Below are 60948 nucleotides of genomic sequence, written 5' to 3'. Positions count from 1 at the left end.
ACAGGACTAGTGTCCTCATAGTAAGGCTGTCTTTCCACACCTACAAAGGGAAGGCCGTCCGCAAGCCAGTGAGAGGCTAGCAACCAATCTACTTCTGGCTTCCAAAACTGTGAGAAAATGTTTTTCTGTTGTTCAAGCACCCCAGTCTGTGGTGGTGTTATGGCAGCCTGAACAGACTAAGACAGTCCCCAAATTGATCTATAGATTCAATGCGATTCCAATTAAAATCTCAGCAAGCTGAGATTTACAAGCTGATTCCAAAACTTATGTGGAAATGCAAGCAAACAGTCAAAACAATTTTGAAAAAGTAGAAACTATATAGAACAAAAAGGGCTCATTTGTACTTTAAAGCTGCAGTGACCCAGATGCTGGGGTGTTGGGGTGAGGACAACCCTAGGGCAGCTAAGCAGAGGAGAGTATCCAGAAATAGACTGAGAGAACTACAGCCTGGGGATTTAGCATTATTTGGTGGAGACAAAAAAGCCTTCAACAAATGATGTTGGAACGACAGGAGGAACACATGGGGGGAAATGGTCCTCAGCCTTTTCCTCACACCACACATGTTCATATTAACGGGTTACAAACCTAAACAAAAGCTAAAACTAAGTCTTCTAGAAGACAGAGGAGAATATGATTCGGACCTTGGAATGGGCAAATATTTCCCAGAACACAAAAAGTCATGAGCCATAAAAGAAAACGTTAACTGAACTTTACTAAAAATAAAACCTCTGCTGGTCAAGTAATAGGCAATAAAGTGCAAATACACGTATCAGACAAAGGATCTCTGCCCCAGATATATAAAGTATTTCTACAAGGAAAATAAAAAGGTCATCCAATAAAAAATGGGCAGAAGACTTGAACAGTTACAGGACTAACTACTCAGCACATCGGAAGGAGCTCAGCATCCTTGGCCATCAGGGAAACACACAGTAAGCCCGCAGAGAGGTGCCGGCACATACCCACCTGAGCAGCTAACGCAAAGAATGACTCCACCAGGTGCTGGCAAAGATGCGGACGAACTGGAACACTCACACACTGCCCACGGGCACGTACACTGTTACCAGCACTTTGGGAAAAGCCTTGGCAGTTGTGAAGGTAAATGTATCACAGCAGCATGACTCAGTTATCCTACTCCCAGACATTTACTCAAGAGAAATGAAAATAATGTCCACGAAGAACTGTTCCAGCAGCGTTCATAGCAGCTTGATTTATAGGAACTAGAAACGACACAAACCCAATGTCCACTGAGGGGAGAACGGACAGCTTGTGGTGCACGTGGCGTGGATTACTCCTCAGCGACGCAGGAGGACCACGGACACACGTAGCCACGGGGATGCACCTGAGGCAGCTGCTGAACCAAGTCAGGCACAAAGGAGCACATCGTCTGTGTTTTGATATACACGAGGGTAAGGCTGACCACCTGTGCTGAGAGAAGTCCCAGTGTTGATTGAACAGCAGAGTGTAGATCGTCTGGGAGGACAGAAGGTACAGCCTCTTGGGCTCTGGGAACGCCGTCTACCTGGGCTTGGTGCTTATACCTGGGACATTTATCAAAACTCATCCCACTGTTTCTTGAGGGCCAGTGTATTCCGATGGGTACAACCGCTACGTCAGTTAAGACCCTCAGGGAGCCAACAGCCAACAGAATGTCTCAAGTCCGAGACGCCCGCCCAGTGCCAAGCGCTGGTGGGGACGCAGGGCAGGTGGAGCTGCGTCCAAGGTGGGCGGGTGTGGGCTAGTACGAGCACTTTGGCCAACAGGCCATCCGTATCTACTGAAGTTAACGTGGGACCCAGCAGCGCCACTCAGAACGTGGGTGTCTGGCAAGTCCCACGTGAGCTCGTTTGTGGCAGCTTCATCTGCAAACAGCCCAAACCTCCCCAGCGTAGCCGGGACCAGTTGCTATGCTCAGCTCACCCTGTGGCTGCCCGCGGCTGCCCCACAGCTGAGCGGCTCCCCCCATGGACGTGGTCCCCGGAATGGACCAGGAGGGACCTGAGGGCAGGAGTGGCGTGTGTGGCTACATGCATGTGCGCACATGCAAGTGTCCTCACGACGTTGGGAAGGAAAAGGGGAGGCGGCACAGATGACGGTCAGAGTGAGGCCGGGGGGCCAGGGCAGCATGGCGGGAGGGCATGGTGGGAAGGAGCCGCTGCCTCCCCGCACCCACCCAGTGCTCTGAGCGGGGGCTCAGCGTGTGGGCCAGGTGCTCACTGGCCGTGGGAGACCCCACTCGGAGGGCCCAGCCACACTGGCTTCCCCTAAAGCAGAGCACAGCGCCCCCCGCGGGCGCTGGAGCAGGACTCTGGGGTGGGGCAACGTGGGGGCCCCAGGACCCACCCTGCCGCGTGGCCGCAGACCGGGGGCCTGGGGTGAGCAGACACCAGCGAGGGCGTTAGGATGCACAGCAGCTTCTACCTCACACAGACATAAGAAATAGAAAACCCTTTTATTAACAGGTTTTACATTTACAGTTTATTAGCTAATCAACATCAACATGCAAAAATAAGCGCTAAATACAAACCTCTACGGGATGGTTTTGTGTAAACTACAATGGTTCATCTGATTTGAAAAGTCATCGGTGGTTACTCGGACTGAACTACTAGTTTCTGTAACGAACAGCATTAGATCTACAGCTACGGAGCCGTCGGCAAGGCCTCTGCAGAACCCGGTCCAGTGGATTTCCACGTGAATACATTCTCAAGCAGGAAATAAGGCGCACGAATGACGTGACATTGAACCTAGCACACCCTAAGCGCCCCCAGGGCGGTGCAGGTGCAGCCCCAGGTGCAGCCCCAGGTGCAGCCCCGCGGGCCGCCGGGCGGGGCGGGCGGAGGAGGCGGGGTCGGGGGCGCGGGAAATACCGCCTCCTGTTTCCGAAGCGGCCGAAGCTCGCTCAGCGGCGGCGGGAAGGTCCCTCTGGAAGGGGAAGGCGGCAGGTAGCTCGCGCGCTTCGGAGTCCTACCGGCGGAAAGGCCGTCCCAAGCACAGGCGTGCGGATCCGACTCCTCCCTTCCTAGGAGTACCCATCGGCGCTCACTGATCTTTGGTCGCAAGAAACAGAAACGCAGGCGGGCGGGGGCGCGCGGGGCGGCCCGGCCTACATGATGTACACCTTCTCGGCTTGGGAGAAGTGGAACACTTCTTTGGTCCTCGGGCAAACGACTTTGTCATCTTGACGGATAGACAACAGAGACTGAAAAACAATGGGGGGGGGGTGCGGCGCATGAGCGCAGGGACCGCGCGCGGGACCTCCCCGGATGCTGCCTCCGGGAGGCCCGCCTGCCTGCGCGCCCTGAACCGGAGGCTTCTCGACCGCCGCCCGGCTCTGCAGGGGCGGCGCAGGGCCGAGCCGCCCGCGCCCGGGACCGCGCCCGGGGACCGCACCCCGCACCCCGCGCAGCTGCCAGGCACCTGGGGCAGACCCTCAGGACGGCCAGGCCCGCCGCCAGCCGCCCTCCCCTTCCGCCCCCCCCCTGCTCCTGCCCCCCCGCCCCCCGCGGCCCCCGCGGCCCCTCACGTTGTAGCCGTAGACGTAGCCGTTGGGCAGCATCATGGGCGGGTTGTTCTCGTTCATCACGTCGCCCGAGATCTTGCAGACCAGGCGCGAGTTGGCGCAGTGGGCCATGGGCAGGGGCTGCGCCAGCTTGTTCAGGGAGCGGCTGCACACGGGGCAGTCGGGGCTCTTGGAGCTGCCGTCCTCCTTGTAGCACTGTCTGTGCTCGCGTTAAGGAAGGGTCGGGGGGGGGGCACCGTGCAGGCTGAGGCCACCCAGGCTGCACGGCAGAAATCAAGCCACAGAAGGGTGGGGGGGGGGGCACCGTGCAGGCTGAGGCCACCCAGGCTGCACGGCAGAAATCAAGCCACAGCCAACACCGCATCCCGCAGGAACAGGGTCTGAGGCCGTGCCCCTCCCAGCCGGGGGACTCCGCCGCCCCCGCCCCGTGCACCTGCCACGTTCTCACGCTCCTGAGCCCGCGCTGCGCCCCATCACACAGATGGCCACGAAAGCCAACAGCCTGGGGTCCCCCGGGGCCCACATGCCGCACTCGAGAGGGACCCTCGGGTGCTGGGGTCCCAACCCCGCAGCTCTCCGGCGGCAGGGGGATGGCCGCTCTGCCACACACAGTTTCAAAGACGCTGGACCGGGGGCGGCCAGGGCTCAGAGCAAGAGAAGTTTGAGGGGACGCTCAGGAATCCCACAGGGAAACTGCCAGAAGGTGCGCCAACACCAGCCTCCGACCCGCGAGCAGTGTGCCAGGCAGCGTCTGGGGCTGCGTGAACGCTCAGCGGGGCTGCGTGCACAGGTTTCCACAGACCAAGGGGAGAGGCTCGGCCCCACCGCCACCCCGAGGGCCTGAGACGGAGACCCCACAACACAAACCGAGAGCACAGGTCTCAAGGTGGGAGGGGTGCAGCACCTGCTTGCTCGCTGGAGGGCAGAGGACCCCAGACAGGGACCACGGCTAAGGAGGGCGGGGCACGCGGGCGCCCTTGCCCGCCAGAAGGATACGGTGTCTTTATCGCCGAGAGGCCGGCCTGCAGCGTGAGGGTGAACACAGAGTTGTTCCCCAGCTGGTGTAGCCGGTAGTTGTCGTACCGGAACTGCTGGATCAGCATCCGCCACCGGGCGGGGTCCAGCAGGTCCTGGAAGAGACAGGGCAGAGCGGTGCTGGGGACGGCACAGTGCCGTCCCCGACAAGAACACACAAGAAACCCTTCCCACGCCGGCCCGGGCCCCACGAACCCGCGCCCACCGGCCACAGAGCAGTGCGGGGCGCCTGCAGCCTGGACTCCCGAGTCCACGTAAGGACCGCCGCCACGTGGTCTGCGTGGACACAGATGCTCAAGGGTTGGGGGGGGCCTGTGGCCTCACGGCAGGAAGGGAACACAGTGGGCCGAAGAACAGCACTGAGGTCTCGGGGGGAAAAGTCTCACTCCAGAACCTCAGGCCTGGTCATTGTGTGTGTCCCCGGGCTTCCCAGGTTCAGAGTCAACAAGAGAAGGGAGGGGAGGGCGCATGCCAGCACGAGGGAAACTCTGCACGTCAAGCACTGGGGTCAGGGCCCCACACTGAGGGAGGAAGCGTGGGCACCCCCGTTCAGCGGGGCTCCACAGGCAGACATCACGCTTAACTCCAACATTACAAAAACACAACTTTAATGTCGTTTTTATCGAAGCAAAGTCCACAGAGGACCAAGCCCAGAGTCCAGAGGCTCCGCATCCCCCCTCCCTGAGACCCCTGGCCTTGGGCCTCTGGTGCGGCCACCTCTCCCTGACCAGGGCACGTCGTCCTGCTTCTCGTGTGACCCACTGAGACACACCTGCCACAGGGGGTGAGGGCTCTGTCCCCGCCCCAGCACTGCCCTTCAGGGTCCCGTGCCCCCACCCGGCGCCATCCCCTCTGTGTGCACCCTGGCCTTCCTCCGGTGTGCCATCCGTGTCCAGGTACGAGGCTGTGCGTCGATGGGTTGTGCCTGTCCCCCGCCGGCCTTGGCTCCACAATGGCTGCGTGGCTTCTCTTCACGCCACTTCGGTGCCTCCAAGGGCCGGCCCTCCGGCTCGGACGGAGCACTGGCCTCGCTCTTCGCAAGTGGGACGCCTCGCTCCCCAGGGCAGGCCCTGACTGCACCTCTCACAAAGCTTCTCCAGAGCAGGGAAGAGAGACCGAAGAGGCTGCCAGCTGAAGTTCGGTCTCACTCCGGCAAGATCCCTGTGGCCGGAGGGCTGATTATAGGACGTTCCGACACCACAGAGCTGTGCTGAGTCCAGTCTCGGGGGACACGCTTCCAGCCACCCTGCAGACGGCCTGTGGCCGAGCACTCCAGCCAGCGGGGGTGCCCCTGGGCAGAACCCACCATCACGGCTCAGGGAACAAGCCCGGCTCAGCCCACAGGGAAGGCAGTTTACTTCAGTCCTTCGGGGGATGGGCTGGCAGCCGGGGACGACACCGTGGTTGAGCGTCTTGTGTCCCCCACTGTTGACGTTGTCGGCAGGTGGACCTCCGGGCCCACAGGGTCCTGAGGGTGGGGTCTTCAGGAACTAGTTTCCTCATAAGAACACACAGGAGGAAGAGCCCCCCGCAACCTTGCCAGTGCCCTGATCTCGGGCTTCCCGACCCGAGCCTGTGGGATTCTGTCACAGCAGCCCAGACAGACGACAGAAAACTGAGGGAGGGACTGAGCCACAAACACCTAAGACGTGGACGCGGCTGGGAGGGCCCCAGTCTCCAGCAAGAGCGGGCCTGTCATAGGTGGCAGAGAGCCCGGCCGCAGCGGGGGAAGGCGGTGCCTGTGTACGAGGACACTGGACCTGGGGCTGCAGCGTCCCAGGCAAGCGGCTGGAGGTGCACCTAGCTTCTCTGCAAGCCTTTCCACTAAACGAGCGGACAGAAAACGGACCTCGGAGTGGGACTGCTCGTCTAAAGAAAGCAAAACTTGATGATCTGGGAACTTCCATCTGTGTTGCGAAAAACGAGAAAGCTGCTCAGAGAGAACACTAAGGTCAGAGCCAAGCGAGCCTTTCTAAGGACACCAGGGCGGGCGTGACCAAGGGCTGATGGCCAAGGGGCCCCCAAGGGCGAGGAGCCAGGAGGAATGGGGGAAGGCTGCTGAACTCCTAGGTTCTCCAGGACGGCACCGTGAGCAGTTCAGCTGCAAACATCTGACAGTTTTCAAGACAAGGGAAGAAGGACCCCAAAGGCGGATCAGAGATTACCAGGGCTGCCCCGAGGTTTCCAAAGGGGGGCCGGACACCGGACACACTGCCCTGGCAACGCCGAGCAGGCTGGCTAGTGATGCTGCGTGACCACGCCCGCCCAGACCCCACGTGGACCCCCAAGGCCAAGGGGAGCAGGGGAGAGAGGACGGAGGTCAGGAAGAACACTGGCAGCGAGGGAGACAGGGAGGGCGACAGGTGGAGGCACTCAGAGCTGAAGTCCCTCCTAGGCTGAAACCTCTCATGTGCGGTTCTGACCCAAGCTCCTCACCGGCAACAGGGAGCAAGAAGACGGCAAAAGCCCACATGGGGTGCTGGTCACACACCCAGGCCCTCCCCAGCCCCGGGGGCCCACAGGCATGGCTTACCTTGTAGGGCGAGATGTGTGTGTCTGGTGGGAAGGCCAGCATGCCCATGACCTGGCGGACCTCATCCAGCTGGCTCCCTTCGGCCTGACTGAAGTGCTTTCTCGCGTGTCTAGAAAACATTTCAGGTCGTCTGAGTTTGCCTTTTTACCTTCAAGAATCTATGCGCAGCACATGCCACACCCTCAGTACCAAGTAAGCCCCATCTCGTGTGACCTGGGCCAGGGTCTGCCACAGCTCAGCGAGGCGAGGGTCCCCCTCCTCAAGGGGAACAGGGAGGGGGACGAGGCTCGAGGCACCAAGCACAGAACCCCATGCAGAAAACACCCAGAGGCAGTGGCCCAAGCCCTTCCAAGTGACCCTGGTGGACGTGAACCCAAACCCCGACGACACAGCCCTGGGAGGACCCAGAGACAGTCCGGTTCTCCCAGTGCTGCAATAAGTCCCCATCCAACTCTCAGAGACACAGAGCCCACCCCCCACCCCTGGGGTGCACAGACTGGGCTCGAGCCGGGCCTTCCTGCACTGCCTGCACCTGAGAGGGAACCCATGCTCCCATACCCGCATACCAGCCTCCTTCCCAAAGGCTCCCCCTGCCCACCCCAGGGCCAGCACCATTCTGGGGTGGGTGGACACAGCCGTAGAACCAGGGGCCCTGAGCCCACACGTTAAGTCGGCCTCGTGCTCTCTGTCCGGTCAGGGCAGACCTGCTGGACACTCCACACTTCATCCCCTAGAGCCCTTCAGAAGGCCTGCCCCATGAAGTCAAGGAGGCCGTCTGCCCCCTCTCCACGTACCTCACGGCGTCTAGTCTCTTGTTCTGCCGGATGAGCTCAATGAACTCCTGAATCCTCAGGCTAAACTCCAGGCAACTCTGGGGGTAAAGACAAGACCAGGCTTGGGGAGGGTCGCCACAGAGCCATGCCCACGGGCTGACCCCTCCAGACCAGCTGGACACTGCACACTCCGCCAAGGAAGCTTAGAGCCACCGGGGAGGTGGGTCTGATACCCAAACTGTAACTTCAGCCTGCAGTCAACGCTCTCCTGGCTCTGACGGCACCCGGGCCCAGCGCTCTTGCCGCAGCAGGCCCTGAGCGCGTACCCACCGGCCAGGCGTGGGAACGAGTCACCCGGAGGAGGCTGCAGGGCGTCAGCCACTTGGAGGGCGTGAGACGTGACTTCCCACGTGAAACAAGGGAGCCCAAGAAGACAAGTTTCCAACCCCTTTACAAGGACCAAGCAGCTCTCTGGATTCTGTCTCAGGGTCATAAAGGTATAAAAGCGTGGGGACGTGCCCTCAGAGCCTCAGATGGCCTCAGAACCCCGTGTGGCACACATTCCACCCCAACCTGCTCTGGGAGAGGGAGGCCAGCCCCAGCGTGAGGCCCTGACCCTGGTGGGAGGAGAGGCTGCTGGGAGGTGGCGCCTCACAGAGGAGCGGGAGCGGGAGCAAGGCACGCAGAGCCGGTGAGAGAACCCAGGCCCCTGAGCAGGGACGCGGGGTGGGGATGAGGTGGGGACAGTCCGCGGGGACGCCTGGGGAGAATGTTCCAGGCAGAGGAAGAGCCAGTTCAAAGGCCCTGGGGAGGGTGGGCGGAACCGGGAGGAGCGCAGAGCTGGTGAGAGCCGTCCAAGCACAGCGGAAGCCCCAGGGTTTGCGGAGGTCGCGAGGGCGCGAGAGGTCTGGGGCGGCGGCTGCTAGAGGACGCATTGCTGTGCCAGTCGGCTGCGTGTCTGACAGGCATCTGTCCAAACACGGCACGTGCGGCTCTGAGGGGACGCTAGCAGGGTGCGCCACCAGCGGGATCATTTGTATGGAAGCCCCAATGCTAACTCTGCAACTGTAGCCATGTCAGTCCAATTTGGGCTCAAACTCTTGTGGCTGGGGATGGGGGAAAGCAGGCAAAGTTAACTTTCGTAACCTAAGACGAAAACTGGATTATTTTACAAAGATGATAATTTAGAAAACACTAGGTATTTCCAACCAGATACAGAATACGTGGAATTAACAGAACAAGAAAAAAATCTCTGCGTTTTCCACTCATTTGCCATTTTGCCTTCCACAGCACCTGGATCACAAGATGACGTGGACAGATAGTCTACGAGGCAAGTCTGTCAGTCAACCCCAAACGTCTAACCCTTACGCTCAGGTTTACCAGTCACGTGGACGGCTCCCACCCGAGCCTCCAAGCGTGTGCACTGGCGTTCTGATGAAGCAGCTCAGCCAGGCCCCTGGGAGGGCGCCCTCCACCAAGCCCCCAGCCCTGTTCCAGGGACACGAGGGTGCAGCACACGGGCCGATGGGACCTACCTTGGGGCCCACCCGGCCGTCAGAGGCAGAGTTGCAAGAGAGCCACCTACCTGGTGCCCAACACGGCCACACCACAGGTGTGCAGAGCAAGGTGTGTTTCCCTGCCCCGGCCCCCTCCTCCCCTGCCCTCTGCACCAAGGCGGCAGTCTGTCCTGACCCCCGCTGGACGGAGCCGAGGCCATGTGCTGAGCGTCAGCACAAACCAGCCCCAGTGATGAGTTCCCTTCCAAGGCCAGACCAGCAAGAGGCGAGGGGCAGAGAGCAGCGGGGAGATGCCCTGCCTGCCTCCCCAGGGCACCGGGCGGTCGCCGCTTCCGTGTTCAGGGGACGCCAGGGGCTCTACCAGCAGCAGGAAGCCCCCAAGTGGGCATTCCAGACGAACAAAGTCCTGGTAAAGTCCCCACGACTAACATGTCTAAACGTGTCCCACCACTGTCACAGCTCTGCTCTAGCAGGTGACCTTCCAGACAAATACATGTGTACCAAAACCTAGGTACTCAGGCTCAAACATAAAATACCACGATTCCAGGTAGTCACGCCAAGCACGGAGGGCTGAACACACCCTTCCCGCTCTAGCCGGGGGGGCCTGGAGCAGTCACGTTCGTGACCATTTGGCTGTCCCCACACGCAGCGCGCGTATTGTTGCTTCGGCTGTCCTTAAGCATCTGGAGACAGGAGTCAACCCAACAGATATTCACCGGTCACCTTACAAGTTTTTTCCAGCTATGGGAGACTTGGTCTCAGTTTCTTTTCTTGCCTAGAGTCTCACGACTGACGCGAGGGATCCGTGGTTGTCGGGCACAGCCCCCCCCGGCGTCTGTCCCCTCCCCGGCCTGCGTGTGTGAGCTCATGAGTGTAGGCACACGTGTGCACACTGTCTGGGCACGCTGGGGCCCCACTCTGTCCAGCTGACATGTTACAACAAGCACGTTCTCAGGTCATTAGCTGGTCTTCCCAACACATTTTGGGATGGCTAGTTACACTCTCTCCAGTTGAATGGCCAGCTGGCGTGGATCCGGCCGCCCGCCCTCCCGCTCCCACAGCGGCTGCGCGGCCCCGCCTGGACCCGGCTGTGCAGCGTGCCCTCGCCAAGCAGCAGTGTTGACTGGAGGCAGCAGGGCTTGCAGAAACCACCTGTCGGGACGGGGGCCTGCTTTCCTTCTGACCTGGTTCCCACCGTGTGGCACAGCTGTGGGGGCTGGAGCAGGAGAGCAGGGTGAGTGTTACATACCAATTCTGGCTTTCCTTTTATGGTTTCCATACCAAGATCCTCACTCTCTTTAGGGGAGCCACTGGCCACTCTACTTTTCCGTCCCGTCTTCGCGTCGTGCTCGCTTTGGCGGCCCTGAGTGGCAGAGAGCGTCACCCTTGGCTGGTGACTATGTGCACACGACAAGCTCAACCGGGGAGAGGTTAAAGGCACTCGGTTTAGAAAACAGAAAACAAACAGTTTTTCTAACGGAGGCAGGGGAAGGTTAATAGAAGTTAAACATTTCTGCAAGCCCCAGGTGACAACACCTTTCAGTAAGCATGTTTAGATTCTCTAGGTCATGACTAAGGATCTGTTCTGGAAGCTGCCGTGGGTCTCAAGAAAAGCTGTACTGGAGAGGATCCCAGCCTAGAACTCTGCACTGTTGCAGGTGGACAGCACTTCTGGACCGGGCTTTCCTGCATCAGTGACTGAGGGGTCGGGGGCAGGACGGACCCAGCAGCGGGCGGCTAACAAGCTGAGCACACGCGGGCAGTCGGCACCTCGCTCCTTCAGAACCCCATGCTCAGAACACTTGTCCAAACCATAATGCAGAAGTGGGTGCACTTTTTAGGGATTTCACCTCAAACCCAAACTCCACGACCAAAAAATAACCCCGAACTCACACCAAACCCAACAACCCCCCCGTCTCAACCAGAAGCACAGAACTCTGAACCAACAGGTGCAGGCGCGTTGGTTGCGGGCAGGTGCTTGCCCCGCCCAGAGCACCCCCCGCACACCCCCCCGGGCACCCTGCCACAGCCCCACCCCGGGTGCCCGCACACCTTCATCTTGCGCAGCCGGGACTTGTTGTCGTGACACCAGGCCAGGCAGGTGGCCGTCTCGCGCCTCTCCAGGGACTCCTCCACTTCTTTGGCCGTCAGGAACATCTCGATGTTCACTAAGTCCTTAGGGGAAGGAAGCGGTGTGCGCTCAGAGCACTGGACACCCGGACCCCAGCCCCAAGTCCACTGATGCCCCCCACGCCCTAGCACACCCCACCCGGCCAGCTCCGGGGCTCCCTCCCTGAGCGCCACCCCCCCATGCCCCAGCACACCCCACCCGGCCAGCTCCGGGGCTCCTCCAGGGCCAGGACGAGGGGCAGGCCCGCAGCGGGAAGGCACGGCAAAGCATTCAGATACAGTCTCCCAAGCTAAAACCCCAATCCAGAACCTTACCCCCCACCCCAGCAGCAGCCTGACCCCATTCCACCCCTTCACAATCAGGCCTGGGAACCCCGGCAACCGGTACCCTCGTTTTTATTTTGTGTATTTTCCTCTGAAGATGTATTTTGAGATTCTGAGAAGGAGCAGAGAGGGCCGGTGGGGGGGGCAGGGCCGTGTCTCTGCTGCCGTTTGCTCTTCTCCCCCGTTTCTCTGATGCCTGTGGAGCCGCATCTACTGAGCTCTGGAGGATCCAGGCAGGGCCAGGGACCCGGGGTCACGACACCCACACGGTGCCCAGGGCCTGCCAGTCCCCAGCAAGCGGCTGGCCGTGGAGGCGGGAAGAGATGGTGGACGCCTGCACACCACCCAAGGGGGGGAAGCCATTGGAAAACAAATTTCAGAGGGTGTCTCCCCCATCCGGAACTAAAGACCAGCTTCTCAGCGACGGAGGGGAAGCATCCAACACAAAGATCCCTTGAATCCTCTGCGGCCAGTGGGCGCGCGCAGTGCGGCCGCCGTGTTCCTGCGACCGTTCCTGTGGCCCGCAGGCAGCCCCACTCGGGGCCCCGCCCCACGGCAAAGCGCAGCACAGGGCAGCCTTCCTGCCGTGCTGTCTCCACCTCAGGTCGCCCTGGGCCAACCGAGTCAGGAGCCCACCACAGAACTTGCAGTGTCTGGAGAAGGACCACCGTCCCTCTGCTGAGTGCAGCGCAAGGCAGGAGCTTTCAAGGAAAAGGAAGCACCGCGAAAGCCAGCAACGCATCTACGCCCGCAGTAAGCAGTACGTGAGGGCCAACGATGCCCCCGTTAAAACCAGACGTTCATACAAAACTCACAGGGAGAAATACTCATCAGAGCGCCGTTCCGCGCGACCGGGGGCCAGCCAGCACAGACACTGCGCGGGCCCCGACCCGAAGGGCAAGGGGTGTACCGCCGTCAGGGTCGGTGCCGGCCAACGACCGGCGAGCTCGCCGGCTCCGTACACCAGCTCAGCGGCAGGCAGGCCGGGCTGGGCCACGCAAGGGCCTCTCCACCCAAGTCTCCCGGAGCCCCCAGACGGATCCCCAACCTCACTAGGCCTGGCCGTCACGCAGGGGTGGGCCTCCCCGGTCTTCCTGGCCCCCCACCCCCCACCCTCCTGACATGAGCTCTGGCAGTAAGTGCTGGGCACGGAGGCGCCAAGTCATCTCAGAGATCCGCTGGCTGTTCTGGTGAACCACTTTTTTGGCCGTCTCTCTGGCATTTTCTTCTCTTTTCTAGAACCTTCCTGCAGGGAAATGCTGGGTCTCCTACATGAGGATCATCTTTCTCTCCTATTTCCCATTTCTGGTTTTCAGTTTTGCTCTGAATTCTGAGGCAGCCTCTCCTGCCTGCACCTCAGGGTCCACCCGTCCTGGGTCTGCGCAGCCTCAGGGTTTGGCTCTTTGCCATCTTTTTCTTTTCCACCCATGGTGCCTCGGATGTCCACGGACCCTGGGGTGTGGGAGTCACACCAGAAGTGTTAAACCAGATGACGGGAAATCACACCAATCAGGGGTCGCCCCACATGAGACGCCAGCACCGTGATTTCTCATGCAGATGGACACGAAGACGCCACCGGGGATAGGCCTCTCCTCCAGGACCAAGGCTCTGCGTGGGGCACACAGCCCCCATCTGGGCTGACCCGGTGCACGCTCTCTCCGTGGCGTTGGACAAACAGAAGTTTTAAATGTGAATGAACCCTGATACATCAGCCTCTTCATTGGTGACAGCACCCCATCCGATCGTCAGGAGCCCTCACCCCACCCCAAGGACCTGAGGTTCCCCCTGTGCTTGCTTCTAGAAGCAATCTTAATTTCTAACCAAAGCTGTGAAGCTGGGGCTTCCACATGGGAATCTCGCAGTGCCCCCTTCACAGGGTGTCCCAGGTCGCACCACCGCCATCACACAGAACAGCTTCCCACAGGCCTCCTGGCTCCCCCATGCCCCCCCGTACTCTGTTCTGCACAGAGCAACCAGAGTGAGCCCGTTAAAGCAATGCTTCCAACTCAACCCCCCTACTGCACACCCATCTCAGTTGAGGGGAAGCCCTTCCACTCTATGAGTTTTGCACATGCTCAGACCCCCACACCCCAGTACAGGGCAGCTCCCAGGCCTGTCCCGGGACCCTCCCCTCATCTCTGCAAGCCCACCCCAACCAACCTTCTGGAAATCACCAGCCCTCCTGCCCTTTTGCTCTACATGCACCCCTGGAAACCGTCCTGTTTGACCTCCTGCCTCTGTCCCCTTCAAAGCACACGTTCCTCAAGGCTAGGAGCATCTGGCCACACCCTCACAGGGGCAGGAAGAGAGGAGTGCGGGCTATCTGTGGGCACCCATGTGACCCCTGCAGATGCACGGCTGTGCCAGGGAAAACACAATGACCAGGGAGCCCATCAATCAGGTACACGCTGGCCATGCTGGGCAGGGCAGGAGGGGGTGGGAGGAGCAGGGCCGAGGGACCACTGGGTGCAGAGTGGAGACCGGTGGGCCGGGGAGGTGGACACTGCCCGAGAGCAGAGGGGCAGCCCGAAGGCTGAAGAAAGGTGCGCATGGGTCTGTGAAGCCCTGGTAAGGGGAGGGAGGGCACTGGACGCCTTCACCACTGCCGAGCAGCCTTCCTCCCGAAGCTCCATGCTTAACTGGCTTGCCCACGCACTGAAGGCCAGAGCATCGTCTGTGTCTACAGACGGGTGGAAAACGCACCCTCCCCTGGGCACCAGTAAAAACAGTCACGGGAGGGCGGGTACTGAGTGGGAACGACCCCTCCCATGGGCTTCCCGTTAGAACAGGCTGCAAGCGAGAAGCACCCAGAGCCGTCGCCGTGGTTCAAACACACTAGACCTGGGGCATGTGTGCGTGATCAGGGAGGCCCGCCCCCGGAGGCGGCAAGAGGCCGCGCGCCCACCTCGACGCCACTCTGCCGGGCCAGCTTCACAGCCGTGTTGTAGTACCCACAACGCAGCAGGTGCTCCACCATCATGCGGTCCATGCGCTTCTTCTTCCACAGGCTGGCCGCCGCCGGCTGGTCACTGCTGTGCTCCTTGAGGTGCTCGATCCTGCGCTTGCACAGCTTGGCGCTCTCGTCCTCGGCCTGGATGGACTCCACCGCCTGAGACGCAAGCACACAGGGGTTCAGGGTGGGACGGTGACCCGGCTGCCCCTACCCTCACCCTCACGAACAGGGCGACACGGGGGGGATGTCCCCGGGCTGGGCGACGGAAGCAAAAGGGGGAGTCGTCCCCCCCCCGCCCACCGCCCCAGGCCGGTTTGGCTGCACCTGTCATTACCCAGAGGCAAGTCAACACCTACCACTCTGGGTCTGCACCTTCTTTTCAGCAATGTCACCTTTTACTTTACGGAGTCTGGAGCTATGCTGCCACATGTGCATAATTTTAAATTTGTTACAGCTTCCTGATTAATTAAACCATCTGTTGTTATTTTGCGACTTTCTTTTATAATACTTTTTCCCTCAAAGTCAAGTTTGTTCAAAATTAATACAGCTCCGCAGACGTGTTCTGTATCGGCGCTGGCCGGACAGCAGCCAACCGTCCAGCACCTGACATGTAGTCAGTGCCGCCGAGGGGCCGCATCGCAGGCTGATTCACCGTGGCGTCCACCTGGCTGGCGGTGCGCAGGCCCACCCGGCTCCCTGGCCGGCCCGCCTTTCCCTCGAGCACACGCCACGGCTTTCTGGCTGCCAGGGTATTTGTCGCTCCTTTGGAAGTGGTTTTCTTCATCCAGCTGCTTTTAAGATTTTTCTCTTTTCAGTTTCACGATGTGCAGTCCTAGGTTTATTTTTATTTATCCATCAGTTCTGAAACTCTCGGCCACTCTTCCCGTGCCCTCTTGACTTTGGTTGAACACGGTCTCCACTCTAGTCTCTGAGGCTTCCCACCCTCTTATGTAGTCCTGTGTTTTTAGCTCTGTGTGCGGCTAGAATTTCTAGGTAATTTCCTCATGCCTACCTTCCAGCTCACAAATTCTCTCTTGAGCTTTGTCTGATTGTTAAATGTTAAAAAGTGTGTTATAAAAGCAAACATTTGAGTTTTTCATTTCGGTTATTATACTTTTAATTTCTTGAAGTTTTATTTGGTTTATTTTAAACTCCCAATCACGCTATATACTTTATGTCCCCTGCAACGATTCTCAGCTGTCTGTTTACTCTTCAGACGCAGTCAAGTCTGGTCCCTGATAATCTCTACGTCTGAAATCTGGGCAGTGTCTATTGTCTCTGTCGCACCTCAACCACAGCATCCTGTGCACCTGGCGATCCTCCGTCAGACCCCTAACGCTCTGACGGACGGTGTCCTCCCCCTGAGAAGTGCACTTGGTGAGGCCCCACCAGCTGGGACCACTTACACCAGGCTGAAGAGAAGGGTCCTGGCTCCCCCGGTGTTCTGAAACGGGCCGTGATGCTCTGCCACAGCGCGTCCACTCCTGGGGCACCCCCACCTGACACGGACCGCCACCAGGTCCCACCACCAGCCTTGGCCTCCCCCTGCCCCCCAGCTGGCCCCGGGCACTGGCCAGCAAGGCAGCCATGGGTCCTGCCCTCCTCGCCTCTTGGCCCCTGCCGTCCAATTCTGGTGATAAACTTTCGTCTCATGAGCCCTTTGATACGTTCAGTAAGACGCTGTAAAGTATCTTGCTGCGTTCTCTGGGTTATTCGGTGGGTGCAGCAGTGCACCCTACCTCCCTCTCCCAGAAATGAGAAATTTCCTACATGAAGCTTTGAGGGGAAATTCTAAAAGGAGTAAATCATCTGCCTCCTATCTGCGCTTGGGACACTCTGGAGTGAGGACAACCCAGCCCTGCAGGAACAGGAGCATGGGACTGGAAGCAAGCCTCCAGCCCCACAGGGGCTGCAGAGCACAGACAGCATGGAGGGACGCGCCTTGCCCACACTCTGGCCGTAGGAGCCCACCTCCCCATCGCAGGGCTGCCTGGTCTCCGCTGTGTCCCGGCTCCCACAGAAGACAGCCCCTTTTGGGGAATGCCTGGGTACATGGGAAGGCTGGGCCGCTGGACCCACGCTACGGCCCACGCACAGGCAGGACGGTCCAGAAGCCACACCGACCTTCCTCTTGAGGACGCTGAGCTTCTCCACCACACCATCCAGAAGGCTGACCACGGAGTCCACAGCGGGGCAGCTGCTCAAGGTCTTCTCCAGCTCAGCCACCACCATGGTGACGTGGCTCGTCTCTCGGTCAATGTTTTTCTGAGCAGCCCGAAAGCGTTTATTCAGTGTTTCGTAGGGCACCTGGAGAAGGGAGGTAATTGGTGTGTGAGCAGCACCAGCAGTCCTACGTGTGGGACGCCCAGACCCCCTTCGTGGCGTTTTGTCAGGCACAGGTCCTAGGCCTCTAGCGCTCTAAAGACACGTCTACTCTAACACCTGGCTGAGGCCCACAGGAGCCCTGTGTGAACGGAGGGTCATTTGTGTTCCTGGATGCGGACACTAATGGGAAGACGCATGCTGTCCCCAAATCCACAGAGGCAGCATTAAGGGCACACTAACAAAATAATCCCGAAGTTCATCCAGAATAACAAACAGCTTAAGGAGACGACCAAAATGAGATCCATCAGATGTGAAAGCCTGCAGGGGCCTGCAATGGGCCCGGGGGTGCCGCAGACTTGGGATCCCGGGAAGGGGGCGCACAGACGGGTTGGGGCCTCAGCCCATCCGCAGAAACCACGGGTGCACATCTAACGCCTCTCCATCAGACAGTGCTCATTCGCCCCAGTGACAAAACCACCTTTCCCTACAGAACACCTGACAAAAGACCCAGGAAGGATGACATGTCACTGTTACCCTGCTGTCCTTCCAGAGAGAGTAGCTGCCAGCACTCCTCCCGGCCCTCGTCCTGGCTGTGGGTCTAGCGCTTCGCGCTCATCAGATGCTGCTCACGCGGCGTGGACACCCCGGTGGCCAGCGGTTCACCGTGGAAGTCCTCACTGCCAGCTCCAACAGCTGCCGGGCACCAATGTGTGCCAGGAAGGAGCTGGGATTCCCAGGAGCAGAGATGCCGACGGGACCTAGACACCAGCAGGGGGACCCTGCAGCAGGACTTCCCCATGACCCGGCCAGGGGTCCAGTACTGTCCGTGCCCCAGCTGCCACCCCCTCAGGCTGCCCTGGGGACACGGTGGCAGTGGGTAAAGAGTCCTGTCCACACCTCGGGTCTTACCAGCTCAAGAGGCAGAATGCCATTAGACAGACCACGTATGCCACCCAGGGAGGGCTCATCCCCAGCAGCCAGGTCTAGTAGCCTTTCCTGCAACCACGCCACAGTCTAGCACAAGCAAGACAGCAGAGTCTTTAGATGAAGCCAAAGGGCCGTCCTTAACGTGGAGTGGCACAGAGCGCCCGCAACACCCATACAACCGAGGTCCACCACCTAACCAGGCCTGTCCTGGCTTCAATCCCTGAAGAGCCTCCCACTGTGGCACGTGGACAAGGGTGAAGCTGCGAGCAGGTGGCCAGGTTCAGACACGAGCCCTGTCCTCCACGTCCAAAGAGCTCCCTGCCCTGAGCCTCAGTTTTGGCAAACGTACCTCATAACAACACAGCACAGCACAGCACAGAGACCCAGGTGCATGCATCTGCTAGACCCCTCCTGGACAAGAGGCCAGGCGGGTGGTGGGACGCTGACGCGCGCGTCCTCCCTTTCGGAATCTTGGGACTGTTCTCAGAGCCCCCACCCACCCCAGGGGCCCTGCAAACCGTCTGCTCCAGGGTAGGTGTGTGCTTCCAATCTGACGTGGCCGACACTTTCATAAAACACAATAAGCAGAATTACTGAAAAGTGAACTGCAATCCCATGATGTCCGCAACAACAGCTTCCAAGTTTTATTCTGATTCAGACATTACAATTACATTTCAAGAAATACAATCAAAGCAACCATAACATAGGAAAAGGGAAAAAGCCATACACCACACACACCGTCAGCCCAAGCACACACAGGTGACGGGAACGTCCCCGACTCCAGGCAGCTGAAATCCAGGTGAGCAGCAGGTGAGCGCCGTTATACACGCAGCAGGTCTCCCTGTGGTCAACGTACCCAGGCTCAGTGAACACCAGGTCCTGCCTTCTGCTCATGACACTCGGCCTGAGGCTCATCCCTCAGCCAAAGGGAAGGCAAAAGGAGACTCGGAAGCAACCGCTACAGGCTTGGTCTCCATGTTTAACTTTTATCCAAAAAGGAAGCAGGCAACACTCTTAATATTCACCTTCAGTCCATTATCGATATCCAGGCCCAGCAATTTATACTGTAAGGTTACAGCCCATGTTAATTCCTCTATCTTTTGATAAAAGAAACTAAGTCAGGACTTTGTACACTTCTTGGGGGCTGTGAGCCCCACTGTGCTCTTCACCACGTGGCCTGCGTCTTCCCCTGGACCTGAGTCAGCCCCTCAGCCTCCACTCCTGAGAGTCTGACCTCCCAATGGCCCGGATAGGCGCTTTCTATGGCTACTCTTCCCACCCAAGGACTCACGAGCTGCCCTCGGTGCTCCAGCCCCACACCCAGTCACAAGCTCCACAGGGCGGAGCTCTCAGGACCTCACCTTCTGCTGCCCACACCCCCACCTGTCCTGTGCCCCCCACCGGCCTGGAGCTCCCAGAATTTACGCCCAGAGCACCACCCCCACCCCGGGAGCACTAAGCAGCCTCCTGTGCCAGCTTCCGTCCCATGGACACCAGGCAGCTGGCCCCGGAAAGCTGCTCAGCGTTCTGCCCACAGGGCACCCAGCCTGGGGTCTTGCCTCCCCTGCCTTTCCCCAGCTATCCCCTGCTGCTCAGTCACCAGCAGCTCCTTCACAGGCTCCTCCCAAAAGGACTTTTGCCAAATGAAGGAATGGAATTTCAGAAATGCTGAAGATCCTGAACAAGCCAAACTATCATTCCAGAAGAAGGGCAAGATTAAGATACTTCTGGACATGCAGGGACTGCCAAGGTTAGCGCCCACAACCCTTTTCTGGGAGGAAAATTACTCAGAGAGCCCCTCGGTGAGACAAACAACAAAATCAATGAGAGGAAATAAGATACAGCAAAGGGCAGTGAGGAAGGACACCAGTAAACGATACAAGCTAGAGGGAAAGAAACCAATCCACAGCCTAAGAAATGTGGGTAAGGTGACTCTAAGTCCAAGGGATTTTGAAAGAATTCCAAAATAGAGGCAAATATTAAAATGTAGTCTTAAAAGCACAGGCAACAAAACCAAAAGCAGACAAATGGGATTACATCAAACATGAGACTCGTGCGAAGCGAAGGAAGCGATCTGCAGTGCGCAGCCCAGGATGGGGAGGGCACCCGGTGGAACACGCTCTGGTACCCGGGGCAGGCGGAAAACACCTCCACAGCAAAGACACAACACCCAGCCAAGGTGGGCAGACATTTCTCTGAAGAAGATACACAGTGGCCGACCCGCACGGGGAAAGGTGCTGAGCATCACCAACATCAGGGAAATGCGGGTCAAAACCACGGGCAGACCCCACCCCACCCCCCGCAGGACCGCTGCTCTTAAAGGAGCGGGACCGACAAGCCTCGGCGAGGACGTGGGGCGCAGCCGCCGTGGAAGACACCGCGGAGGGTCCTCAAAACACTAGGCACAGAATGAGCCCACAGCCCAGCCATTCCACGTCTGGGTGTGTTCCCCGGGGAACGGAGAGCAGGGTCTCGATGAGATGCCGGCACCCCCGTGTTCACGGCAGCATCATGCCCAGCAGCTGGGACAGGGAAGCACCCCAGTGTCCGTGGACGGGTGGACAGACTACCAAAATGTGGTGTATACACCCAATGGAATGTTATTCAGCCTTATAAAGAAGGAAATCTTACCATATGCTGCAACATGGATGAACCTGCAGGACATTATGCCAAGTGAAATAGCCAGTCACAAAAAGACTAAACTGTATGGTTCTTCTCCCGTGAGATACGGAGGGAGAGCAGCCAAACGATCAGAAACAGAAGGAAGGAGGGAGGCTACCGGGGGCTGGAGGAAAGGGGAGGGGTTTAATGGTGCAACAGACTGAATGTGTCCCCACCCTCGTAACACACAGACAAAAATACTACCCGCAACGGGAGGGCATACGGGGATGGAGCTTTGGGAGGTGACCGGGTTACAAGGGTGTGGCCCTCATGACTGGGATCAGCATCCTTCTAAAAGGACCACTGGCTGTCTTCACCACATGGGACACATGAAGAGGCCCTCACCAGAACCAGACCACCCTGGCACTCTCGTCTTGGACTTCCAGCCTCCAGGACTTGGGAGAAGAACTTTCTGTTGTTTATAAGCACCCAGTCAACCGCACTTTTAACTGCTCAACACAAACGTGTACATAGTTCCAGCTGTGCATGCTGAAAAGTTCTAGAGACCTTACATGCATACAGCTAATACTGCTGCACACTTAAAAGTGATGAAGATGGTTAGTTTCACGTTATGTCTGACCACAATAAAAAAATATTCCTACGACGCTGATAATACATGGCAACGGTATCTGATTCCAACAGCTACCATGAAGCTATATCGAACGAGACAGTGGGGCCCTGGTGCCGCCGTGCACCAGGATCGGTGCGGGGCAGAGAGCCCAGAAACGGACCCCCAACCAAGGAGCCCAGCAACCCAGGGCAGAGAGGACCTGCTCCACAACAATGCAGAACTGGACAGCCACATGGGAGAGGGAGGACCTCAGCCCGGACCTCACTCGGTCCGAAAAAATTCTTAAATGGCCACGGACTCAAACGTCAAAGCTAAAACTATAGAATTCTAGATGGGAACGTAGGAGAAAACCTTCACAACCTTAAGTAGGCAAAGATTTCTCACAGGGATACAGAATGCACTAACTATAAAAGAAAAATTCATTAATTAAACCTTATCAAACTAAAACTTTGAAAGACAATTATTTAAGACAAGCCACAGACGAGGAGAAAACATTCAGTGTATGTAAACCTAACAAAGGACTTATATCTAGAACGTATTTAAAACTTACAACTCAAGACCAAGAAGACAATCCCATTTTTAAAACGGGCAAAAGGTTTTAACAAAAAGTCACAAAAGAAGATATACAAAAGGCTAATAATAAAGACACATAACATCATTAGTCAGAAATATGCAAATTCAAGCCACAATGGGACACATGAGGGTTAGCTGTATGTGTTGTCAAGCTGACCAGGCCACACGGTGCAGACACAGGGTAGATGCGGCTCTGGGTGTGTCTGGAGAATCTCGTTTGAATGCTGGGCTGAGTGAAGCAGACTTTCGTCAGCTCTCCTGGGGCTCCTGCTTGCCCACTGCAGATCTTTTCAGCCCCCATAATCCCGTAAGCCAATTCTGTACAGTCAGTCTCAACCTCTCTCCCCTTCCCCCGTTTCCTCTCCCTGTGTCTCCCTCCCTTACTGGATGGTTCTGTTTCTCCGGAGAGCCCAAGACAGGACGCTACTGCATGCTAGGAAGACTTTCCACCACCTGCCGGCCAGGCTCAGGACACCTGGATGCTCTCACTGGCAGTGGTGTGGGTGATCCTCAGGAACAGAGTCTGGCTGTTTCTTACGACAGTAAACATACACATATCACATCATTCAGCAATTCCAATCCCAAGAGAAACAAACAGAGTAACCACAAAGAGACTGTATACAAATGCTCATTAGTAGTTTTATTCCTAAGCCCAAGACTGGAGCCATCTCAAACATACATCCATGGGGATGGTAAACTGCCCACTGACGTGGGGTGCCGCACAATGAAGCTCAGGCATGGGCAGGGGGAAAAGCGAGACACACAGTGCAGCTGTGGGGTCCCTTTATGGGATATGCCAACACCAGCAGACCAGTGGGAGGCTACTCCCCAGGGGACCCTTGGAAACAATGTCTGGAGACCTTTCGGATCTGTCACAACCTGGGTGTGTTTGTGAGCTTGCCAAACCACAAGAGGAAATTAAATGGAACAAAGAAAACCTTATCAATCTACCAAGAAGGAAACGAAACACAGACACACAAAAGCACAGGAGACAGAGAACAAAGATGGGGAGGGCAAGTCCACAATAGTGGTACTCACTATAAATCTGAATGGCCACAGAAAGATAACTAGAGCATACGTGGACAAAAGAAAAATGGAAAGGATAAAGCCACAGAGCAGTGCTGTCCAAGAGCACTGTGAGCTGTGTACGCACATAATCCTAAGTTTTCTAGCAGCCACATTAAAAAGAACGGGATGAAACGGATTTTGGTTTATTTTACTTAATCCAATGCACCCCGAATATTTCATTTATTAGACATTTTACATTATTTTTTCTCTTCATGCTAAGTCTTTAAAAGCCAGTACACATTTTATTTTACACTTAGAGCACGTATTTGGACCAGCAAAATTTCAAGTCCTCAACAGCCACACGGGGCTCAGGGCTGCTGTACTGGCTGGTGTAGCTACAGAAAACCTGTGGTGAGGTGTGGGGTCAACGGGACCCCACGTGTGGCTGGCAGGGAGCGTGTGGAGGGGATGTGACAGCAGTTATCAGAGCTCTGTCTGACCTCTGACCTGGCTACTCCAACACTGTGGCCTGATCCTAAAAGTTAACTGCACGTGTGTGCAGGCATAGGTCACGGGTTCTCTCCCCAGGTCAGCCGGCACTGTGCAGGAATGCTTTTTTTTCCTTCTTATGAAGGCTCCATGCGGGGCTTGAACTCACGACCCTGAGATTAAGACCCGAGCTGACATCAACAGTCAGAAGCTTAACCGACTGAGCCCCCCAGGCACCCCTGCATGAGTGCTCTTTAACTGTCTATTAAGTTGAGTCGTACAAAAATAACTGACAGGCCATCATTATGTTACCTTTTTTTTTTTAAAGATTTTATTTATTTATTTGAGAGAGAGAGTGAGAGAGAGAAAGAGCACAAGAGCGGGGAGCGGGAGAGGGAGAAGCAGACTCCCCGCTGAGCGGGGAGCCCGATGCGGGACTCGATCCAGGGACTCCAGGATCATGACCTGAGCCGAAGGCAGTCGCTTAACCAACTGAGCCACCCAGGCGCCCTATGTTACCAATTTTTAACTGAAATGTAACTCAGATACCATAAAACTCACCCTCTTAAAGTGTACAATTTAGTTTTTAATATAAACACAAGGTTGTACAACTATCACCGCAAAATACTTCCAGAACATTTCATCAACCCCAAGAGAAATCCCGTACCTATGAAGTCCTCCCCACGGTCAGGCAACTGACCACTAATAATCTACTCCCTGCCTACACGGATCTGCCCATCGCAGACACTTTGTACACATGGAATCATACATTTGACGACCTTTGGTCTGGCTTTTTTAACTTCGCAGAATGTTTTCACGGTTCAGTCACAATGTAACATGTACTTCATTCCTTTTTATGGCTGAAGAACAGTGTTCTGTCCCACAGGCATACCACATTTACTTACACATTCACATGTTTTTGGCTATTATGAGTAATAAGGCCACAAAGACTCCTGCACAAGCTTTTGTGGGGACACCTTTTCACTTCTTCGGGGGCTCTACCGAGGAGTGGAATTGCTGGCCACTCTCTGTTGAACTTTTTGAAGAACTGCAGGACTGCCTTTCAGTGTCTCTACCATTTTATGCGCCCCAGCACTGTCTGAGGGCTTCAGTTTCTCCACATCCTCATCCAACACTTGCTACCGTCCATCTTTCTGATTAGTCATTCTAGGGAGCATAAAGTGGTATCTCATTCTGGTTTTCAATTTGAATTTCATAAATGACTAATAATGTTGAATAGCTTCTTAATGCTTATTAGCTGTTTGTGTATCTTCTCTGGAAAAGTCTATTCAAACCCTTTGCTCATTTTAAAATTGGGATGTCATTACATTATTGAAGTTTAAGGACTCTTAGTAGATTCTGGACACTACTAGATTACCAGAGGTGACATGCAAACATTTCTCTCGATTCTGTCCTCGGAAGCATGAGCTTTTCACTTTTGAAGTCCAACCTACAATTGTTTTGGTTTCCTGTGCTTTAGGTGTTATATCTAAGAATCTTAGCTCTTACATTTCTTTGATCCATTTTGACTTAATGCTCATATACGGTGTGAGGGAAGGACCCAACTTCTTTCTTTTGCAAGTTGATATCCAGTTGTCTTGGAACCATTTGTTGAAAAGCCTCTTCCTTCCCTATGTAACTGTCCTAGCACCCTTACTGAGAATTACTATGTATGGGCTTATGTCTGGACTCTCAGTTCTAGCCCACTGATCTATCTTTAGCCTTTTAACCAGTAATCAAGAAGTGTAGTTTGTAGTAAGTTTTGAAAGTAAGAAATGTGAGCCCTACAACTTTGTTCTTTTCTAAGATTGCTATTGGCTGAATGTTTTGGTCCCCCCCACAAAATTCGTATGTTGAAGCCTTAGTCCCCAGTGTGATGGTTATCTGGAGTTGGGCGTCTGAAACAAAATTAGGTTCAGATGAGGTCACAAGTGTGGGGACTCCATAATGGGATCAATGTGAGCACACAGTGGGAAGGCAGCCATCTGCAAACCAAAATGAGGGTCACCAGGAACCAAATCTGATGGCCCCTTGCTCTTGGACCTCCCAGCCTCCAGAACTGTTAAGAAATAAATATCTGTTGTTTCAGTCACTCCAGTCTGTGGTATTTTGTTAGTGCAGCCTGAGTGGTCTCAGATGACTGTCTTGGCTATTCTGGACCCCTGCATTTCCATATGAATTTTAGGATTGGCTTCTCAATTTCTGCAAAAGAGCCAACTAGTGTTTCGATATGGATTGGATTGAATCTATAGATCAATTTATTGCTATCTTAACAGTGAAGTCTTATTCCTATTTTATTATTTTTCATGCTGTTATAAGTAAAATTGTTTTCCTCATTACTTTTCGATTGTCCATATCTAGAATATAGAAGTACAACTTATTTTTACATACTTATCTTGTATCCTGCAACATGGCTGAACTAGTTTATGAGTTCTGATAAGTTTTGTGTGTGTCTGTGTGTGTGTATTCCTTAGGACTTTCCATCTATGAGATCATTTCATCTGCAAATAGAGTTTTGTTTCTTCCTTTCCAATCTGAATGTCTGTTATTTCTTTTTCTTGCCTAACTGCCCTGATTACAATCTCCAGGACAATGGTGAATCAGAAGTGGCCAGAATGGACATCCTTGCTTCTTTGTCTTAGGGGAAAAAGTTTTCAGTCTTTTACCACTAAGCATGATGTTAGCTGTGGTTTTTGCATAGATGCTCTTTATCAGGTTAAGGAAGTTCTCTCCTTTTCCTAGTTTGTTAGGTGTTTTTACCATGAATAAGCATTGGATTCTGTCAAGTGCTTTTTTTCCTGTGTCTATTGAGATGATCATGTGGCTTTTGTCCTTTATACTGTTTTTTATACATGCTTTTTGCATGTTGAACCAACCCTGCAATCCTGGGGTAAATCCCGTTTACTCCTGGTACATAATCCTTTTCATATGTTGTCCGATACAGTTTGCTAGCGTGTTGTAGAGGATTTTAAGACCTATATTCATTCATAGGGAATACTGGTCTGTAGTTTTCTTGGATATGTGTGTCTAGTTTTGGTATCAGGGTAATACTGACCGCACAGAGTGAGTTGGGAAATGTTCCTTTCTCTTCTATTTTTTTGAAGAGCTTGTTAAGGATCAGTGTTAATTCTTCTTTAAACATTTAACAGAATTCACTAGTGAAGCCACTTCATCCTGAGCTTTTCTTTATGGAAAGTTTTTTTTTTTTTTAAATCTCTTTACATGTTATAAACCTATTCAACCATTGTCTTTTAACCCACAAAATAGCAATTTTACCCGGTTCAATCCAATACATTTTCCCTTTGTGCTCCTTGTCTAAAACTCAATAAGGAAAAGAGGTTTTGGATCTTTCCCATCAATGTGAATCAGCTCTTTATGGTTCATATTTGGTGGCTTTTTAAAATCGTTATTTGCTTTTAAATTCTGGTTCTATCTTATCTGAGTATACCAAAGATTTAAATATGTATTAATCAAATCCACTCAATTTTTCCTTGGTAATTTGTTGCATTATAGCTTTTAAGATCACAGCATTTCTCTTTTTAGTTAGCTGATGTTAAATTATATTTCCTTCAGTACATCTTTCCCCTTCAGTGACTCATAAAAAGTAATCCTTCCTGTTTTCATAATTGAAACAGAATCTGGCAAACACCATAAGTTAAGATTTGTATAAAACATCTGTACTTTCACCCAGCTCTATAGCAATCCTCCTACACTGTGTCATTTGCTTTAGTTTCTTCAAACCTTCTCCAATGTTTGCTGTGGGTTTTCTGACAGTATTTGCTGACAAAGAAATGCATCTTAGTTTGTCATCATGTTTTCAGCCATTTCTACCAGCACAGGAAGGAAGGATTTCCCCAATGTCATGGGACTTTTTATCTTTCACAATGAAGCAGCCTCAGAAGAGGTTTCTAACTATTCATCACAAAGCTAGGACATCTTCTGCAGCATTAGATGGCACTCTGCCTCATGTTCCCGTATGGCATGGGTCAGTCTCCCAGTGGCAATGGCTTCCTGCTCCCCCGGGCTCATCTCCCAAGCACAGCACACACCCTGAGGGAGGCGCATCCAGTTTCAGAAGGCTTCTTAAAGAAAATGACACTTCTGGTCAGCCTCGAGGGGGCTCTGAGGAGGAAGACCGTTCACAGAGTGGCTGACAGAGCTCGAGGCGGGAAGAGCACTGCCAGCACCTCTGTGCTCTCTTCTCTCAGTGCAAGACCGTCTCACCGGCCGTCCGCTGGGTACCTGCAGAAATCTTCTCGTGCCACTGGTCCGTTTTAGAAAGGGAGGTATGAGCAAAGCAACACGAGCTGCAACGCAGCGGAGTACCAGCCACCAACACCTGCATGCTGGGAGCACTAGGGCCTCCACGCGCTCAAGTGCCCTCCATGCCCCGGGACGGGATCACTGACCAAACACAGCACACCGACCATACATGGGCACTCGAACCAACCCGTGTATGTACCACCGGCCGAGCAGGCTGCCTCGCGGGTTAGCTATAAGGTGTGACTAGAAGCAACAGCTGTGCAACGAGGTTCACACCTGCCTCTGGCATCAGGCCCCACCCTCCTGGGTGCTTCCGATTACAAGTAAGAAATACGGGATCCAGCACAAAAAAGTCGGATGGTACCTCCAGTCATCAGTCTGTTCAGACATAACACTCTCTGCTGTTACTGGTCTTCCCTAGGCCTCCATGTTGTGGAGAAAGAAGAAACCATGTTGTGTCTCCTTCAGTATCCATCACGATGCCCAGTAAAGCTTACCCTGACATTTTATTTCTGTTGCTGTTAGGTTATTGTGAATGGGTATTTTCCCATGAGGTGCTTTAACTGGTTATTGCTGACACAGACTTTCTCATTAACTGTAGTAATTTTCCAATTAGCTTGTTTGTGTTCTCTGGGTATATAACATATTACGTCTCATCCATTCGAAGTTACATTTATTTCTGTTTCAATTTTTATTTCTTTGGACAGAATTGCCAAAATAATATTTAATAGTTCATTCGTTAACTGAAGAAATATTTCTTCTCTGCCCTCCATAAAACTTACAATCCCAGGGGTTAGAAACAAAGAGGCAAAATGCAGTATGACAGTAACAGCTAGGGAGGAAAACCGAGAAGAGGGAGATGGTAGGGCTCCCAGTTTAAATAAAGTGATCTCGCTAAGAAGGTGACACCTGAGCAAAGATCCAAGAAGGTGAGGGAGTAAGACAGACGAATACCTGAAGGAAGAGGATTCAAGGCAAAGTAAACAAGTACAAAGGCCCGGAGGCCCCCCACGCCAGCACATCTTCTAGCAGCAGGGAGACCGACCAATGGCTAAGTGCCCGAGGGGAGCAGAGGTGGAGGAAGAGGATGGGGAGGAGAAGGCCGAGGTGAAGTCACAGGGCCTGCAGAGCTACGCTAACAACCTCGCTCTGCACCCCAGGTAGCACAGGAAGCTACTAGGACAGGAGAACGGCACGGTGTGGTTCAGCGATGTGATGGCTGTGCTGGGCATGGGTGCAGCTGGGACTAGGCAGGAGGCTACTTCAACCCAGAGATGGTTTCTGCCATGGTGGCAGGAGGAGAGAAGGTAAGACGCAGTCAAATTCTGAATCCGTGTTGGAGCCAGAGCAGAAGGACATATGGATGCAAGCTGTGAGGACAGAGTGGTCAAGGCTTTAACCTGAGCCAAGGAAGACGGGGAGTAGGTTTGGGGAGGAGGCAGGTAAGTTAAGAAGTTCAGGTCTACGTATGCGGAGCTACCTACAGAGATCCAAGTGCGGCCACTGGATCCTGCGCTCTGGGACTGGGGACTAACCATCTGGGAGTCACTGGTACCCTCAGAGCATAGGAGACCACACGAGGTCACCAGCATGGCGGGTGGCCACACAGAGGTGGAGGGGCGGCTGTGAGCTGGGGAGGAACCCGGCCAGGGTGGCGAGCCTGGGGGCCAAACGGGACCGTGTTTCAGGGAGGAGGGGCTCACTGCAAGACACCGTAAGGATCCCTGGAGGCCTGGCCAAAGCCAGGGAGTGATGGAGCAAAACACAGCCTCTTGCCCTGAGGAGCACGTATTGTAATGAGGGCCTCTGACAGAAAAGCAAGCAGACTGAAGGCAGTTCTGTCAGACTGTGATCAAAGCTGTAAAGGAAATAAAACAGAGGAAGGGACAGAGAACAGGAGCCACAAACCCCAACTTCATTCAGGGCTAGGGCAGCAGTAAGCCCACCACCAGGCTGTCTTTGTCTTCGGGTCCCTTTGAAGCTAGAGACAGCCAACCGCAAGTTCTGGCCTCTGAGCTTAAGCATAAATGCTGAACAGCACTTCTGGGAGGCCCCGTGAGGGAGCCGGCAGCTTCCCCTCCCGTTCCTGCTGCCCACAAGCGGACTGGAGCCCTGCAGCCAATGTAGACCAACAAGGGGATCACGGATCCCAGAAAGATCACAGCAAACACAGGCATCAGGAACACACCCAGGTTTTTTTTTACCAAACCCTGCACGAGGGGCAGGAGGACACTGTCTTCACTTGGGATGGGCTGGCTGGGTGCCAAGGAGCACGAGGTCTGGGGCAGGGAGGCCAAGATCAGGCACTGCTGGGTTTTGCGTGGTACCTTCTGAGCCCCGCTCAGATGTGTAAGGAGACCGAGCAGGTGGCCGACGATCCATGTGGGAGTTCAGGGTGGGGCCTGGCTGGAGGCAGGAGTTGGAGACAGAGCACAGAGACCTCTCGAGGGCTGCCTGCTGCCAGACGACTCAACGACCCCCAGGCTGGAGGATGCACAGGAACGGCAAAGGCATCTGCAGAAGACGAGCCGTGAGGAAGCGAGAGAACGGCACCCGGGGGGCAAGTGAAGGAGGCGACTGCCCGGCAACTGGCCACTTAGCAGCGTCAAGTCAACTGTGACAAAAACATTTTCATGGAATGTTAGGGGCAAAACTTCTGACTTGAACCCGGAGAGACACACGGGAGGAGGGGCAGGAAAAGGAGGCAGCAGCTGGAAGAGGACATGGGGCAATGAGAGCCATGTGCATGCTGATGCGTCCCAGTAAAAAGGGGAAACTGAGATGGGAGGGGAGAGATGCAAGTGCTGGAGCCGCAGGCCAGACGGGCAGGCTCGGGGCACAGCTGGCCACTGGTGGGGCAGCTCCCCCACAAGGTACAAGCAGACCCAAGGAGGGCGGTAGCTGTCACGAGGGAAAAGTGGGTGACGAGGCCAGGCTCGGGCCACGTGGGCCAGGAGCCGCACGCAGGAAGCGGGGGCCGTGCAGTACCCAGGGTTCCCAGTCAGGAGGTGACGGTCAGTGAGACCGTCAGCACAGGTGGCTGTTTCTCTCCATTAGCCACATTCAGCTGAAGAGTTAGCTGGGTTGTTAGACTATTTAATAATACCTAGTTTCTATCACTTAGTTGTTACTCAAACAGTGAATAAATCTTTTTCTCAGAAAGCTTTCAAACTACTGCACCCAGGGATAAAGATTGTAAAACAACGTACTCCTAAAAAAGACCAACAGGCGCCCCTGGCAGACCGTGCTCTGCCGGGTTTCGGTCCGCACCGAGCGGCCCCACTGGGGGGGCACATGCCGCAACAGCAGCCAGCCTCCTCCCAGCTTGCTCTCCACTCCTGCTGGCCTGCACACACGGTCCGTGGCGAGGTCCAAGCCCTCAGGGACCCACTGTCATGGCCTCTGTGTGGCTCTGGGAACACCCTGAGCCCTATCGCTCCAATGGGACTGTGTGCCAATGGCACTAGGGTCTGCCAAGACTTCAGCACAGCCCACAGAGCTTTCTGCCAACGTGCAAGTGCCCTGGCTGCCCACTGAAGACCATCGCACCCCCTGTGGGCCATGCCCCACGCGTGCCTGACTCTACTCGTTCAAGGGTCGGAAATGTTCTGCATCCACTCGTTTAACGGCCTCCCTCCTGCCAAACCTAGTGGCAACAGGACAGGGACCTCACTTGTCTTTTTCTCTGTGACACACCAGCGTCACCGGCAGTGCCCACCGAGCGTGCAGAGGTTCTTCAAGAGCAGCAAGGAGCAAGAGGCCTTCAGGGTCTGGCACCTCGGCTCTGGGGTGCCTCGCGGTGGCTCTGTGAGGGAGAAGCAACAGCAAGCCCCACCTTGAGACCTAATACTAAGCATCTGTTGCACAGCTGCCCCTGCCCACTGCTGAAGCTGCTTGCCTGGGGCTGGGTTTGAATTGGCTCTGGCACACCCCACCGCTACAGAGAATGGGAAGCTGGGAAGCCCCATTTCCTGGCATGAAGCTTGTTTAAAATAACACGAACGGCCTGCAGCTAGCAGGGCACCCACCCTGACGTGGACCCGCACCTGTCCCCGGAGGCCCATACCACCCCAGCGTTCTCGTCTGTGGCCAAGTATCCGAGCAGTGGCGTGAGAGACAAGAGGAGAAGCTCAGGAGGATGCAAAGGGTAAGAAGAAAGCACTTCAACCGTGCTCTAGCTCTGGCAGGATTCTGGAAGGCAAAGGCAGTCCGAGGCTCTTTCGGGTAAGAGCAGACAGTGCTCTGGAGGTCTGACAAGGTTGGAGCCTGAGAAGAGGAAGGGCATCACACATAGATGCCTGCCCCAAGCCAGAGAGAGAGTCGGCGTCCTTCAAGTGATACAACCACCTCTGAGAGAAGAAACGGCTCACTCTGTAAACCAAAAAATCTAAAGTAAAAAAAAGTGAGGACCTAGCCTACCGCCACCCTCCCGGACTCAGCATACTTGGGATTTTGTCTCTTAAGGCCAAACACTCACGCTTACCACTGTTTCTCAAACTTGAGAACACAAGATCCCCTAAATCCAGCCAGGACCAAGCTGGAAAAGTTGTAACTTTAGGCATATAATTGGCACCCAGACTTTCTATAACAGGCACAAACCCAGGCTTAGAAATTGCAGACCAGTATTTGGTCAACAAGACTGTCACCAAATTAAAAGAAGAACATTTCAACAGTCCTATAGAGAATTCAGAGACACAAAAGAATACGCCCACAAACCCAGCTGGGAGCAATGCCCCATGCCCCGCCCCCCCCAGCCTGTCACGCGTGAAGAAGAGAGGGCAGCTGGGATGGGGGACTGAGCTGGGTCAGGCTGGGAGGACCAAGAAGAGGCCCCAGGTGAGCACCAAGAGAGGCACAGGTGAGACTCAAGGTGAGGAGTCAGGGGGTCCAGAGCCAGGGCTCCCAGGGACCAATGCCAGACCCTTTCTCCTGGGCTGTGAAGACCCCCACCTGATTTGGGTAGTGGTAAAGAAGGTCTCTAAAATATTACTTTACTTCAGTTTTCTGAGGGGAAAAACAGAAGTCAATATACCAAAATATTAACAGGATGATTAGCAGAATAATTCGGAAAGTAAACATAAATCACTTTTATAAGAGAACACTTTTTTTTTTTAAAAGATTTTATTTATTTGAGGGAGAGTGAGCACGAGCAGGGGGAGCAGAAGAGCGAGAAGCAGACTCCCTACTGAGCAAGGAGCCTGATGCAGAACTCAATCCCAGGACCCTGAGTTCATGACCTGAGCTGAAGGCAGACGCTTCACCAACTGAGCCAGCCAGGTGCCCCCAAGAGAATACTTTTAAAAGCATAATTAAAACAGGGCCTCCAGTTCAAGGAGCTCACAGGTAGACTCACAGCCAGGCCCAGAACACAAAAGTGTGTCCCACGAACCCCACTCTCCCTGCTGTTTTAAGAACATAAAAACAAGTTCCACAAAGCAAAATCCACTCCAGTGGTTCTCACCAGGGCGATTCTGCCCCCCAGGGGACATCTAGCAATGTCTGGAGACATTTTGGGGGTGGACAGAAGCCAGGGGTACCGCTAAACTTCCTATAATGCACAGCCCCCACTACAAAGAACCACCCAGCCCGAAGGTCCACAGGCTATTGAGAGGCCTGTGCTGGCCCAGCTCCCCCCAGGACTGAGGGCTCAGTGAAGAGAGGGTGTCCAGCTCAACGCATGCGGCTGCATATGTCACGACCATGCCATTCTCTACCCACTGTACCAGGAGGCAAGACCAGTGCCCACCAGGTACCCAGGAGCCCCCCACCAGCCCTGGGGCTGTGAGGAACCTGGCCGGGTTTGCCAATCCTCTGAATAGCAAGGAACCTCCATTGAGTCCAAGGAGGAACTGCCTGTCAAGAAAGCAAGGAGCACTCGGCTCCTGGTACCCTGCATACACCTTTCAGAACTCCAGCCCCCCGACCCTCACTCCCCTCTCCCTGCTGTCTGCACAGTGCCCCTGCCGCCCTGAGGCACCTGCATCTGGACCGTGCTCAAGACCGTGACCAGCACAGCTCCTAAGTATTCTGTATTAATTCTGTATTAACTTATGCTTCTAAGTCAAGGGTCCCTAGTTTCCCAGTGAAATTTCCGCATTATCCAGTAGGAATCACTCCTAAAAACATCTAGAAAAAAACGTCAACTCTCAACAATGACACATGTTGATCCAGACAATCTGTGAGGGAAAATGGTGGAAGTAACTTCTCTGATTTCAAAAATTCACTTAAATCATTCTAAAGCAAAAGTAAAACTCCTTTTAACCGGGCAAGCTCACTTGAAATGACACTGTAATATCTCTTTACCTGTATAACTATCTGCAGGATTGTTTTTAATCAAAGGCTATTTAATAAGTCTGGAAATCAATCACGGTCAGGATTATAAAACCACAGAAGAGAACCTGGAGGGGAAATCCCTTCCTGTCTGCTGTTGCCCACACTCACCAGCCAGTCCCAAACATGATAAACTGCCACAGTTCTGTCAGTTCCAACGTCAGACCTGGGGGTAGGCTGAGTGAGACAACAGCCCAGCAATTAACGGCTCCCCCACGAAAGCCTCATTTATTTGTTTGTTTGGTGGGGGAAGGAGGGATAAACATCAACCCAAATGATGTTTCGTTGGGGGCCTCAGGTGGGGTGATGTCATGGTTTCTCTGAGCCACAGGGTCTTCAAGGAGTTGAATACAAAAACACCCACCACCTAATCCTAAAAGGGCCTGGACAACAGGCATCTGGTACGAGTGGCAGCGCTCCCCTATCCTCCCTGATCAAACAAGGTACAGAGAAACGGCACTGCTCCACCGCTAGTCAATGAAAAGCAACAAAACCTCGCTTCTGCTTTCGGGCGAGGACTGCCCAGGGCAGTCTGACTCGAGTAGTGACGACTACTCCAGGCAGCACGGAGTCCCCCGATCCACCTGGGGTGGCCCTGGAGCTATCATTACCCACGTGTGACAGAAGTCAGCAATCTCAGAGCAGGTAAGTACCCTGCCTGAGGTCTCCCTGTCAGTGATGAACAAAGTGGTGCGGTATTCGAACCCACCACGCCGCACCCACCACCCCCTGTCGCCACTGAGGGGGATGGGGATGCAGGGGTCTTCCAGGAGGAGAGAAAAGCTTCCTGGCCTCTCAGGGAAGGCGTTCAGAATCACAAATGCCCAGCCACGGTTCTCCTGGGAACGTTATGACCTTGATCGCCTACGGAACTTGTTTCCAGGTGCTTTGTTCTCGTCATCATCAAATCCTCCGCTAACTAGGTAAAGAGCAAGTGCGGCCCCTCCCACTAGAGACCCGGACTTCATGCTCACGGAAGGCGACTTGGCTAAGTGGCCATCCAAGGTCACGCAACTGGCAACCGAGTGGCAAAGGCTGTATTTCAGGTTTGGTGACGCCCCACAAGATGGGTGCCCATTAGGTCGTTAGGTCTCTCTTTACAGGTTCCCTAATTAGAGACTGGAAGGCAACACATCAACACCTTCTGACGTTAGGCTTCCGGGAGGACAGCTGGACACCAACCGTCGGGCACTCCTGCTGGGCGCCCGCGACCCCACACCCTGGAAACCCCGGTCTCCATCCCAGCCCCCAAAGTCACCAGCCTGCCTACCGCAAAATGTCACTGGGGCAGTTCACCTTTTTTTTTGTTCCTTTCTTTCTTTTTTTAGGGCGAAGGGGCCACAATCGGGCTCCGGAGGGCGAAGCGGGGCGCCAGACAGACGCGCTCCACGCCCTGCCACGAAGTCCTCGAAGGCCGGGCAGGCAATGGACGGCCCCACGCCACACCCGCCCGGCCCGAAGGACCCCAGATCCCGGAAAGCCCGGCCTCCCAGACCCGCCGCCGCCGGGAAGCCCGGGGGACCGGCCTCACAGGCCCCCCAGACTCCAGGGAGGCCGGCCCTTCAGACCCCCAGACCTTGGAGAACAAGGCCCTGCAGACCCTCGGATCTTGGGGAGCGCGGCCCTGCCGACCCCCAGACCCCGGGAGACCCGGGAGCCTGGCTCCGCGGAGCCCCCAGACCCCGCAAGCCCGGCCCCGCAGAAGCCCCCAGACCCCGCCCGGTGCCCCAGGCCGCGCCCCGGCCCCCACCCTGACCCTCCTCCCCTCCCTCCGACCCCCCGCGGTCCGCGGGCACCAGCCAAGCGCGGCCGCTCGCCCGGCCCTCAGACCCCACCTTGAGGGTCGGGTACTCCTGCACCTTCAGGGTCATGGAGAGCTGAGCAGCTGACTCCTGCACCGCCATCTTGAATCGGCCAAAACATTAGCGGGTGGGGGAAGCGCCGCGCGCGGCACGCCGGGTAGTGACGTCGCGCCCTCCGGCGGGGGCGGGGCGGGGCGGGGCGAGCCGACGCGCCCGCTCCAATCGCGTCCGCCCACCAGACCGCGGCGGCGGAGGAGGCGCGGCCGCGGCGTGCGCGCGGAGAGGCGTCCGGCCCGACCAATCATCTCTGGCCTTTCTCTCGTTCAGCCAATCAGCGGGAAGCCCGGCTGGGCGGTTTCCTCCTTGAACCCGCGGCCGGGAAAGACAGGCCCTCCGGCCGGGATGCTCCGGCCCGTGCGGGCTTGTGCGCGCGGGGGTCCAGGGCGCCCCCCGGGTAGGGAGGCTGAGGACTGACGAGGCGCGCAGCTGGGGGGGTGCCTGGGCTCCCGGGAGGCGGTCCCCGAGACGGTGTCCCTCCCTCGTGGTAGTGGCCCAGTCGTGTGCGGGCCACCTGAGCGTCCGCCACGTACTTTCCATCGGGCTCCGTGCGGCCGAGTAGCAGCTGCTGGAGTCCCAACGGAGAGCCTTAGGTTCCTGTTGGGCGAGGAGAGGCGGAGTTTTTGTAACTGATTTTCGGGAAAGAAGCTCCCAAAGTGTGCTCTCCCCACCGGTGGCACGTGGCCCTGGGTCCAACACGGTGCTGTAGTTCCTTTCCAACCATTTCACATTCTGTCCTTCCAAAATAATCCTCTTAGTCCCCCTTTTAAACAGAAATGAAATGAGGTTTCATTAATTAGGGGACGACTTTCAAATTAAACCATTTCTCGTGTTTCACATTCATTCCTGAGACAATTTGTTAAAACTTAAACTCAGTGTTGGAAAAACACCTAAGACGACACAAGGGGGGGCTGCTATTGGGGGAGCGGGAGCCACCTCGGCCCTCTGCCCCCCACCTCTGCCCAGCCCCCCATGCCATGCAGGTGATGAGAGAACCATCCTGGGGTGAGAAGCAGTTTCCTGTCTGGATCAAGCCAAGTTCCTTGTACCCAGTTGCATCAGCATGAGTGAATTGATCAGGATAATCAGAAGATGCTTACAGCTCAATACTAATCAAGCCTTCTCCCCGTCGGTGAATAGATGCAACATGTCCATGCTCATTTCCAAAGTGTGAAAGTGAGGAGGAAGATAGATTCCTCCTCTGTGTATGGTACATGCCTCTCAGGAGACATTGGGAATGAAATTGGTGTAAGACTAGGGGCTCCTGGCTGGCTCAGTCCGTTAAGTGTGGGACTCTTGGTTTCGGCTCAGGTCATGATCTCAGGATCATGGGGCACTGGGCTCTGCACCCAGTGGGGAATCTGCTTGGGATTCTCTCCCTCTGCCCCTCCCCCAATTTGCACAAAAGTGCACACATCCTCTCTTTCTCAAATAGATAAATCTTTTTAAAAAAAGAAATTGGTGTAAGACAAGAAAAATGCACCTTTCTATGGGAGAAGATATTTGCAAATATCTTATCGGATAAAGGGCTAGTATCCAAAATCTATAAAGAACTTATCAGGGTACCTGGGTGGCTCAGTTGTTGGGCGTCTGTCTTCGGCTCAGGCCATGATCCCAGGGTCCTGGGATCGAGCCCCGCATGGGGCTCCCTGCTCCGCGGGAGGCCTGCTTCTCCTCTCCCACTCTCCCTGCTTGTGTTCCCTCTCTCGCTGTGTCTCTCTGTCCAAAAAATAAATAAAAAATCTTAAAAAAAAAAAACTTATCAAAGTCAACACCCAAAGAACAAATAATCCAGTTAGGAAATGGGGAGAAGACACATACAAACATTTCTACAAAGAAGACGCACAAATGGCTGACACATGAAAAAATGCTCAACATCACTCAGAATCAGGGAAATAGAAATCAAAACCACAATGAGATACAACTTCACACTGGACAGAATGGCTAAAATTAATAAGTCAGGAAACAACAAATGTTGGCGAGGATGTGGAGAAAGGGACCACCTTACACTGTTGGTGGGAATGCAAGCTGGTGCAGCCACTCTGGAAAATGGTATGGAGGTTCCTCGAAAATTTTAAAAAAGAGCTACCGTATGACCCAGCAATTGCAATACTAGGTATTTACCCCAAAGATACAAATGTTGTGATCCGAAGGGACATGTGCACCCCAATGTTCATAGCAGCAATGTCCACAATAGCCAAACTATGGAAAGAGCCTAGATGTCCATCAACAGATGAATGGATAAAGAAGATGTGGTATATATATATATACACAATGGAATATTATGCAGCCATCAAAAAATTGAAATCTTGCCAATTGCAACGATGTGGATGGAACTGGAGGGTATTATGCTAAACGAAATAAGTCAATCGGAGAAAGACAAGTATCATATGATCTCACTGATATGAGGAATTTGAGAAACAAGACAGAGGATCATAGGGGAAGGGAGGGAAAAATGAAACAAAATGAAACCAGAGAGGGAGACAAACCATAAGAGACTCTTAATCTCAGGAAACAAACTGAGGGTTGCTGGAGTGGAGGGGGATGGGAGGGATGGGGTGGCTGGGTGATGGACATTGGGGAGGGTATGTGCTATGGTGAGCGCTGTGAATTGTGTAAGACTGATGAATCACAGACTGAAACAAATAATATATTATGTTAATTTTTTTAAAAAGGGGAAAAAAAGGGATGTTACCAACTGTGATTGATCCCAGATCTAATCATAGTTCATCAGAGTAGTAGTGTTCCCATCTAGTTCTAGGAATTTGTTTTTGTATTTCAAGGAGAAAAACAGAGCTTGAAATTTCCATGTGCAGCTTTGGAAAACTACATTATGTAACCAAGGTTGTCTTGTTTTAAATTTTTAGGAGTTTAAACATAAAATACTGTGGTAATTGAAACCAAAGGTGGTTGAGAACGGAGTCTGGAGGCAGGCAGGGGGAGCTCCAGCCCTACCACTCCCGGTCAACCGCAGACCCAACAGGAAGACGGGCACCTTGCACCTGGATATTACCTTAGCTACCACTCTACCATCCCCGCAGGAAGAAGGAGGGTTTCCTCCTCCCCCAGCAACAGCCCAGCCAGTGAGAGACAATTACAGCCCAGCCAATGAGAGACAGTCAGAGCCCCGCCAATGAGAGACCGCCACAGCCCGGCCAATGAGAGACACTCACAGCCCGGCCAATGAGAGACAGTCACAGCCCCGCCAATGAGAGACTGTCACAGCCCGGCCAATGAGAGACACTCACAGCCCCGCCAATGAGAGACAGTCAGAGCCCCGCCAATGAGAGACAGTCACAGCCCGGCCAATGAGAGACAGTCACAGCCCAAGGTGGAGAATTTTCAATTCTTACTCTGGAATACCTACTGTCTGAGCAGTTTTGTAAATGTAATGTACTCGTCACTGTACTTACCTGCATTCCAGAATTTAAGATGTTTACTGTAAGTTTTTTTTTAAAGACTTTACCTGGGACCTGATTCACTGAAATTTATCACTTCTCTTTAAAAACAGTTGGTCTTGTGAATTTTCTTTGAGTCTTCTCCTTTGTTGTGTACTTAAAATCACTATTGAATCCCTTGAAATGCTTCAAGGGTAACCTTGGGTTTCTGGCACCTTGTCTCTAATGTTTCTTTTGTAATTGGAATAGCTAACAGCTTGGTCACCCTGTCTCAAGCTTTCACCTCTAAATAAAATCCATTGAACTGAAACAACAACAACAACAACAACAACCACCTCCAATGAGAAGACACTACACTTAAACTCCTAGTTTACCCCAATGGACTTTCTGTTTACAACAGCCCTCCCAGCCCCCATTTCCTCTATAAATGGGCCTCCTCTGCCTTATTCTCCTGACCTATCTATGGTTTTGCCCTGGGTTGTTGGCCCTGCACTGCAGTCCTCTGCTATTCCCGAGTAAACCCAGTTTTGCTGGGAAAATAACTAGGAAAAATAGTTCTATTTTGAAGGTTAATACATTACATTCTAAGTTGTCAATAAAATAAATCCTCGTTATCTTTATGCTCTTTCCCAAAAGGAAATGCCATTTGATCATTCCAAGAGACATTAAGTCTTCACTAGAGTAACAGAACCTGCCAAGTTTTTTTAAAAATTGAGATATATTCTACAAACAACATTGTGTGTAAGTTTAAGGTATACAATGTATTGATTTGATACATTTACATTACAACATAATTGCTATTGTAGATTTGGGAATACCGCCATGGGTCATATAACTGCCATTTCTTCCACTGCTGAGAACAATTCAGATCTGATCACTGAGCAAGTTTAATGCTCATAATACATTTTTGTTGTCTGTAATCACTGTACTGTGTATTAGGTCTCTGGGACTGACTGACTTACTAGTTCCGGTATGTATCTGTAAGCCATATCTCTCCCATCCCCCCATCCTGCAACCCCTGGTAACCATCATTAACTCGCTGCTTATGATTTCAGCTTTTTTAGGTTCCACATATAAGAGATATGAATCATGAAGTATTTGTCTTTGTCTGACTTACATTACTCAGCATAATGTCCTCAAGGTCCATCCACTGTTGCAAATGGCAGAATTTCCTCTTTTCTCATTGCTGAGTAGTAGTCCATTATATATATGCACACCACATCTTCTTTATCCATTCATCCATTGAGGGACACAGGTTATTTCAAATCTTTTTTTTTTTTTTTAATAATGGTACCCTAAACACTGGAGTACATATGTCTCTTTGGTATTCTGTTTTCATTTCCTTTGGATGTATACCCACAAGTGGGATTGCTGAATCATATAGTTCTATTTTTAACTTTTTGAGGAAACTCCATATTGTTCTCGATGGTGGCTGAACCAGTTTACATTCCCACCAACAGTGCACAAGGGCACCCTTTTCCCACATCCTCACCAACACTTGTTATCTCTTGTCTTTTTGAGACTAGCCATTCTTACAGGTGTAAGGCAATATCTCATCATGCTTTTGATTTGCATTTCCCTGGTGATTAGTGATATTGGGAACCTGCTCATGTACCTGTTGGCTATTTGGATGTCTTCTTTGGAAAAATTCAGTTTTGGTCTAGTTTCTCTGCCCATTTTTAAGCTGGATTGTTTGGGGTTTTTGTTGTTGTTGTTGTTGTTGTTGAGTTTATGAGTTCTTGATAGATTTTGGATATTAACCCTGAATATATGGTTTACAAAAATTGTCTTCCATTTTGTGGATTGTCTTTTCATTTTGTTGGTGGCTTATTTTGCTGTGCAGAAGCTTTTAAGTTTGACGTAGTTGCACTTGACTTTTTCTTTTGTTGTTTGTGCTTTTGGTATCATAAAAAATTCATTGCCAAGAGCAATATTGAGCAGTTTTTTCCCTGTTTCCTTTTAGGAATTTTAGGTTTTCAGGTCTGAAGCTTAAGACTGATGCATTTTGAGTTGATTTCCATGAGTGGTGTGAGAAGGGGGTCCAATTTCATTCTTCTGTATGTGGTTATCTTGTTTTCCCAGCGCCACTTGTTGAAGAGACTACTCTTTCCCTACTGGATGTTCTTGGCTCCTTTATCAAATATTAGTTGACCATATAGGTGAGGTTTATTTCTGGTCTCTCTATTCTGTTCTATTGGTCTATGTGTCTATTTTTATGTCAGTAATACACTGTTTTAGTTAATATAGCTTTGTAGTATAGCTTCAAATCACAGCCAACTTTTTATAGAAGGATTTCTACTCACCTAGTGAACTCTCTATAAGGATCTTTAAGCCTCAGTTGTCAAGCATGGCCCCCCAAAATGCACTGGCCATAATAGCTGACAAAAAGCAGGGCAAATGGGGGTGTATAAGAAAACTCTGAAATGCTATTCAAGGTTCCCAATTCCTAATAGAAGTGTACCAAGTTAATGCTCTTGTAGTAATAGGGAACTCTTTGGTTTGTTTTCTAAACAGTTACACACAGGAAAACTGCTCAGTAGGAAATTTGAATAATTTATAATTTTGGTCTGGTTCCTAAAAGGTCCAGAGAAAAAATGAGTGACATTTCTTCTGTTTTGGATTTTCTCTGATCTAAGAGTTCAAACTACTGTCTGCTTTGGTAGAGAAACAAGCAGTTAAATCAGTTTCATGTCTTAGGACAGTGCAAGAAGCTACAGAATACTGAAAGTCAAAGCATTAAAGTTCAGATGCACTCCATTTAGCTTTTGTCTTAAAGATATAGATTATCTATGTTTTGTGTTAACTGTGACTAAAATATGTAGAAAGTTATTGTATTTTTTTATTTATTTGAGAGAAAGCACCGGTGAGAGGGGCAGAGGGAGAGGGAGAAGCAAACTCCTTGCTGAGCGCAGAGACTGACTTATGGCTCTATCCCAGGACCCATGAGATCAAGACCTGAGCCAAAACCAAGAATCAGATGCTTAACTGACTGTGCCATCCAGGAGCCCTTAAAGTTCTTGTATTTTTAAGAGGATTTCAGTAATCACTTTTAGGTCAAAAGTCTGTGAACATTAATAAAGGCAAACAACTAAAACTGGAGTCAGGAGGCCAGAGATGACAACTCTCCTGCCTGCCACTCCACATCAATCACAGGAAAAACCATCAGTTACAGGCCCCACAGAAGAACCTTCACCAGGAAAGACTCACCAGCTACAGGCCCTCCTACAAGAAACCCACCACCCCTGCAGCTCAGCCAGCGAGAACCCTCATCACCCTGAACCCCTACTTTTCTGCAGTGGACCTTCCTTCAAACAGCCCTTCCCAACATCCTCCTTCTCCAAGTAATAATGTTTCTCTCCTTTGTTTCTCGGACTTGCCTATGGTTTTGTTGCCACTTGCTTGTCCCAGATTGCAATTATTTCCTATTCCCAAATAAACCCATTTTGCTGGTAAAATAACTGGATGTTTTATTATTAATGTTAACACAACCATCAAAATTGTCCACTCTAATTGCATGTCAATTGTGAATAAAACATAGCAAAAGGAGACATTGGCTATTTATAGATATTAATGTCAAGTTAAACATTTCCAAGTCCAACCTAGGATAGACAATTGATGCTTCCTAGTACTTCATGGGGCTCACTATTTGCTATTTTTGTGGAAGTACCACAGAAAGATCACAACGAGACTACTTCAGACTGTATGTGTTGCAGGTCATGATTTACCTTTGTGTATTTTCATGTGTGTAGAGTATCTGTTAGGGGAAGTAATTTTCTGTACCGGGGGGAAAAGTAGTATTACTGCATATGATCTCTTGACCCCCAGCTTCCCATCAGCTACTCTTCTTGCTGCATGCACCTGTCCACACGGGTAACTTTTAATATGTACATTTTTACACTATGTGAATTCTTAATCAGCCTGTCTTGTTCAGATTGGATATGTCATTATTCCTGACATTCTTGTAACTACTGTGTGATATTCCTATAAGAAATACTACTTTTAAAAAAAGGATTTTGTGGGGGCGCCTGGGTGGCTCAGTCGTTAAGCGTCTGCCTTCGGCTCAGGTCATGATCCCAGGGTCCTGGGATCGAGCCCCACGTCCTGGGATCGAGCCCTGCGTCCTGGGATCGAGCTCCACATCGGGCTCCCTGCTCGGCGGGAAGCCTGCTTCTCCCTCTCCCACTCCCCCTGCTTGTGTTCCCTCTCTCGCCGTGTCTCTCTCTGTCAATAAATAAATAAATAAATAAATAATCTTCTTTTAAAAAAAAAAAGGATTTTGTTATTTATTTATTTATTTATTTAGAGAGAGAGCATGTGTGAGTGGGGGGAGGGCCAGAGGGAGAGGGAGAGAGACCCCCAAGCAGACTCCCCGCTGCGCAGGGAGCCCAACACAGGGCCAATCCCATGACCCTGAGATCATGACCTGAGCCAAAATCAAGAGTTGGATGCTCAACTGACTGGGCCACCCAGGCGCCCCAGAAATACTGCTTTAAAAAAAAAAACAAAATACCACACTGAAAGGGGTAACATATCCCACATTTTAGTGGGTGATCAGTTTATATACAGGATCTTTAGAAGGAGTACTTTTTTAGGAGAGGATTCTGGGAAGATGGCAGAGTAGGAAGCACCTGTAAGTAAGAAACTGCCTCCCCACCTGGACCACATTTGCAGGGGCAGAAACCATCTGATGCAATAGCCGTTTTGAACTCAGGAGTCTGTTGAAGGCTTTCCGCTTCCAAGCTTGGAAGGTAAACTGCAGCTACTTTTGGTCGATTTCAGCTCTTAGCACAGTAGCAGCGGCCCATCCCCATCTTGCACCCCAGCCACACAGCAGGCAATCGTCCACTTGTTTCTGGAACACTGTGCAAAAGCCAGGGTGGGCAAAAAGACCCTGTCCTCCAAATGGTAGGGATCTGGGCTCTGACTACTGCTTCTAATAACACAGGTACAGACAAATAGGCAGGCAGTCATCGTTGTTGCCCCTCTCTCCAGTGTTGTAAGACCCTCTCCCTCCAGCTGAACAGACTCCCAGGGGAATTAAAGGGCCAGCTCCCCTCCCACTACTTCACTTTTTCTTTTTCATTTTTTGGGAGCCAGATATTAAAAACAACTGCATATGGGGGGAAAATTAGAAAGGGACCATGCGTGTCCAGGAAAGGGCCCAAAAAAGACCTGAGAAGACCTTAAGTTACACCTCAGTCTGGTCCTCAGCACAACAATCAAAGCAAAACAAAAACAATAACAAAAAACAGCACACCTTAGGGTAGGGGAGAATCTGTTTTCCAGAGAAACCACATTATTAAATCCAAATGTTCAGGCTTCAGTGTTCAACAGAAAACCACAAGGCATACAAAGAAATTGGAAAGTATGGCCCATTCAGAGGAAAGAATATATCAACAGAAACTTTATGAAAAAGACCACTAGAACCTAAGGGACCTGTGGGACACTATCAAGCAGATCAGCATACCCATTGTGGGCATCGCAAAGACAAAGAGAATCTCAAAAACAGCAAGAGACAAGCAACTCATCACATACGATGGCTCTTGAATAAGATTATCAGCAGATTTTTTCATTAGAAATTTTGGAGGTCAGAAGATAGTGGGTCAACATATTCAAAGTGCTAAGAGGGGGAAAAAAAACCTGTCAACCAAGAATCCTATATCCAACAAAACATTCCCAGATAAACAAAAGTTAAGGTTTTCATGACCACCTAGACCTGCCCTAGAGGAAATGCTCAAGGGAGTCCTACAGGGTGAAATGGAAGGACACTAGACAGTAACTTGAAGCTGTATGGAGAAATAAATATCTCAATAAAAGTAAATATATGAATAATTATAAAGTATTGTAACATTGGTTTGTAACTGCACTTTTTGTTTCCTACATGATTTAAGAGACTAATTCATTTTCTAAAAATTATTAGTTTAAAAGCTAGTACTGTAACTTTGTTTTATAATTCCAAATCTTGTTTTCTGCATAATTTAAGAGAATGATGCATTTAAAAGTATTTTTAATTTATGTTTCTGTGCACACAATGTACAAAGGTGTAATTTTGTGACATTGACAGTTGAAAGGGGAGGGGACAGAGCTATAAAGGAGCAGAGGTTTTATTGTTCTTTGAGTTAATCTGATATAAAATATATGAATTCAAATTAGACTATTATAACTTTGGTATTTTAAATGCGATCCCCATGGTAACCACAAATAAAACAGCTATGGAATCTGCAGAAAAGGAAAAGAGAAAGGAATTTAAATATTTCACTACAAAAAATCAACTAAGCATAAAAGAAGACAGCAATGCAGAAAATGAGGGACAAAAAATTATAACACACATAGAAAATAGTACAATGACAGAACTAAATCCTTCCTTTTCAGCAAAATCGTAAATGTGAATGAACCAAACTCTCCAATCAAAAACAGAGATTGGCAGAATGGGAAAAATACATAATCCAACCATAGGTTGTCTATAAGAGACTCACTTGAGATCCAAAGACACACATAGATTGAAAGTGAAGGGATGGAAAAACATACTCCATGAAAATAGTGACCAGAGGAGAGCAGGGGTGGCCACACTAATATCAGACAAAATAGACTTTAAATTAATAAGGACATTATATAGTAATAACAAGTTCAAAACAGCAAGAAACAAGTTCAATACAGTAAATTCAATGCAATAAGAAATACAAACATTTACATACCTAACAACAGACCATCAAAATATATGAGGCAAAAACAACTAAATTGAAGGGAGAAATAGCCAGTTTTACAGTAACAATTGGAGATTTGATTACCCCACCCACAATAATAGGTAGAAGAACCAAAAAAAGGTAAATAAGGTAACAGAGGACTTAACACAATAAACCAACCAGATCCAACAGACATATAGAACACCCATCCACCAACAACCACGCACACATTCTTCACAAGTGCACACCAGGTATTTTCCAGGATGGATCATATGTGAGGCTACTAGTTTAAGTCTCAGTGGATTTCAAAAGATAGATATTGGGGCACCTGGGTGGCTCAGTCATTTGGGTGTCCAACTCTTGATCTTGGCTCAAGTCTTGGTCTCATGGTCATGAGTTCAACCCCATATTGGGCTCCACACTGGGTGTGGAGCCTAGTTAAAAAAAAGACAGATATCATACAAAGTATCTTCTCTGATCACAATGGGATGAGGCTAGAAATCAATAATGGAAGGAAAAGTAGACAATTCACAAAATTGTGGAAATCAACAATGCACTTTTATTTTTTATTGTTATATATATACATATTTAATTTTAATACAAACTCAGATTTTAGAAGTTGTATAAAGCAAGCTAAAAACACTTCACATATTCATGTAGCTTTAATATTTAATCTTTCCTTTTACTGTACTGACTTAAAATGTTTACATTTACTGAGGAGGACCAAGCATGACCATCACCATCTGAGCAGCTTGCAGGGGGTTGTGATTTCTTCCATGTTCTCTCTTCTCAAAAATCAACTGTTTTAAGTCTTGAAGCTATTCTGCTTCTCACAGGTGTTTCTGGAATAAAAGGAATGCTTATCAAAGAATTCTTCTGTTTATATTTTCAACATTCATTTTATGTTTAGAAGCTGTAAGTTTGTAGAGACTATAACTATGGTCAACAACTTTGGACCTACTTTGAACATCAGAGGCTCAATCTGTTGTCCAAACAGCACACTCTTAAACAACCAATGAATCAAAGAATAAATTATGAAGAAAATTAGAAAATAATTAGAGATGAATGAAAAAGAAAACACAACTTATCAAAAACTAATGAATTCATTGACAGTGGTGCTTAGAAGAAATTTATAGTTATAAACACATTTAAAAACAAGAGTGATTTCAAGTCAATGACCTAACTTTACAACTTGAGGAATTAGAGAAAGAAGAACAGACTAAACCCAAAGCTAGCAGTAGGAAGAAAATAATAAAGATGAGAGCAGAGAAAAACAAAATGGAGAATAGAAAAACAACAGAGAAAATCAATGAAACCAAAAGTTGGTTCTTTGGAAAGATCAACATAATTGACAAAAGTGTAGCTGGATGGGCTGAGAAAAAAAGACAAGTTACTAAAATCGGAAATGAAAGTGGAAATGTTCAAACAAATGTGACAGAAATAAAAAGGATTACAAGACAGTACTATGAATAAATGTATACCAAAAAAATTGGATAACCTAGATGAAATGGACAGATTCTTTTTTTTTTTTAAGATTTTATTTATTTATTTATTAGAGAGCGAGCGAGAGAGAAACAGCATGGGAGAGGAGAGGGTCAGAGGGAGAAGCAGGCTCCCCGCTGAGCCGGGAGCCCGATGTGGGACTCGATCCCAGGACCCTGGGATCATGACCTGAGCTGAAGGCAGTTGCTTAACCAACTGAGCCACCCAGGCGCCCAAAATGGACAGATTCTTAGAAACACAAAACCCACCAAGACTAAATCATGAAAAAATAGAAAAATCTTAATAGACTTATAACTAGTAAGTAAATTGAATGAATAATAAAAAAATCTCTTGACAAAGAAAAGCCCCAGAACTGATGGTTTCACCTAAATTGTAGGAAACTACAAAAATGTTCTACCAAACATCTAAAGAACTAATGCTAATTATTTTCAAAGTTTTTCAAAAAATTGAAAATGAGGGCACACTTAACTAACTCATTCTATGAGGTCAGCATTACCCTGAGCAAAGCCAGGCAAAGGCTACAAGAAAAGAAACTACAGAGTAGTATCACTTAGGGACGTTGATGCAAAAATCCTCAACAAAATACGAGTAAACAGAATTCAGCAGCATATTAGAAGGATTATACACCACGACCAAGTAGGGATTTATCTCTGGCATGCAAGGATGGTTCAACATAGGAAAAATCAATGTAATACACCACATTAACAGCACGAAGGGGAAAAAAACCCCACATGGTCATTTCAATTGATACAGAAAAAAGTATTTGAAAGAATTCAACACTCTTCCATGATAAAAAAAAAAAAAAAACTTCAAAAAGAGTAAAAGCACCTCAACATAATAAAAACCCTATATGATAAAACCCATGGTGCCCATCGAACTCAATGGTCAAAGACTTAAAGCTTCTCTTCTACAATCAAGAATAAGGTAAGGATGCCCATGTTTACCACTTCTATTGAACGTAGTACTGGAAATTCTAGCCAGAACAACTAGGCAAGATAGGGGCACCTGGCTGGGCCAGTCAGTAGAGCATGTGACTCTTGACCTTAGGGTCATGAGTTCAAGCCCCATGGAAGCCTACTTAAAAAGAATAATAATTGGGACACCTGGGTGGCTCAGTCGTTAAGCGTCTGCCTTCGGCTCAGGTCGTGATCCCGGGGTCCTGGGATCGAGCCCCGCATTGGGCTCCCTGCTCAGTGGGGGGTCTGCTTCTCCCTCTCCCACTCCCCCTGCTGTGCGCTCTCTGTGTCAAAATCTTTTTAAAAATGGTTAAGATGGTAAGTTTCATGTGAATTGTAATACATATTACAACTTAAAAATCGGGGGAGGGGAAGCGGCGGGCAAAATGGGTGAAGGGGAGCAGGAGGTCCGGGCCTCCAGCTAAGGAGTCGGTCAAGGGGATGAAGGGTACAACACACAGATCACAGTAGCGTTGAACAGTGGCAGGAAGCAGTCACCCTTGTGAGCATAGGGTAACGGAGAGTCGTCCAACCACCATGCTGTACACCTGAAACTAACGTCTCATCGTGTGTCAGGTACACTCCAGTTTTAAGTAAATGAGAGATGAAAGGGTGTCTCTGACTTCCTGGGATCTGAGCTCTGGCGAGACTTTGCAGGTCCCTGGGCTCTACAGCTGACCCCCTGTGGGATCCTGACCTGTGGGATCTCTTTCTCTGCCTGGCAGCCCCACTGCCCGCTGTCTGGGCAGCACTCCCTGCTCTCCGTGTCAGGATGTCCCTCTCTGCCCTTTATGCTGTCCCCAACGTCACAAGCTGCTGCCGGCACGCAGCAAAGGTCCCTGTCTGGGAGGGTGTCCTCCGGGCCTCCACTCTGCCTGCCTGCTCAGCAAGCCCTGAGGGGGAGCAGGGAGGGGTGCAGACCCCACTTGGGGGGTAGGTTCCCTCCATGCTGATCACCACGCCAGCCACATGCCGTCCTGACCGGCCCACTGGAGGCTCTGCCGGGGTCTTCCTGCCCCTGACCGTGCATGGCATTCTCCTCACCTACCACTCTGCAGAAGGGAAAGCAGCGGTACCCTCTCCTCTCCCAGGACGGGCGTGCTACTCTGGGATCTACCTGATCCTCTCTCATGAAGTTCCAAACAAGCGTACAGAGAACTCTCAAAGGCACAGATGGAGTGATGGCCTGGCGACCATGTACACCTTGTGTGGAGGTAGACGTCCTCTCTGAAGGTCGGGGTCAGTGCCCAGAGAGAGACGGGGAGACGTGGTCAAAACTGTGACCTCATCTGCCGAGGACGGTGATGGCATATCTGGTCCCTGCCCAACACATTAAGAAGAATATTCTGCTGATTCTTCCAGCTCATTAGGATTTACTAACTTTTACTACAATAAAAGTAGACTTATCATCATCACCAGCCGAGAGACCCTTTGCTTTCTAAGGGTAATGACTCACTCTAGATTTTCCATATTTTACATGGTTGCTCTCTGAATTCTTTTTTTCTTTTTCTTTTAGAGGAGGGGGAGGGGGAGGGGCAGAGGGAGAGGGAGAGAGAATATCTTGAGCAGACTCCATGCCTGGGGCAGAACCTGAAGCCGGGCTCCATCCCACGACCCTGAGACCATGACCTAAGCCAAAATCAAGAGTCAGATGCTTAACTGACTGAGCCACCCAGGCACTCCCTTGCTCTTTGAATTCTGATTTTATTTTCATGCTAAATCGCTGATGCACCTTGACAGGTTTATTTTATTCACTTAAGCTCATAGGCAGAATTTTGATCAGGCAACCCTTTTAGAGCACTAATAGTAATTTTAAATTCCTTTGTAGAAAATACATTGAAACAAAGAAAGAAAGAGTCAGGTTGACAAGACAGCTTCCAGGATCCTCTCCCCTGTGGAGGTGTGAACGCTCATACATTTGTGGTTAACATTTTCATGTATGGAGCGTCCATCTGCAGTTCCAAAAGGAGGTACGCCAGAGGCAGGACCTCCCTGGGTGTCCATCCCAGGTTACGCTCGTCCCCATGGACAGGAGTCTTTAGGGCCAAGGGGCCATGCCCACCCACGCACCCTCTCCCTTTCTAGAACCTGGTCCATATGCTTGCAGCCTCAGAGTCCCACTAACCAGTCTGGAGCCTGCTCCTGGGGCCCCTGAGGGCTGACCCTGACCTGCTCACCTGGGTTGGACAGCACAGTGAATGTGCATACTCAAGTTCGAGAGGTGGCTAAGGGTCAGGAGTTGGAGAAGTGCTGTGGCCAAGGTAGGCAGAACCGAGGCAAAGGATGCACAGGTCCTGGACATCAGTGTGGACACCGCCACATGGGCAGAGCACACAGAGACCAAGGTGCAGCATCAGACCAGTGACAGGTGAAGACAGAGAGGCCAGGGCAAGATGACACTCCAGGGATCTAAGCCTCAGCTTGGTAACAGATTCCTAGATGTGACACCAAAATCACTAGTAACAAAAAAGAAGAAGAAGAAGAATCGTACTTCATCAAAATTAAAAACTTTTGTGCATCAAAGGGCATTGTCGAGAAAATGAAAAGACAGCCTACAGAAGGGGAAAGAATACTTGCAAACCATCTATCTGATACAGATATAGAAAGAAGGCTTACAACTCAATGACAAAAGGACAGCCCCATTTAGAGATGGACAAAGCACTTGCACAGACATTGCTCCAAAGAAGATATACAAATGGCTGCTAAGCACATGGAACAATGCTCAACATCACCGGTGAAGCGGCTTGGGATGCACCGCTCCAAAACACGTCGTGTTGGCACATCGGTTGTTTGCTTGAAAGAGAGCAGGTGCAAGAAGGGCTCTGACCTCCCAACACCAACTTTTCTCCCTGAAACCAAAAGCTGGAACTCCCACGTGGAAGACAGTCCCCTGTACCGAAGGAGGGAAACATTCTGGTCACCAGAGACAAGGAGTCGGGCCGAGGGGATTCTGTGCAGACAGACCTTGGTAAGATAGCTTTCCTCTGCCTTCACCCTCCCCGTGCGTTTTAGTTACGGTGTCTGGTTCTCTCTCCTTGTTCACCTGCTTTATAAATGCCTAGACCTCATCACTCCTTTGGGCCTTTGTTTTCCTGTGAGGACTCCCACATACGTACTTATGCCAGTCCTAGCCAGAAACCCTAAGAGGGTCAAGGGTAAGTTTTACCTCCCCGTACCTTAGTCACAGGGGGCGGGGGGGAATGCAAATCAAAACCACAATAAGATGCCCCTTCACACCCACTAGGACAGCAGTAATCCCCAAACGGCAGATAACAAAATAACTCAAAACCAGAAAACAGCAAGTGTTAGTGAGGGATGGGAAGTGGGACTTTCCTACTTTGCTGGTAGGAATGGAAAATGGTGCAGCTGTTGTGGAAAAGAGTCTGGACGTCCCTCAAAATTTCAAACATGGAATTACCACGTGATCCAGCAGTTCCACACTTAAGTATAAACCCAAGAGAATTGAAAAAGAGATGTTCACGCAAAAAAATTTACCCACCTGTTCAGAACAGCACTACAGACAATAGCCGAAAAGTGGAAACGATCCAAATGTCATCAACTGATGGGTAAGCAAAATGTGGTCCATCCCTACAAGGGGAAATTTTTCAGCCACAAGAAGGAACTAAGGATTGACACGCAGCATGGATGAACCTTGAAAACACACTGAGTGGAAGAGGCCAGACTCAAAAGGTCACATATTGTATGGTTCCACTTATATGAAATGTGAGGAATAGGCAAATCCATAGAGACAGAAAATAGATTACCGGAAAGCACAAGTTTAGGTTACTGATGTAGACATTTATAGAACACTCCACCCAACAACAGCAGAGTTCAAGTTGTTTTCACACGCCCACAGAACATATGACAAGATGGGCCATATCTTTGGTCACAAGACAAATCTCAACAAATTTAAAATAATTGAAATCATACAGAGTATGTTTCTCCAACCACAATAGAATCATACTAAGAAATAATAGAAAGATTACAAGAAAATCTCCAAGCACTTGGAAACTGAACAACACACTTCTGATAATCCATGGGTCAAAAAGAAAGTCTCTGGAGAAATTAAATTTAATAAATTAAATTATAATAAAATACAAGATATTAAGATTTGTGGGACACAGTTAAAGTGGTGCCATTTACATTAAATGCTTACATTAAAAAAGAGGAAAAGTCTTAAGCCAATCATCCAAACTTGCACCTTAAGAAACTAGGAAAAAGAAGAGCAAAATAAACCCAAGACAAGCAGAAGGAAGCAATAAAAATACGCAGAAACCAATAAAATTGAAAAAAGAAAATCGATTAAACAGCAGGCCATAAAATTGACAAACCTCTAGCAAAATTGATAAAGAAAAAGAGAAGACACAAATGATCAATATCAGGGATGAACCAGCGGCGTCAACTCAGATTCTGCAGACAGAAAAGAATGAGGAGGAAATACTCTCCTACACAAATTTGACACCTTAGGTGAAATGGACCAAGTTCTCAAAAGAGCACAAACTAACACAGGTCCTCCATTTGGAATAAATATTTTGAATAAAGAAATTCAATATATAACTTTTACGCTCCAAAAAAAGGTATCTCCGGGCCTAGGTTGTTTCACTGGAGAATTCTTCCAAACATTTAAAGAAAAACTAACATCAATTTTACATAATATTTTCCAGGAAATAGAGAGAAAACAAGGGAGCACTTCCTGATTTATTTGATGAAGCCAGTATTACCCTGATACTCAACTTGAGAAAGATAGTATAGAAAGAGAAAACTGCAGACTAATATCCCTCATTAACAGAGGTGCCAAAATCCACATCAGGACATTATCAAATAGAACTCATCACTGTATAAAAACAATCGTACATCATGACCACACGGGGTTTATTCCAGAGATCTGAGACAGTTTTGATGCTTGAAAATCGGTATTAATTCATTCTATCAACAGTCACCCAAGCACACATCAGTTGACGCAGAAAGAGCATTTCTTTTGATTCAATATTCAATGCCCATTTATGGTAAAAACTCAGAAAACATCAAAATAGAGGGAATTCTCTATCTTGATGAAGAACCCCTATAAAAAACCTCCAGCTACAGAATACAGAATAGTGGAAGACTGATGCTTTTCTCCTAAGATCAGGAACAAGGCAAGGAAGTCTTTCCTCACCACTCTTACTCAACATAGAGCTCCAAGTGCAGTGATGCAAGGCAAGGGGTCGGGGAGGCATATGGTTTGGAAAGGGAAAAATAAACCGGAGATGCTATTTGTAGATAGCATGACTGTCTATGCAGAAAATTCCAGTGAATCTAAGAAGCAAACAAACAAACAAAAATCCCAAACCAAAAACCGCTTTAGAACTAATACGTGAGTTTGGCAAGGTTTCGGGATAGAAGATAAACATACAAACATCAACTTTATTTCTATATATTAGCAATGAACACATGGAAACCACAAAATTAAAAAAATACATAATCACAATTTTTAATCACCTGGGTACAAATCTAAAAAACATGTCCAAGACTTGCTTGCTGAAATTTACGCAGCAGTGATGAAAGAAATCAAATATCCAAATGAATGAGAGACACATGGGCATGGATTGGAAGATGCAACAGAGTAACAATGTCTAGTCTCCCCAGATTGATATACTGACCTCACAAATTTCCTAAAGAAATTCCATCAGTCTTTATTTTGTAGATATAGGCAAGATTATTCTAAAGTTTGTGTGGAAATGCAAAGGAACTAGGAGAGCTAAAACACTTTTAAAAAGGAATAAAAAGGAATCAGTATGCTCCATCTCAAGACTCTACGGTGTTGGTGGAGGGAAAGACATGGGTTTAGCGGAGGAGAGGGCCCAGGAGTAGACCTACACCAGTATGACTCACTGAGTGTTTTTTAAGGGAGAGAGTGTGGGAGTGAGCAGGGGGTGGGGTGGGGGTAGAGGGAGAGAGAGAATCTTAAGCAGACTCCAGGCCCAGCTTGGAGCCCAACGTGGGGTTTGATCTCACAGCCTTGAGATCGTGACCTGAGCTGAAATCAAGCGTCAGATGTTCCACCAACTGAGCCACCCAGGCGCCTCTGACTCACTGATTTTTGACAAAAGTGAAGAATCCACTTCATGAGAAGGATAGGCTTTTCAACAAATGGCGCCAGAACCACTGGATGTCCATCAGCAAATAAACAAAAACAAAATGAATAAAAATACCTTGACCTAAATTTCACTCCTTATACAAATGTGAGCTCAAACTGATCAAAGTAAAGTGTGAAACTATAATGCTTTCGAAGGAAGCACAGGAGACAATCTTCAGGATCGGTGGGTTCTAAACATGGCACCAGAAGCACAATCCATAAAAGAAAACACTTGATAAACTGGACTTTACCAAAATGTAAAACTTCTGCGCTAGTAAAGATCCTGTTAGGAGGATGAAAAGACAAGCTACAGACTAGGAGAACATTATTTGCAAACCACTTATCTGACAAAAGACTTGTATCTAGAATGTATACAGAGCGCTCAAAAGTCAACAGGAAGAAAACCCCCAAACTAGCCAAATAGAAAATGGGCAAAAGACACAGACATTTCACCAAAGAGAATGTACAGATGGCAAATAAGCACACAGAAAATATTCAACATCACTAGCCATTAGGGAAACACACACAAAATCCTGAATGAGGTATCACCGCCCACCTGCTAAAGAGGTGGGTAAAATAAGTGAAAACCTCAGACATTGGAAAGATGTGGCTCTCCTACATTGCTGGTGGGAACGAAAATGTGCAGCCACTCTGGGAAGACAGTTTGAGCTAAACAGAAACCCTACACCTAGCAATCATGCTCATGGACCTTTATCCCAGAGCACTGTGCACAAATGTTCACTGTGGGTTTATTTGTAATAGCCAAGACGGGAAACTCGAAAGGTGACCGGATGCACAAACTGTGGTCTGTCCACACTACAGAGCCCTCCTCGTGATAGAGAAGCCAAAAAGTCATGGCACGTACAACTTGGATGGATCTCAGGGGCATTATGTTGGGTGGAAATAAAAACCACCAGCCAACCTCAAAGGGTCCCAGCTATAGGGCTCCCCCATGTAACACTCTCCAAACGGCAAGCTCCCAAGATGGAGAACACACTGGTGATGGCCATGGGCGGGACACGGGGACAGGCGTGGAGCAGGAAGGGACACGGTGTGCCCACGGAGCAGTCCCACACCTGGACTGTGCTGTGGTTTCCTGACTGTACGTGATGAACCAACAGAACCAGATCTGCCCGCCATGCCCATGTTGGTTTCCAGCACTAGCTCTGTCTGCGGTGATGGAAGATGCTACCTGGGGCGAAATGGGTGAAGGGTGACTTTCTGAATTATCTGCAGCTTCCTGGGGATCTATGAATGTATCAGATTACATAACGAGTGCCATACCTATCAACACATCCCAGAACAGTTCCTGAAGCTAGTAGCCCCATCCCTGCTCCTGGAGCCCCAAACATCCCCGTGGGCCCCCAGGCCCTGACCTGTGGGTGCCCAGCAGTGTGGAGGAAGCAGGGGTGGTCTGGGGCTGGGCTGTAGCCTGTAACCAAGAGGGCAGAGCAGGCTGGGTGTGGGATAGAGGCGGCACCCAGGGTGCTCTCCTCCCAGAGCTGATGCTCTGCCCTCAGGAAGGAAGGGCCGGGACCCTCCCTCTGTCCCTCCCGCCTGGGGTCTCCCTCTGTGCCCTGCCCCTGCCAGTCTCCTCCCCAGCCCTGCCCTCTCCTGCCTTCCGGCCCCCCATCCTGAGTTGTCCGCATTTTACAGACGAAGGAACTGGGTACTCCAGGGGTGAACTGCTCTGGATCACACCCCCAAAGTGAGGTGCCAGCCCTCCAGGAGCCTGCTGAGTCCACAACCTGGGCTACGGTGAGCAGGGTCTGAGCAGCTGAGCAGAGGAGGTCCCCAGCCTTGGGATCACAGCAAGGACCCACTTTCCTCTCAGGTCCGAGGACCTGGACTCCATCCACCAGCCTCCCCCTGGCTCCTGAAACCAGCGATCCCCAAATCAGCTCAGATACCACCCATCTTAGAGACACAAGCCTCTCTCTTCCCATGTCCCCCTGGAGTTCACCTTACCCCAGAGAGCCGGCTTCCTCATGCCTCCCATCGGTTGATGCCCAGGTGCCATGAGCACACGCCCCGAGCTCCATCCAGGGGCCACAGCGCTAGGCTCTCCTCCACCTTGGCTGGGGTCCCAGGCAGGCCCCAGCTCATGGGGATCTGCACCTCACCTGAGCTCCCACCCCACATCCCTGGAGCTAAGAGGGACCATCTCCCAGGAGGGGCCGAGCCTGGACCATTACCACCACCCCCCCTTCTGTCCGATTCATCACAGGTTCTTAGCTCTGGCTTTTGGAAGCGACCACCCATCTTCCATGTCCACAGACACACTACAGTCTCCAAGATGCACCTGTTCCCACCTGTCACCGGCTTTGCCTGACTCTGTCCTTGCAGCCCTGCACCTAAAGCAGCCAGTGTGACCCCCACGGTGTCCCCCAAATCCTGCAGTGCTTCTCTGGTCAGAGCAGGGCCCACACTCTGGCACCTCACTCCAGTCTCTGCCCGCTGCCCGGATCCCGCACCACCTCTGGGACCGGTCCCAGGTCTTTGGTGTCTTTCCGTGTGGTCTTTCCATCCCATTTTCTCTTCCAAGGCCTGCATCAGGCAAGACCCTGCAGTTGAAAAGCACCTGCTGTCGTGGCCAGTTTGCAGCCGTAACGTCTGGGTCCAAACCCGAGCTTTGCCACAGCCCGGCTGGGAGGTCTTGGGCCAGAAATGGTTTACACAGAAATACCTGCTCTGCTTTGCTGTCCCGTCAGAATGGTGCCGACCTCAGTGGCTGGCCTTGTGTGACGTCAACGTGGGAAGTGCTAGTGGGACAGAGGGGTGGGCTCAGGTCAGCTCCTGCACACCTTCTCAGGGCCGCAGAGGCCCCGTCCACCATCTGGGGAGGGACGCACGAGGTGCGGTGGTGACTGCTGCTGGGCCCTGCCTCACATTCACCCTGGGATTGTTTATCTTAAATTATTTTGAAATGACCGTTTATTCGAAACATATAATCCTGAAACTCTTGCCACGCCCACTCCCACAGGTGACCCCCCACCCTGCCCCAGCTCCCACTCAATCCCTCCTGGATGGGCGTATGCAGGGACAGCGCCCCTCCGCAAACGTTGCCTGGAAGGCAGGAGCTTCCGGCCGAAGCAGCTCTCCGGCTCACGGACCGGGCTGCCTCTGAGCCCGCTGCCTGGCCCGGCGGCTGAGGCCTGCCCCGCCCACGAGGGAGCACCTGTCCTCAGCGAGCAGCTCAGCCAGGGCCTGGGGCGCCTCCACGGCTCGCTCCCAGCCCCCTCCTCCTCTCGAGTCGTGTCCGTGGAGGCCTGGAGCTCTGGAGAGGCCTTTAAATTGTGTCCTCCTGGTGACACCAGGTGACAAAGCAGGTTTCTCAATCTTTGATCTTCACACATGGGAGAGCGAAACCTCTGGCTTAGACACTTTCTTAAAGAGATATGTGTTCCTGGGGCGCCTGGGTGGCTCAGTCGTTAAGCATCTGCCTTCGACTCAGGTCATGATCCCAGGGTCCTGGGATGGAGCCCCGCATCGGGCTCTCTGCTTGGTGGGAAGCCTGCCTCTCCCTCTCCCACTCCCCCTGCTTGTGTTCCTGCTCTCGCTATCTCTTTGTCAAATAAATAAAATATTTTTTTAAAAATTAAAAAAAAAAAGGGATATGTGTTCCTTTCCCCGCTCCTGTTAAAAGCTGCTTTCCTAAATTCCAGCTTTCTGCCGGACTCGGTCCAAGATTTACGCACGAGCTCATCCCCAGCCCATGTCTCAGTTTAAGGCCCAGCACGCTTTGCCCCTCTGGAGACAACTCCTGAAAGGTAAGGCTTCCCAAATGGCATGCCACCAGGACCCCAGGGTGAAGCTGGTCCCGGGCCAGGGGACTGCAGGCCACGTGCCCACCAGCATGTCCGCACAGGGCCCCAGCATGGGGAGGAAGCCCTGCCTCCACCTCTGCCCTCGCCCCTCCCCCCGAAGACACACGTCCAGGGGACTCCTGCGCCCTGCACTCAGCCGTGCTGAAGGGCTCCTGGCGGGCCGGGCGTCCAGGGAAGTCCCTGGGCCTGTGCTGAGCTGGGCTGAACTCCTGGTCACTGGGGTGTCGGGGGGACTCGGCGCCCTGTGCTGAGCCGGGTCAGCGGGCTCTCAGCCAGCCCGGTGTCCTGGGGGTGCATCTGCCCGCGCCGGGCTGGGCCTGCCCGTGGGCCGGCCTTCCCGGGACTTGCGGCCCGTGCGTGCTGGCTCGGGTGGGGGGCCCGGGCCACGGGGCCCCCGCCAGCCTCGTTGCCACGGCACTCGTTGGGGCTGAGCCGCGCCGGGTCGGGTCGGGTCGTGTCGGTCGGGTCGGGGCGCGCCGGGCCAGCCGGAGGCCGGTTCGCCTCGCCACGCGGGCTCCCAGGCAGCGGCGCGTCTGCGGGAGTCCCCCGCCCGAGCCGAGCCAGGCTGTGGCCCCCAAGGCTAGGAGGGGCTCTCCCCGGCCGGGCGAGCGTCGCTCAGGGCCCTACCCCACCCGCCGCGTCCGGCCGGCCCCACGCTGGGCTCGGGTCTGGGCGGCGCCGGGGCAGGCACGCGGCGGGCAAGGGGCGCGAAGCGCGGCGCCAACCGTGAGCCGGCGTGCGGGGCGCTGGGCTGGGAGGGGGCCTCGCCGGCTGCGGGCCCGGGGGCGGAGCACCGAAGGAGGAGCGGGAGAGCTGCGGCGGAGCGGCCGGCTCCCTACTCGGCGCGGCCTCGCCGGCGACCGCCCTCCAGAACAGTCGGGCATCAGGGCGCCTCCGCCCGACGTCACACCTCCCCCTCCCCCAGTCACCAGGGGGCTCCTGACCTCATCACCTGGACGCCATCCTGGGCGCCCTACCGGCCGCCCCGGCGCCCGCGCCGGCCCTTCCGCGCGGGAACCCCGCCCCACCTCCCGGGGCAGAGGGGAGCAACTGGGGGTGGGGCAGGGACGTGCCCGAGCGAAAATCAACAAGAAGTTTCCTTTGGCCAATGAGACACAGTCACAGCCCGGCCAACGAGAGACAGTCACAGCCCGGCCAATGAAGGACAGTCACAGCCCAGCCAATGAAGGACAGTCACAGCCCGGCCAACAAGAGACAGTCACAGCCCGGCCAACGAGAGACAGCCACAGCCCCGCCAATGAGAGACAGTCACAGCCCGGCCAATGAGAGACAACTACAGCCCGGCCAACGAGAGACAGTCACAGCCCGGCCAACGAGAGGCAGACACAGCCCGGCCAACGAGAGACTGCCACAGCCCCATCAATGAGAGACAGTCACAGACCGGCCAATGAGAGACAGTCACAGCCCGGCCAACAAGAGACTGCCACAGCCCGGCCAATGAGAGACAGTCACAGCTTGGCCAATGAGAGACAGTCACAGCCCCGCCAATGAGAGACAGTCACAGCCCGGCCAATGAGAGACAGTCACAGCCCGGCCAACGAGAGACAGTCACAGCCCGGCCAATGAGAGACCGTCACAGCCCGGTTAATGAGAGAGTGTCACATCCTGGCCAATGAGAGACAACTACAGCCCAAGCAATGAGAGACAGTCACAGCCCAGTTAATGAGAGAGTGTCACATCCTGGCCAATGAGAGACAACTACAGCCCGGCCAACGAGAGACAGTCACAGCCCGGCCAATGAGAGACTGCCACAGCCCGGCCAACGAGAGACAGTCACAGCCCGGCCAACGAGAGACAGACACAGCCGGCCAAGGAGAGACTGCCACAGCCCCGTCAATGAGAGACTGCCACAGCCCGGCCAATGAGAGACAGTCACAGCCCGGCCATTGAGAGACAGTCACAGCCCGGCCAACGAGAGACAGTCACAGCCCGGCCAAGGAGAGACAGTCACAGCCCCGCCAATGAGAGACAGTCACAGCCCCGCCAATGAGAGACTGCCACAGCCCGGCCAATGAGAGACTGCCACAGCCCGGCCAATGAGAGACAGTCACAACCCGGCCAACGAGAGACAGTCACAGCCCGGCCAACGAGAGACAGTCACAGCCCGTCCAACGAGAGACAGTCACAGTCCGGCCAATGGAGGACAGTCACAGCCCGGCCAACGAGAGACAGTCACAGCCCGGCCAATGAGAGACAGTCACAGCCCGGCCAACGAGAGACTGCCACAGCCCGGCCAATGAGAGACAGTCACAGCCCGGCCAACGAGAGACAGACACAGACCGGCCAAGGAGAGACAGTCACAGCCCGGTCAATGAGAGACTGCCACAGCCCGGCCAATGAGAGACAGTCACAGCCCGGCCATTGAGAGACAGTCACAGCCCGGCCAACGAGAGACAGTCACAGCCCGGCCAACGAGAGACAGCCACAGCCCGGCCAACGAGAGACCGTCACAGCCCGGCCAATGAAGGACAGTCACAGCCCGGCCAACGAGAGACAGTCACAGCCCGGCCAACGAGAGACAGCCACAGCCCGGCCAATGAGAGACCGTCACAGCCCGGCCAATGAAGGACAGTCACAGCCCGGCCAACGAGAGACAGTCACAGCCTGGCCAATGAAGGACAGTCACAGCCCGGCCAATGAAGGACAGTCACAGTCCG

The 60948-nt window shown here is 51.9% G+C and overlaps 1 protein-coding gene across 5 annotated transcripts; it reads right to left on the bottom strand.

Moving 5' to 3' along the window:
• Window positions 1-2430: 2430 nt before the first annotated feature.
• MAEA (macrophage erythroblast attacher, E3 ubiquitin ligase) lies at window positions 2431-35908 on the bottom strand. Of its 5 annotated transcripts, none has more exons than XM_064584128.1 (11): window positions 35765-35877; window positions 29927-30213; window positions 16907-17089; window positions 14735-14938; window positions 11428-11550; window positions 10625-10738; window positions 7880-7956; window positions 7086-7194; window positions 4514-4647; window positions 3521-3716; window positions 2431-3196 (listed from the first exon to the last, which is right to left on the bottom strand). In XM_064584128.1, the coding sequence occupies exons 3-11, from the start codon at window positions 17012-17014 to the stop codon at window positions 3101-3103; spliced, it is 1161 nt and encodes a 386-aa protein (XP_064440198.1). In that variant the 5' UTR covers window positions 17015-17089; window positions 29927-30213; window positions 35765-35877; the 3' UTR covers window positions 2431-3100. The 5 variants fall into 5 exon arrangements, with proteins under 5 accessions (XP_064440198.1, XP_045737608.1, XP_045737604.1 ...); XM_045881652.2 differs by having other exon boundaries at window positions 29927-30113; window positions 35765-35856; XM_045881648.3 differs by lacking the exon at window positions 29927-30213 and having other exon boundaries at window positions 35765-35908.
• Between the last annotated feature and the right edge of the window lie 25040 nt (window positions 35909-60948).

The sequence above is a fragment of the Mirounga angustirostris genome, unplaced genomic scaffold, assembly GCF_029215605.1.
Source record: "Mirounga angustirostris isolate CCGP_5_RB_7025 unplaced genomic scaffold, mMirAng1.0.hap1 SCAF_2, whole genome shotgun sequence".
NCBI classification, from domain to species: domain Eukaryota; kingdom Metazoa; phylum Chordata; class Mammalia; order Carnivora; family Phocidae; genus Mirounga; species Mirounga angustirostris.
This window is presented reverse-complemented; position numbering and strand designations above follow the sequence as displayed.

Excerpts from the sequence above, each read along its gene's own strand:
- MAEA (XM_045881648.3), bottom strand. The coding sequence starts at position 35,833 with ATGGCGGTGCAGGAGTCAGCTGCTCAGCTCTCCATGACCCTGAAGGTG. Across the intron at positions 10,739-11,427 it reads CCCGGCTGCGCAAGATGAAG|GGCCGCCAAAGCGAGCACGA; the intron begins GTGTGCGGGCAC and ends TCTGCCACTCAG. Across the intron at positions 7,957-10,624 it reads TAAAAGGAAAGCCAGAATTG|AGTTGCCTGGAGTTTAGCCT; the intron begins GTATGTAACACT and ends CTTTACCCCCAG.